This window comes from Marmota monax, unplaced genomic scaffold (assembly GCF_021218885.2).
Source record: "Marmota monax isolate L192 unplaced genomic scaffold, Marmota_monax_Labrador192_F-V1.1 WCK01_AAM20220418_F8-fsc00011, whole genome shotgun sequence".
In the NCBI taxonomy this organism is placed as follows: Eukaryota; Metazoa; Chordata; class Mammalia; order Rodentia; family Sciuridae; genus Marmota; species Marmota monax.
The window spans coordinates 5,550,758-5,622,846 of record NW_026693082.1 but is presented as its reverse complement, the minus strand read 5'-3'; the positions used below and the strand labels follow the sequence as shown (position 1 = coordinate 5,622,846).

Sequence of the window (72,089 nt, the reverse complement as noted above, 5' to 3'; positions counted from 1 at the left end):
GACCCCTGTGTGTGCACATGGACCTTCTGAGATCACCACCCCACAGGCTGAGGCTCCTCTTCCCCAGATGGGGAAGATCGGTGCAGAGAATAACCACTTACCACCCTCTATCTGTAATTTAGGGAAACTGCTGCTGTCTTTCAACACTGGCCCCTCAAGGACAGCTTCCTTCTGAAGCTTGAGAAACTAGTGGGAAAGGATAACAGAGAATATTCAAATAACCATTCAGAGATTAACATCAACATTGTTTTGTATAATTTTCCAAATAGTGTGTACTATATGTGCACACATGCACACGTTCATGTGTGCACATATAGTACACACTCTCTCTCTCACACACACACACACATGCATGCACAATTGGGGCTCACCCTGTATATGCAACATGAGCAACTGTGTGGTCAAGGTCACAAGTCAGGCCTCTAGAGTCTGACCCCAGGATCTGAACCTGGCCCTACCACAAACTAGCTCTGTGACCTTGAACAAATTGCTCTCTCTTCACATGTTCCCCCAGCTATAAATCAGAATAATGGTTCCTGCCGCAAAGAGTTTTGATGAGCTTCAAAGAGGAGATGTGTAAAGTGTTTCTAATAGTGATAGCACAAAGCAAGAATGATTCAGCTATGAATGATCACAATTACACAGTTCTCCAACTTATCTTTGAGAGTGTGTGTGTGTGCTTGCACTTGCACGTCAGTTATTCACCCAGGGCCTCTAGCATGCAAAGCAGGTATTTCACTGAGGTCCACCCCAGCCCCTCTCAACTTACCTTTTAACTTAAAATTTTGTCTTGACTGTGTTATTAAATAGCCTTTGAAAATATTATTTTATGATTATGTGATCCTGTATCCTATTCTTTTTTAAATTTTTTTAAAAGTTGCAGATGGACACAATACCTTCATTTTATTTATTTATTTTTATGTAGGGCTGAGGATCAAATCCAGTGCCTCATACATGCTAGGCAAGCACACTACCACTGAGCTACAACCCCAGTCCCCCTGTTTTTTTACTTAACATTTAATCATGAACTTATGTTTTTAGACATTCTTTGAAAATATTATTTTTGATCTTTACGTAATTAAAACTCTATTTTCTAAATATGCCATAATTTTATCTACGATTACTGAACATTTAGGTCATCTCCTATGCATCAGCATCATAAATAAGACTGTGATGGATGATATACTTCAAACTGTATCACATCCCCAATTATTTCCTGAGGATGAATTTCTAAGAGAATTTCCCAGGGCAAGAGGGCATACACATGATTTCACGTTCATGTTACCACGCTACTCTCCAGGAAGGGCAAAAAGGCCTCCCCTCATCAGTGTCCTGGCAGAGTGGCATTTTAGTATTATCGTCTCTTCTTCTTTGCTATATAAGGAAAAGAAATTTCTTATTTCTTTTTGTTTTACTCCTGAAGTTAAACCTTTATGGTTATATTAGTCATGGGTATTTTTTAATTGACAAAAATTATATAATTTTGTGGTGTGCATGTGTGTGTGTGTGTGTGTGTGTTATACATATTTCCTCTTTTTCCTTCCACCTACCCTTATGGGTGTCCCTAAAATCTTACAACCACTTTTATATCTCATGGTCTGGGACTAGAAGAATAAAAGTGTGCAGGGAGGTTTGATAAAACAGAGAAGCTTGGGGTCCCATAAGCAGAGGGGACTGTTCCTAGCAATAGCTTTAAGAAACATCTGATGCAACAAAGCCAACTTCATGAGATTCCTTTCCCTCCACTGAGGCACAGGAGGGCCACCGCAACCCTCAGTGGAGCCAAACTCTCTCCACACCAACCTGGGTGCACCTGTGACCAGATGGGTCACCCTCCCTCCAAAGTCTCAGTCCCTAGAAACCACTTCAGGGCAGGACGTGGAGGGGACCTGGAATTGATTGAGATTGAGTTTCTGGCAAGAAGGGAATAAAAACAATTTAATGAATCAATTTCTATTTCTTATACATTTGAAATATCTCACTGTGGTTTTTTTGTTTGATTATTTATTTGTTTGTTTGTTTTAAAGAAAGAAACACCAAAAAATAGATCATGGGGCTGGGGTTGTTGTTCAGTGGTAGAGTGCTCACCTTGCATATGTGAAGCCCTGGGTTAGATCCTCAGCACCACATAAAAATAAATAAATAAATGTCTATCTACAACTAAAATTATTTTTAAAAAGAAGTTCATCATTGAATTACATAAGAAATCTCCACAGTTCTTTTTTTGGGGGGAGGGGGTGTTAAATACTGAGAATTGAACTCAGGGTGCTTTACTAATGGGCTGCATCCCCAGTCATTTTTTAATTAATTAATTAATTAATTAATTTAGAGACAAGGAACTGAGGGTCTTGCTCATTTGCCCAGGCTGACTTTGAACTTGGGATTTTTTTTTAACACAATACCTTTATCTTATTTATTTATTTTTATGTGGTGCTGAGGATTGAACCCATGCCTCACACGTGCTAGGCAAGCGCTCTACCACTGAGTCAAAATCCCAGTCGGAATTTGGGATCTTAAGCCTCCAGAGCTGCAGGCACCATGGTGTCTGGTGATATTCCTACAGTCCTTAAGAAGAATCTGAAAATATATCCAGAATTTCATTAAATTAGCATAATTTTAAGTGAATTTTTAAAAATGCAGTTTGAAAAACATTGTTTGTTCCATTGTGTCCAAGGTGGAGGTGACTGATTCTGCTCTTGCTGGCTGGCCCATCACAAGTACCATAAGCACAAATGTCCCTCAAGGGCACACACCAGCAAGGACCTACTGACAGTGGGTTGCTAAATGGTCCTATTGAGAAGATTTTGTCTTTTCTCCCCTCCCAATCCATAAGCCCCCTTAGCCATTCTCCTCCTCCTCTCATCAGAGGCTGGCCTCCATAGTGGGGCTTTTTCCTCACTGAAGCAGAGTTGGCTCTTGGTGGGAGGAAGCAAGTAGAGCAAAGCTCATAGAACACGGTGTCAAAAGAAAGCATAAAAAACATTCTCAGCATCCCAGTATCAGGGAAGTGCAAAGCCAAGCCACAAGGAGAGAACATTTCACACCCATACACCATCAGGATGGTGGTCACTAAAAAAAGGAAAAAAAGGGCGGGGAGAAATTGGAGCCCTGCAAACCGTTGTTGAGAATGTGAAATGGGGCAGCCACTGTGGAAAACTACACAATGTAGTAATTCTACTTCAAGGTACGTTCCCAAAAGAACTGAAAACAGAGATTCAAACAGAAGTTTCTACACTCATTTTCATAGGAGTATTATTTACAATAGCTAAAGGTAGAAACAAGAAAGTAGCAGAAATGTTGTTACAGGGGAAATAGGGAGATACAGTTTAAAGCGTTATGACATTTCAGCTTGGGAAGATGAAAAGGTTCTGGAAATGAAAGGTGGTGATGGTCACACAGCAATTTGAATGTACCTAATGGCATGAGTTATCCATTTTAAAATGTCTGTAATCCCGGCTACTCTGGAAGTTGAGGCAGGAGGATCGCAAATTTTAGGCAAGCGTCAACAATTTGGCGAGGGCCTAAGCAATTCAGTGAGATTCTGACTCAAATTTAATAAACAGATAAAGTAAAAACAAAAAGGGCTGGGGATATAGATCAGTGGTAAAGTACCCTGGGTTCAATCCCTCATACAAAAAAAAAGTTAAAAAGAGCGGGAGTGTTGGCGCCGACTCTCAGCTACTCTGGAGGCTAAGGTGGAAGGATCCCAAGTTGAGGACAGCCTCTGCAATTTAGCAAGTCCCCATCTCATAAAAAAAAAGGGGGGGGGGGGGGGGGGGGGAGGGCCTGGGATGCAGCCTAGAAGTAAAGCGCACAGTGTTCAATCCCCAGTACCGAGGAGGAGTGGGAGGTGAAGGTAAATGATGAGAAAAGGAGGGAGGAGGGAAAGGGAGGAGGAGGAGGAGGAGATGGAAGAGGAGGAGGAGGAGGAGGAGGAGATGGAGGAGGAGGAGGAGGGGGGGGAAGGGAAGAGGAGGGAGAGAGGAGGAGGAGGAGGAAAAGGGAGGAGGAGGGAAAGGGAGGAGGAGGAGGAGGAGGAGGAGGAGGAGAATCAAGAGTTAGAATGGCTACCGGGGACCCGCACGCCTGGCTTGACTGTCCCCAGGAGCAGGTCCCAAGGAGTCCTCAGGATTGCGCCGTCAGAAGAAAAGGCCGGGAAGCGCCTTCGAGGCCCTTCTCAAACCCCCACCTCGCTCCTCCAGACACCCAGGCAGCCTGATTCCAAAGGGTTAAATTCAGAAATGGGAAGTGGACGTCCTCAGTGGTATTTAAACTCGAAGGCACCTCTGTCGCCCTTCCTGATGTCCCCTAAACCGTGCTTTCTCAAGGAGCCCCCCCCCCCAAACGGGGTGCAAATTGGTTTTAGGAGGTCACAGAAAGCTCACTTTGTTTTCACGTACAAAGCACAGAACGGCATAGGGCACAGGCACAGTACGTCTGTGTCACTACATTTGATAGAGGTGGCGGGGGAGGGGGCAAAGCCCAAGGGGAAGGGGCACCAACGTCCTGGAAGCCGAGGAGCGCCCCGCGGTCGGGCCGGGCGGACGCGGCTCTGTCCGGTGGCCCACGCCAGCCCTGCGCTCTCCCCCCGGGACCTGCCGAGGGTGTCCGTGCGACCTGTACCCGTCGCCAGCTCTCCTCGGGGACCCCAGGCAGCGCACGGCGGGTCCCGTCCCCCGTGAGCGCACGCCACGCTCGCAGCGGGGCTGGCAGGGAGGCGCCCGGGCTCACTCCCGCGTCCGGGCCGCCGCGGCGCCGCGGGCTGGGCTTTGTCCCCACAGGAGCCCCGTGGCCCCGCCCAGCCTCCCGCGCCCCCGCGGCTCCGCCTCGCCCTCGGCTCGGCTCGGTTCGCGGCTCGGCCTCCGCCCGGGCCCGCAGCGGTCCTCCGCCCGCACTCCGCGTGGCGACTCCCGAGATGGCGAGGGCCGCTGCCGCCGCCGCGGAAATGTGTACCCAGCGCGTCGCGGCACGGGTAGCTGGGTCTCTGTGGCGCAATCGGTTAGCGCATTCGGCTGTTAACCGAAAGGTTGGTGGTTCGAGCCCACCCAGGGACGGCGGCGCTTCTTTTCCCGAGACAATCTCTACGTGGGTTCATTTTAAAACTGGAACCCAGAGGTTTTTAATTGAGGAAGAGGACCACGTAAAACCACGTTTCTACGACAGAGGACAGTATCCCCTTGAGGACTAACGCGATTGGGCCTAATAAGTGCAATGGTGCACCCCCGGTGTGGCAATGGGCTCCCTCCCCTTAACCCCCCTTAACCCTAGGGGTGTGCATGTGGGCTTCAGGAGACCCGCCCAGCAGTGCTCCCAAACAGCGAGGTACTGCAAGAATAAAACAGCAACCCAGGTGCCCATGGGCAGGTGAAGACATAAATGCCATTAGTTTCACCCCAAAACTTTACACCACCAAATAGCAAACTTATTCAATATTACTACCCCCCCCCCAAAAAAATGAGCAAGCCTACAGATGAAACTTGAAAAAGAGTCATCCAGAAGAGGGTGAAGCACACCATCTTCAAAAACTATTCGGTTAACCTCAGTCACAGGCCCGCCCCCCCAATAATGGACCTGAATCTAGGAAAAAGACGTTAGAACATTTACCTTAGCTTGATGATGAAATTTTCCCTGAAGTTGACCTCAAGAGGAAATTGGATAGGTTCCTATGAAAAAATTCCAAATGACATTTTTTTTCAACTCTAGACTTATGGGGGGACACAAATATTTTTCAAGTAAATGATTTACTTAAATTTTCTATGAAGACAGAGAATCCCATGATTTTTTTGATATAATAACACAATTTAGGGGCTCCCCAGCCCCCAAAATTGTGGCTTAAGCGGTAGCGCCCTCGCCTGGCATGCGTGCGGCCCGGGTTCGATCCTCAGCACCACATACAAACAAAGATGTTGTGTCCGCCGAGAACTAAAAAATAAATATTAAAATTCTCTTAAGAAAAAAAAACCACAATTTTCTGTGAGGCTTGAGGTCATGTGGCAGGTGCTTTGTCTCTGGAATCAAAATAGAATTTAGAGACCTAGATGAAGGAACTGAGTCACTAGAATGTCTCTTAAAGAATGCCTAGGCAAGGGGCTGGGATTGTGGCTCAGTGGCAGAGTGTTTGCCATGCACTTGTGAGGCTCTGGGTTTGGTCCTCAGCACCACATAAAAATAAATAAACAAAATAAATATGTTGTGTCCATGTATAACTTAAAAAAAATGCCTAGTAAATGCTAACTGATTTTTTTTTAATCAAATAACTTGACAATAAATTATCCTCTCTTGCATAGTTAGGGCCCCTAATGAATGAAGCACAGCATTGCTTATGGCAGAATCACAGGTAGTCCCCTCAAATGCTCTTAGGTTAAAGGCCTTCCTGAAGCCTATCAGAATTCCTCACTTCCCACCTACAATTAAGGATATATTTTTTTTCAGTGGAAACAAAATGAAAATAAATTAGGTCATAAAATCATGTATACACTGTTCAAATCTTACCTAACTTCACCATGAAGGGTGTATTATTTGCTACCACTACAATGATGAGGACTTAGAAAGCATGCCTTCCACTTAACTGAATATTGTATTGGAGGTTACAAGCTCCTTGGGGTAGAGACCATCTTCTATCACTAATGATTATTTTAGGCTTCAAGGTGCTTCCTTCAGGATAGAGATCAATTTCTTGAGCTTAACCCACAAAGGACTTATATGATCCACAGCCTTTGTCTTATATCATGTTGTCCGGTGAAACCTTCCCATGGTTATATGTACGCACCCAGGGTTCCTTGAGCGGCCCTGCTGCGTTACAGCCCCAAGATGCCCTTACAAGTCCACCCCACTCAGACTCATCAGCTCAGGAGTCACCTCAGGAAACTTCCCCTCACGCCCCTCTTCTGCAAACCACCACACCACCCTGAAAACAGTGGGCTTGTCGCTGACACTGGAATTGAACTCAGGGAGAGTATACACCAGGGTATACAAGAGAGTATACAAGCATATTCCCATGCTTGCTCATCTAGCACAGGACTGTCACACAGCGCATTCTCAGTACAGGAGCAGTCCCTGCCTTCTCAGGATTCAGAGAGATGGACAATCACATAAAAACGTGTATGATGGAACATTAGCTCCAGACCCACAGAAAAATGTTGTCAGGCAGTTAAGAAGGTGGTCAACAGAATGGTGGAGCTGTAAGTGTCTTCATGGAGGATTTGAAAACCTTGTAAGATCTGGATAGGTCAGAAGTAGGGGAGGGGCATATAAGTCTCAAGAAAATTCAGGACCAGATGGTAGTGGGCAGGTGGTGGGAAATGAGAACAACCGGTATATAAAGCAAGTGTACTCTAAGAGGGTGAAGTGGAAGTGTTATTAGCTGTGGAAGGGCCCTGGAGACCTGGGGATGAGGCTAGACATCACCCTGTAAAGTAAGGGAGTAACTATTAGAAGGTTCTGCTTCAGGACAGAATAAAACAGACTTTGGACGGTTAGTCTGGCAATAGTGCAGAGAAAATAAGAGATCAGAGAACAGTTAAGAGGCAATTCTATTTCAAGAGAGAAGCGAAGAGATTTTGTGCTAATGTGGGTATAGAGAAGGCAGGGTATGGATGCAATTCAAAGGAAGTCTGGGAATGGGCTTTGGAGATTCAGGCTTTTAATCCCAGTGAGTCAGGAAGGTGAGGCAGGAAGGTCCTGAGGACAGCCATTGCAATTTAGCAAGACCCTGTCTCAAGAATTAAAAATGGGCTGGGGATGTAACTCAGTGTTACAGTGCCCCTAGGTTCAATCCCCAGTACTAGCAAAAAAAAAAAAAAAAAAAAAAAAAAAAGACTGATTAAGACTAAGAGACTGAAAGGAATGAAGAGCTCAGGGTAGTACCTACATTAGAGCTTGGGTGACCCTATTAATAGATATTTGAAATTTGGAATTGTTTTTGGCTTTGTTTGCTTTTTGAAATAAGGCCTTGCTGTATTGCTGGGGCTGGTTTTGCACTCCTGGGTTCAAGCAATTCTCCCTTTTCAGCCTCTGGAGTAGCTGAATGGAGGGGTCTTAAAGAAACATAGAAATAAGAAAAAGTATAAATTGTCTATCACTCTTAGCTTATCCAGTTCACAACCAATGAGTTCTACTGGAAACTAGAACCTAATTCTAGAAACAGACTTCATTTTTTTAAAGTTGAACCACGTCTTTTTTCCCCCCTTCTTCTTCTGCCTTCAGAAAGGGTTTTCCTATGTTTCGAAGGCTGACCTTGAACTTGTGATCCTCATGCCTTAGCCTGCTGACTAGCTGGGATCATATGCATGCATCACCATGCCCAGTTTTAAACCTCATTTTGACCTTAAGTTAAGCTTTTACTTATTTAAGGCAAACTTCCCAAGAGACTACCATAGGGATTCATGGAGCCCTGTGAAAATCAAAAGGAAAGGTAAGTACCCGGTTCCCCCAAACACATATATTCAGAAATAAAATTTTGTTACCGATGTCCAAGGGAATCACAAGCCCTATGAAGTAGAGTTCTTGGCCCCCAAATTTTTAATCCCTGGCTCTTATTTTATATGCTGAATTTTAATTCTAATTACTGATAAAGGCCAGAAGTCAAAAAGTGTTTACACATGGAAAAATGACTAATCTAAAGATTTTAAGATAGCACAAAGAATCAGAATAGTCAAGTACAAAAAGAAATCAGCTTTGGGGTTACTTTGGTTGAGCAATTAAGTATATATGTAAAATCAGTTATAAAGGACTTGAGACTAAAACAGCTGCCTTGAGGTTCTCATACAGTGTTGTCTGGTTATAAACTGGGATGAGTGGATATGAAGGGCTTTAACAGAGTGATCCTTTCAGGACCATTAGCAGATACAAATTTGCATTTCTTTCCTTATAAGTTACTTAAATGACACCAAAAATTGCCACATTTTGGTTACCCCTCCAAGGAACAGAGTCATTTCCATGGTTTTTTAGCAAAAACAAAACAGCCAAAAACAAAAAAGCCCTGGTGTATACTCCCCCTGAGTTCAATTCCAGTGTCAGCGACAAGCCCACTGTTTTCAGGGTGGTGTGGTGGTTTGCAGAAGAGGGGCGTGAGGGGAAGTTTCCTGAGGTGACTCCTGAACTGATGAGTCTGAGTGGGGTGGACTTGTAAGGGCATCTTGGGGCTGTAAGGCAGCAGGGCCACTCAAGGAACCCTGGGTGCGTACATATAACCATGGGAAGGTTTCACCAGGCAACATAAGACAAAGGCTGTGGATCATATAAGTCCTTTATGGGTACAGCTCAAGAAATTGATCTGCCAAAGATGACTCAAAATGGTTATTCCCAAACAAATGAATTAAATACACACTTCAAAATAAGGAGATCCTCAACTGCCTTTGTAAAAAGCTGAGTAGATTATCATGTGTGTGAGCATAGTGAAGGCTTCTTTATACTTCACTGAGCTATATGTTTACTTATGCTTAGTATATTTAATTCTGATGATTACAATTAACTCGTATAAATGTTATCAGGTAAAAGATGCTTTGGTTAATACCTGGTGTAGAAGTTTGAAATATAGGATTTCTCTATTAATTATCAAGCACAGGGACTCTGTCCACCACAAGTTCCATAGCCAGGGGGCTGGGGATGTGGCTCAAGCGATAGCGCGCTCCGCGGATCCTCAGCACCCCATACAAACAAAGATGTTGTGTCTGCCCAAGAACTAAAAATAAATATTAAAAAAAAAAATTCTCTCTCTCTCTCTCCCCTCTCTCTAAAGAAAAAAAAAAGTTCCATAGCCAGTTCAACATCAATTGACCACTGCAAAACTTTTGCCATCCTCCTGAATGGGCCCGGTTTACATTGCCCTGGGGCTTTGGGAGGCTTTAACTATCAAGTGACTTGTAGAATCACGGGAACTTCCTGAGCATATTCAGATAATCTCTGCCTCCCAGCCTGTGGAAAGCTCGCAGAACAGCTATGAAGTACCTGCAATAACTAAACAGAAAATACGTTTTCATTTTGAGATCTAAAGTATTTCACTGGGTTCTTTTTCCTTACAACCTCTCTCTTCTGTAGTTATATTTAATCTACTAATTATTTTCAATATCACCAATACCAGATTTATGGTCACTTTCGTACTTTGGCTATTTTGTAGATGCTAATCAGCGCCTTTTCACGGATGTGCTGTATTTAGAAGAACCTGATGTGCCCTTCAGCCCCACTTGCTTCTGTAGTTCTCTTAGGGAATGCTGGTGGGATTTAGGAGTGCCGGCCTCTTGGTGGTGAAAAGGTATCAAAAAACAAAATGTCAACAAATGGAGTTGGACCTGTGAATTGTGGGTGGTGGCTCTCATTACTAATGTACTTCTTAATGATTGGGTATCCCATCTATGAAATAGAAGGGTGCTTATGAGCTGAGATAGGTACTAGAGATAGAAAAAAAGACAAAGCAATCAGAAACAAGAAGAAAAATGGGTTTGTTTCAGTAACTTTTCCCATGGGGTTAAAGCAGAAGGACTGTCTTAGCATAGAGCGCAAATAGACCAGGCCCCCTTCTGATTGGCTGCAGTGATCTGCTCTTTTGGAAGACTCTTATAGCACCTAGTACAGGTGACTCCATTCCGGTTTGATCTGGTCTATTTAGCCTAGTGCTGTGACTCAGTCCAAAACAATGGCTGACCATAAATTTTGTTTAAAAAGTCAAGAGGGGGCTGGGGATGTGGCTCAAGCGGTAGCGCGCTCACCTGGCATGTGTGCGGCCCGGGTTCGATCCTCAGCACCACATACAAAACAAAGATGTTGTGTCCGCTGAAAACTAAAAAATAAATATTAAAAAAAATTCTTAAAAAAAATAAATAAAAAGTCAAGAGGGCCAGAGATACAGCATCCCAGATAAGCTCATTGAGCAGGTCTGTTCGGGCCTATGAACTGTGGGTGATGGCTCTTCGTGACAGGGATGCCCATCTGAAGGGTTGCCTCTGGAAACTGCTCACAGTGAAGTCATTAGTTGAAGTCATTGCTTGAATGTCACTTCTGTGGGATACTTTCTCTAATCCATTAGATTGATTACACCTCTGCTGCCATGAGCTTCCTAGCAGATGTAGCACACTTCCTCCCTGATGTAGCACACCCCTTTTGGACCCCAGACTCTAAGGTTGGAGAGGCCAGTCCATTCTGTGTTGGTTTCACCAGCAAAACTCTAATGCATTGTCTTCCACTTTCCATCCTCTTTTGAAGGCTTGCCAAGGACATTTTTGTGGTATCTTAAGTGGATAAAAAATTGGCTAAAAATTTAATACTTTCCTCCTTGCATATTTTTTCTTCTTCTAGGGAATTGGCATTAAGTCCTTGTATTTACACTTTTCAAATGGCATTTGATAAGAAAATTTCCCAGTAACTGCAACATATAATGGGAATTGAATGTTGTTAGTATATGAAGTAAGAAAGATACATAAACGGTGTGTTCTGAATCATTACAGAACCATTTATTCAACAAATTGTATTCAAACAAGTTTACTATTTGGAGAAAACCAGAAAAAAACAAAACAACAAAAAATGTTACATATCAAAATACATTCCAAATTATTAAATTCATATGCCAAAAAAACACAAGTTTCATTAGAAAAAAACTATGTGAATATTTGTAATTTAGGATGGAAACATTGCTAAAATACCAAAAGATTCTAAAATAACGTAAAAAACTTCCATATTTCAAAACATTAACAATTATGGCTGCCTAGAAACTCAAACTGCCAAATAACAGAGAAAGTGAAGTATCTTTTATACGTAGAGCTGATATCAATAACCCTCAATTCAACTGCCACAGGACTGGGAAGGTCCATAGAGTTCTTCCTGCTTCTCCTTCAGACACTAGTGCCTAATTTGTCTTTAGGAGACTCCTCTCTTGCCAGGTGTGATGGAGCACACCTGTAATCCCAGAAGCTGGAGAGGCTGATGCAGAAGGATTGTGAGTTCAAAACCAGCCTCTGCAGTGAGGCTCTAAGCAACTTAGTGAGACCCCATCTCTAAATAAAAAATATTAAAAGGTCTGGGATGTGGCTCAGTGGTTAAGCATCCCTGGGTTCAATCCCAACACAAAAAAGAGAGAATCCCTTCTTGCCTCACTCCAACTTTCTAAGACATCAATCCAAGAGGGATGCTACAATGAGAACAGCCTGTCCTGATTCCATTCCCAAGAGCTCTCACGACTCACACTGTGTGTACCTCTGTCACCCTATTAACGGAGGCCTCCCACATCTAATCTCACCCAACTGCCCAACCTCTCTTGTCTAGCCCCTTACCCTCCCACAGTGCCAATTCATGGCTTGTCCTCAACAGGACCTCCCATGACTTTGACTTCCATCAACAATCTCCTCCAGCCCTGTGCTAAGGGTAATCCGACTCTCCCCAGGAGGGCTAACCCTCCAGTCCTATCCAGTGTTGGTTGTTTGTCTCCCACACACCACTGGATCTGGAGATGGGCCAGGTTCTTCCTTGCTGCTATTTCAACCACTGTTCCTCTATCCTCCTCATAACCCTCCAGTGCCTTTGAAGCAAATCTTTCCACTGAACCACCAACTCCTGCTCCTTTTGCTGCCATCTGTTATTTGCACGATACAGTTGTCCCTTGGTATCCTTGGGGGATTGGTTCCCAGACTTCCCTTCAGATTAAGTACCTTCTATAAAATGGTGTAGTATTTGCACAGAACCTACTCACATCCTCCCGTACATTTAAATCATCTCCAGATTACATATCTAACATAAGTGCTATGTAAATAGCTGTTCTACAGTATTTAGAGAATAATGACAAGAAAAAGATCTGTGCAATTTGGAGAATATTTTTAATCTGGTTGAAAATGCAGATGTGAAATCCATAGACATCAGACTATATACTGTCCTTCCTTGAAGATGTTAGATCCTGGTTTTCTCTTTCCACCCATTTACATTATTTTATCTTCCAAAAAGATAACCCATGTACAACATGTTCTAGCCTCTTCATTCCTTGATCTCACTTCTTGTGGACTTTTCGCCCAACTTCCATTAGGTACTTTCGTCATACTTCATACTCTACATCACTAGACTGCTGTCTCTAATCCAATTACCTATTAGTTCTGCCTTGGCATTCTTGAACTCTCCTATCCATCAAGATTTGCTACCCTTTCAATCTATTGCCTCCTAATCATAGCAATAATCATTACCTATGTCTGCTGGCTTTGTTATTGTATGAAATACCTGAGATAATCAACTTACAAAGAGAAAAAAGTTTATTTTGGCTCAAAATTTTAGAGGTTTCAGTTCTGTGATGATTGGCCCCATTTCTTTGGGCCTGTGATGAGGCAGCACATCCCGGTGGAAGCCTGAGGCAGAGCAAAGTTGTTTCCTTCATGGCCAGGGAGCAGAGAGAGGAAAAAGAAGGGGCATGGTCCCATTGTCCCCTTCAAGGGCACACGGAAGTGACCTGAAGACCTCCCACCAGGACCTATCCCTTACAGGTTCTAGCACCTCCCAATAGGGCTCAGCTGGAGACCAAGCCTTTAGCACATGCTAAAGACATTAGCTTTGAAGACATTCCAGATCCACACTTCGGCTTTACCCAAGCATGAAACCTTAATTCCTCCATCTCTGCTCCCTTTGCCTGACAATTCTTCTCATTTGGCTAAATCCAAATTTTCACATACTACGACCCACACCTGAGCAGCTAAACAACTGGGGAAAAAAAAACAAACAAAAACCCAAAGCAAACAAAAAGCTCCCCACCATCATCTTAGCTGGTCTCAGTTAAATTTAAGACTGTAAATCCCCAGTGGGCTCTCCACACAGCCTAGCAAGACCACTGCATGAACTAGCTGGATTAGCTCTCCTCTCCCAGAGACTGAATATTTCAAACATCTCTTCAATATTCAACTACTACTCGCTTCACACCCCCAGCAACTAATCATTTCCCTGAGAAAATCATCAGAAGAGACCTTCCTCATTTTTCTCTCATCATAGTCTCCTAAAGTTTGTCTTCACGTATCTGTCTTCCCTAGTAGTAAAATGATAAATTCTTCTGGCTCTTAAGGTCACACTTGCCTCTTCTACACTGAATCCCATCCCTGGAGAAATCTGCTGCCATGACTGCTTGTTTTCACCTGTAACATCCCTTGACAATTCTCTCCAGGAAACATTCAGGCCCACCTAGAAGCATATTTGATATCTTCCATCTTACAGACAATAACAAAGAACCTTGACCTCACATTCCCCCACCAGGTACCAGGAAATGTTACAAAAATTGGATCTATACCTCCACTTTCTCATCCCTTTCCTTGTGGGCCCAACCACTCTGGTTTCACAACTCCACTGAATTGTCCTTATTAAGTTACCAGGGACTCCTCTAAGGCCAAAACCAACAGTCCCAGGCCTCATATCACTCTACTTTTCAGCAGCATCTGACAAATAATCACTCCTTCCTTTTAGTTAAAAAGAGAGAGAGAGAAAAAAAGCATTCTTCAGGTAACATATTCATCAGATTTTCCTCCAACTGCCCTAAAAGTTCTTCAGAGCTGTTGAACTCCCTAAGTGACCCCATCCTATATTATGGCATTGAATATGATCATGCATTAATTCCACAGTGAGTACCTCCAGTGTCTGCTTCTCTCCTGAGCTCCACCATTCTACAGCCAACTTCCTGCTAAATTATCTCCACTTGGAGTCTAATTAGGAATCTCACACTTAACTCACCCCCTTCAAATCCGTTCCTTCCCAAGTCTCTCATCTCAGTAAACGGCACAACCATTTGCTTAGCAACAAAACCTGAGATTCATCTTTGACTCCTCTTTCCAACCCAAATCCAATCTATCATCACATTCTATTGGTTTTACCTTTGAAATTGAACAGCTATCCCATGACTTTTTATTTCCTTCTTTTTTCCACAGATAGGGATTGAACTAAGGGCTTCAAACGAGCTAGGCAAGAGCTCTACCACTGATTTACATCTCCAGCTATATCCAACCACTTTTAATACCTCCACAATTATCACCCTACTCTAAATCCTAAGGAGACTGTAATTGACAAGGATTTCTATTCTGACCACTGTAGTATTTCTCTACACTTCAATGATCATGTTACCCTCTTGCCTGAAAACTCCCAATGGCTCCCTAATCTCAATGAGTCAAGGTCCTCACAGTGGCCCATAAAGTCCTAGGAAATCTTGTGCTGCCAACTTCTTTAATCTCATGCTCAGATTTTCCTTCCTCTGCACACTCTGTATACCACCTCTTTCCCATTTCTGTTAAAGTGGGCCCTCCACAAAATTTGAAATTTCCAATATAATAGTATTAAAAAGTGGGGTCTTCTTTCAAAAGATGATTAGGTCAAAAAGGATTACTGCTCTTATGAAAGAGCTTGAAGGGACTGCCCCTACCTACTCTGGTCCCCTAAACCATATGAGGATACTGAAAGAGATGCCATCTCTGAAGCAGGTGGTGTACCTTCATCAGGCAACCAATATGCTGGTGCCTGAAGCTTGGGCCACCCAACCTCCAGAACTGAGAAATGTTTCTATTATTTATGAATTTCCAAGACATTTTGTTGTATTAGTCTGCCCCCACACACTTGCTCCAGTCACATGACTAACTCCCTAACCTCCCTTGGTCTCAGTTCCAATGTCACCACCTTCAACAAACCTCCCAAGTCCACCCAGTCTAAAATAGTTCTCCAACTCATGCACTTTTCTTCTCCATAGTATTCAGTGCCACGGACTGCCAATCCTAATTATTTGTAAATTCCATATTTGTGAATTCACCTACTTGCTAAAATTTGCAACCCTAAAATCAGTACTTGTGGTGCTTCCCATGGTCACTTGTAGACATGTTCAGCTGCTGAATGCACATTCCCAGCTCAAGTTCAACACTGTGCCTTTGTGTTTCAGCTCTCATGCTGTAACCAAGTAATTTCGAGGTCTACTTAGTGCCCTGGTTTTCACATTTTTGTGACTTCCCTGTTTGAAATAGCCCCTAGCACAATGCTGAAGTGCTGTCTAGTATTCCCAAGCATAAGGCAGCCGTGATATGCTTGACAGAAAATCCATGTTAGGTAACTTTGTTCAGCCTTAATTTACAGTGCCATTGGTCATGAGCACCATGTTAATGAATCAGTACTAAAATTAAATAAGGTTATCTGTGAACAGAATCATACAAAAAACATGATCACTGATTGGCTAAAAAGAACATGACCAGAGGGTCAGGAATTTAACCCTGTACTTCCCCTAGGAACATAGTATCTAAGATATGACCTTACTACAAATTTACAACCGTGTATGGCACTCACCAGTAATCTGAAAATATATAAAGTGGGTAATACAAGTGAAAGATGAATGAGCAATTCCTGAAACTCAACTGGCCGGTAGTTACAGAAAATATTCAACCTCAGTAGTAATCAAGGAAATGTAAACAAAACAGCCAGGGTTGCTCCCTTGAAGCAATTATTAAGACTTTTTAAATGTGGATACCTTTTGACAAAGAAATAAAACTTGGATCTGTGCAAAAATTTATCAGCAATAGTAACTGATGTGGCAAAATTAACAGCACCAAAACAGTAGAGATCACCTCAGAATCTAAAAAGGATGAGCAAAACAACAGTCGTCCACCCAATGTAATATGTAGTTATAAAAAGGTTGTTCAAAACTATGTGATATGGAAAAATGTCCATTATACAAATGCCGCAGTCTGGCTGCAGCAAAATAACGGGGGGGGGGGGTGACAAACAACTTGTGTAGATTGATACAGGAGTGGAAGCCGTTTATTGTAGGACAGGAGTGGTATATATACATTCCACACAGCTTATCTTAATTAGCATAAACTAGATACATCAGTCAACCAATAAGGAATCTCCCACTTAATGGCTCGCTGGTGTTACTTCACAAACCACTCCCTCTGGCATTTTGCCAGGCGCCATCCAGACTTGTTTACAGACTCTAACATACAAACAAGTCTGATAGGATTTGGGGGGATATGGGGGATTGATCCCAGGGTCCTGTACATGTGAGTCAAGCAGTCTACCATGGAGCTACATCCCCAGCCCGTAGGATCTAATTTTTATTGTTTATGTGCATAAAAATATGAAAATTTTGTTATTAGCACTAGATATTAAAATGACCTAGTTTTTCCTTATGAAAAATATGCATTACTTTTATAATCAGAAAAAAAAAAGAGAAAGCTTAGGGAGTAAATTTGGCAAATAAATTACCAAGTTCTGAGTCTGTGGCAAAGTCCTGCCACCCCTAAACTGTGTGCCACTTTCAACCTGAGTTCAACTCCAATCACTACAGCAGGAACACTGTGCAGGCATTCAAACTTTTAAACGAAACCTGAGAAGTGAAACCTGGAGAGAGAAGCTCAACACTTCTAACCCCTGTGATAACCACTCTACTCAATCCCTGCCCCACAAAACTCATTGACTATATACTATTTTCTGTAAAATGTGACACAAGTTGTCTCACTCACAGGAATGGTGAATTTTAATGAAATAACACTTCATATATTATAGAATCCAACATATAGCAAGCCTCATAACAGAACTGTTAGCTGGTGTCCTACTCTGGTTACAGAAATAAATGTATTGGGAATAAAGATGGTATATTTACAATAACGTGTAAACGTTTCACACATCACAAATAAAGACTACCTCTGCCCTGTTACAGGTCATTTACTGCTCACATAACATTACTCACAGTTCTAGTCAGGTTTCCTGCCATCCATTGTGAGGAGAGGCAGAAGAGATGAGTAGCACTGAGGCAGTCATGTTCTCTTCCTCTAAGAGACAGGCACAGGCCCTTCCGTGGAACCTCATTCACTCCACATGACAGCTTCAGTCTGTATGAGCAGTGTTTGTACTGAATCTAACCAAAACTTAAAATCTAGAAATTTAATGCACCCAACTGTATAAATCTTCAGGAACTAAACAATACTTTTCATCTTTAATGTTCTGAAATCCTCATTCTCCCACAAGTACAAAATGAAACCAACAACAAAAACACATTTCCTGATCATTTTTATTTGTAAAACTGATTCTATGACTCATGGGCAGAATCAAAGGTAAAACCTTCATCAGCTTACATTTTATTCAAGGTTATAACACAAGGTCAGTGTATAAACACTACCTGAAAATACAGTTATGTATTTCTAAGAGCAATAAATATTACACTAAAGAGTTAACAAGCACTCATCAATTCTCAAACAGATATTCATCAAAATGAGGTAAGTCTAATGTGTCATTTGCTAAAGAATTTAATGCTGAAGTGGAAAAAAACTCATCGAAAATATCAGTCTTCATGGGACTCTCCAAGTTTGAGGTTCTTAGGGAGGCATTATTCGTTAGTGAGTCTGGATGAACTTCACATTGATTTCCCTTGGTAGGGCTGCAATAATTATGGTCCTGTTTCAGATGTGTGTTCTGGGGAACATCATTTAATTCCCTGGGTACTGGGAAGGGGTTATCTCCCATTTCCAAATATCTGAAGTCAGTTTCCCCATTTTCTGAGAGCTCTGTTGAAATAGTTGTAGGGGACAATAATTCTGCTAAAATTTCTTCATGAGTTTGACCACTATAGGAGGAAACAGGAATAGTGGTACATCCAGATTTATTATCTGCAGTATCAATTTGATACTGTAGTTCATTTAACAAGTCTTCTATTGATTCACAGTCATTTGGAGACCCACAATGGGGCACGGGTTCTAAATTTTCACTTGGAAGTGTTTCACTTTGAAGGGAAGACGTAAGAGCAGCCAATTTCCTCTTTTTTGCCTTTAGCTTTTTAAGAAGTTTGAGACGAAGTTTATGAATCTGACCTTCAACTGAGTCTCCATGGTTTGCTGAAGAAACACCATTTTCATTTCTGTGAGAATCATGGCTGAGGTGAACTCCCTGGGAGGCACTTTCACACTTCTTCAGAAGTTCTGAAGTGCTGTTCCCACCAGTGTACGGATGAACAGCTGTGGTACCTGATGGCAGAGGACCTGGTGGAGGACTGCAGACTGGAGGAGACTTATCTGCACTCTTTCGAGCTTTCTTAGATAACCGGTTAGCTTTTTGGTTTAGACCTTTAGTTTTAAATCCACCAAAATTATTTGCCCCTTTAACTGATGGCTGCAAATCAGTTACAGTGTTTCTATTATGAGCTGAAACACAAGGTGGCATAAAAGAAGCACCTCTGCTTAACAGGCCTTTAACCCAACTTCCCACAAATGGTTTCTTCTGATTTTCTTTTGGAGGCTGATTCTGTGATGACTTGGCTATTACGGTTTGAGAATCTGCTACAGCGTTTTTCTTCAAATTAGATACCTGAGATGTAGCAAGTTGTTCCGGTTTTATTTTCTCAATTTTTGGTGGAAGAAACTGTTTTAACTCAGTCTCCTTCTCAATTTCTACTGACTTCATTCCCTGTACATGACTAGTAGAATGAATACTGTTCATAGACGTGGTAATTGATGTATCTCCTGAATTTGGCTGCACTGACTGTGTGTTCACATTTACAACTTGTGATGGAAAGCTTAAATCCACAAATTGGGCTTGGGTAAGCTTTGCTTTACGTGGACTAGATGCTGAAGAAGCCGTTAGCGATTCTTGAGATGGCAAAGTATTTGCTTTGCCAAGCCCTATATTTTCTGTCACAGATTTGTTTTTTGATGGGAGAACTCTGGAGTTAATGGGGAAATCTGGGGCAGTTTTCTGGATAGTTCCTTTAAGTGTCAAAGGTAAAATAATATCGTCAATCAAAGTTTTTGCATCCCGATCTTTATGAGCTATAGCTTTGTCCTGTGGAACAGCATGAGAAACAACTGATGATACATGTGTAGGGCGAGTCGCTGAGGACGTTTCTGCTGAGGCAGCCTCACCCACAGAACACCACGCTGGAGATGCTGGTTTCTTCTCACCAAAAGTGTGCTTGTCATTAGTCTTCGGAAGGCGAAGGTGGGTAGCTTCCTTATCTGTCACATAGGATGATTTTCTTTCCCAAATAACAATATGTATCTCTGAAGCAGGAACTTCAAATTTCTCATGCCTTTCAGCACACGGACCTTTTAAGTCATCACATTCTAGCCAACTTCCTGTGGAATGGGAAAGAAAGGCAGCCATTAGACAGTCACAAACCACTAGCCTAGGCTGACTTTCTTCTGGCCTTTTAAACTATTATCACTGAATATCCATCCACTAAAAGAGGTCACTCTAAAACAATGCCTTATCCTTGTTACCAGTCTTCTCTGTCAAATTTTTAAGTCCTTATTTGGATGACAAAAGTTACTAATATAAGCAGAAAACTGAAAACCTCGGATAGTTTTCTGGAATAGTTCACTCTCTTTCCTAAAATACTAAAAATAAACAAAAAAATAAATAAAATCAAGACAGCTTTATATTTAACTTGGGGGTTTAGAATACAGTATTGCCTAATTTACCCAAGAAAATCAGAAAATAGCATAAGTTATTTCATATATATGAATTTTCAAATTAATAAAGTTTATTACCTCCAGTAGCAACATTTGCTTCATTTCTCATTTGAGTCTTTTATCCAGTGAGAATTGATATCAATATCATTAATATCAATACTAATGGCTATACAAAACTGTGAGTGTATTTAATGTATGACAAAAGAGTTTAAGGGCTGTGAGTAGTCTACAGTAACAAACACAAACCCTTGTCAAGAGTTCATTGCGTAGTTAAAAAATAAAACCAATAAAAAAAAAAAAGAGTTCATTGCTTACAGCACAACTAGTGGTATGACAGGAAAAGAAGTCATTATGCAGTGGACTAAAGTGTGAATAAGGAATAAGTTTAAACTACTCCTCAGAAAAGAAAGGGAAAAAAGGTCAACTATTAGAAGAGCTATTACCAACAAACAAATAAATAAGTAAATGGAAAATAGCAAATGCTGGCAGAGACATGGAGAAACTGGAACCTTCGTGTATTGCTGGTGGGAATATAAAATAGTGAAGCTGCTGTGGAAACAACCAGTTATTCCTCCAAAAGTTAAACAGAATTATCGTAAGACTTGGCAATACCACTAGTAGGAATAAACCCCCCAAAACTGAAAACAGGGAGTTAAATACCTGTCCACCAGTGGTCATAGCAACCATTTCATAAGTTAAAAGGAAGAAACAAATTTAATGTTCAGCCTTATAAAAGAAACCTGGCACGCTCCATGATGAACCTTGACAACAAGCTAAATGAAACAGATCATACATAGAATGACAAATACTGTGTGGTTCCACTTACATGTGGTACCTTGAGTGTCGAATTCCTAGAAACACAGAGTAGAACAGTAGTTACCCAGAGCTGGGGATGCAGGGAGGATGGGGGTTAATGTTTCATGAGTTAAGAGTTTTGGTTTAGGATGAGGAAGAAGTTCTGGAAGTGGATGGTGGTGATGGCTCTACAAAACTGTGAATGTACTTAATGCCAATGAACTGTAAACTTTAAAAATGTTAGGATGGTCAATTTTATGTTATATTTTACCACAATAAACAAATACAAAGCATGGCTGAGAAGTAATAAAGATGATCAGATGGTGACAGGTGATGAAGGTTACAGGAAGGTGTGTTTATTCATTTATAGTTTACATATTACACACATAATGATCTGAGAAAAGATAACCACAGGTTTGGATAAGTAACAGCTTTTCAATCGCCAACAATTACTTATTTATGCTTTTATTATTGATTTCCCACTCTATCTCTCAATACCCATACATCTATATGAAATGAAAACAGACACAAAAATAAAAATGGTGTCGGAATTCTGACATACCAAATATGTAGCTTACTCTGTTTCTTCAAACTCAAACATGGTATTAAAGCATGATGTCAAACACTACAATATGTAGTATAAAAACGTTTGAGAAATATAACTAACTGTAAGCACCCAAACCACCACCCTATATTTCTTCAAGGGAGCACATTATTTTAGAAAATATTATTTTAGCAGCAGAAATGACAACACAGTATTAACACTGCAAAAATATGTTCAGAGACAAACACAGAAAGTGCACTGTTTCCTTTCCCTGTTCTTTAATCATATGCATTTATCATTTTTGCAACAAAAATTTCAAATTATGAGGAAAAGGGAAAGTTAAGAAAGCATAAAGAGATCTTTCAGCAACTACCACTTTAGGCCAATTTAGTTGCTAATACACTGGCCAATTTCTAAGATATATCAGTTAGTAACTACAACATGTCATTAGACATTTGTGACTACAAATGTCGTCAAACAAGGTCTAAGATCCAACATATTAAAAAAATTCCCCAAAGAGAAGAATTAAACACAAGATTAAAATGCTTATTAAAATATAATATCTAATACAAAGTAAAATGAGTGACAAGTCACAGAACGGAAATATGAATTCTCTGATTTACCAAAAAGAAAGCAAAATATACTCAGATCTGCTAACCTCTCAAATAAACAAAAACAAAATCATTCACCTAAATATGTGGTTTATGTGGATATACACTATAAACTACCTGAATACTTTTTATTCTCTACCAATTAAAACTTTGAGACTCTTCAGCTTGCCTACATCAATGATTTTCTACCATATGCATACCAAAATTACCTGGGGAACTTTTTTAGTATACGTGTTGCCAAAGCAAGCACTCACCTGGGGAACTTTTAAAACAATACTGACATTTGGGTCCAATGCCCAAGACTCATTTGTTGATATAGGGTACAGCATGGCAATTTTTATAAGTTAACCAAATGATTCTTATATGTCACCAGAGTTGGAAACCACACTGTACCAAAAGTGGATTTCTCATTTCCTGGAATACACCAAAAGTTACAATACTTCCATCCAAAGCCTGATGCAGGGTAAAACTTCAAGGTAATAATGTGAGTTTTAGTTTGCAAAGTGCTTTTGTGATACAGTTTTGCATCATCCTTCCAAACCACCTCCAAGAAAAATATCAAATAAGAAAATTGCCCAAACAATAGAAAACAGCTATAACAAAGTAATTCCTCACCGAGGGCCTGAAAACACTTTACTGGGATTGAATTATCTTGTTTTAAGACAAAAGTGAACATTTTGAGGAAAACACACCTAGCAGTAAAACACACTGAACAAATGGAAGGGGGTGAACTTCCAAAATTTGTGAACTGTATTTATTTGGTTTTCCATTGAGAAATTTAGTCACTTAAGTAAAGGCTTCACATTTTAGCTGTTGGCCAACTATGGACTTCAGATGGCTATTTTCAGCAACAGAAGGGCTACACAGTATTATGTTTAATAGTTTTAGAAATAGACATTCACTTTTATTTTGTTTATACAAACAATTATAGCAAAATATAAGGAATATTTTTACCATTATTGAAAATCTTCAGTATGATATACTTTCTTTTTAGAAGTACAAAGTATCTAAAAAGTTAAAATTCCCACCATTCATTTTTCTATATTAAACACAGATTACATGTAACACATGTAATTTAAAAAATAAAAGCAAGAATATTAAACAGAAAAAAAGCAAACTTCAAACCAACAATAGTATCCGATCTCTATGTAAGAAAGAAATAAGAATGTGCATCATATAGATATGTGAAAGAAGAGTTAGGAAGGACACTAAAACCAAACTTTTAACAGAAGGGGAAAAAAAGGCAGAAAAATTAAAATCCAAGGGAAGAGAGAAAAAAAGTCAAAGCATAAGTTGCCTTTTAAAAAATAAATAAACCATCAGAGTTTAGTTTGCATGCCTACTATCATAAAAGAAAACATTTCAATACTTACCATCAGCATCTAAAATCCAAGTTATAAAATGATTCTTTGCTTGGTACTGAATTACGGATGTTGCTTGATAAAGACAGCCCTCAAAATGAAATGCATAGTGCTCCATGTCATTCTGTGGTAAGCCTTCTACGAAGTGCAACATGAATATGGGAGATACTCTGTGGGGAAGAAGGGAAGAGAAGTCAAATTTAAAGCCATGTGTCAGCTTATGCAAGAGTCTAAAGTGAACCAGTCAGTTACACATAACACTTTCAAGGCTAACTAAACTGATTTTTCTTGAGCACCTCCAGATGTGTGCCTTAATTAGAAATGAAGAACTTGCTCTAAGAAGTATGTAACACTAAACCCTTTTCAGATTGCTATCACTGACAGTTGGAAGCCATCATGCAATAAGAGCAACACAGACCATTAAACAAAAATTGCTCTGTGAGCAGCAATGTTGCTTTGGCTTAAAGAAAATCTCATGGTTGCTACTTTGTAAAATTCAAAGGAAAAAGTCCAGATCATTTAGAATTTTCTTTGGCATCAAGTGCCCAAATTATTTACTTTTGTTAGGTGAATAGGCAACACATGAAAATAAGGTAATTAAACCTAAGACAGTCAAATAAATATTAATTTGGCCTATTTCTTTCTATCATCTCAGGAAGCAATCTATCAAATTACAATTTCTACTTAGAAAAAAATTTAAATTTGACTTAAAACATACTGGTTGATTTATTGTAAACTTTAAGATATTCAAAACTTTCAAAAATACATTTTTGTTATACTGCAACATGTCAAACTAGAAAACAGAACCCACAGATGGGCCTCAAATAACTAAATCTAACAAAGCTATCAGGATTTAAGAAAAATGTTGAATATCCTTTTTCCTAATATTTAAACAGCTGTCAAGACTTACTTAGCTTATCAAAATTTATTCAGCTGAAATGAACTTGAAGCAATGTCCAAAATGTAAGATTATTCATACTGACAAGGGATAATTTGCAAATTATCCCTTGTCAGTCATTTTGTTAAAGAATAATCAAGTCGTCAAAATTTAAGAACCTTAGAAATACAAAGTCCTGAAAACTGTAACACTGAACCCTTTCCCACTGTTTTAAAATCATAACTATTTTCACTGAATCCAAGACATCAATGATTATAAAGTATACCACTAAATTATACCACGCCATCAATTTTGGGTGGGGGGCGTGCAGGGGAACCAGGGATTGAACCCAGGGGGCGCTTAACCAATGAGCCACATCCCAGCCCTTTTATACTTTAATTTTGAGACAGGGTCTCACTAAGTTGCTTAGAGCCTCAATGAATTGCTGAGGCTGGCTTTGAACTTGCAATACTCCTGCCTCAGCCTCCAAAGCTGCTGGGCATGCCATCAATTTTTAAACATACTTTTATTTCACATGTTAAAATATGAAGTATAGGGCTGGGGATGTGGCTCAAGCGGTAGCGCGCTCGCCTGGCATGCGTGCGGCCCGGGTTCGATCCCCAGCACCACATACAAAACAAAGATGTTGTGTCTGCCGAAAAACTAAAAAATAAATATTAAAAATAAAAAAAAAATAAAATATGAAGTATATGTCTTTGAACTAATACTTCACAGTAAAACTACAGATGTGTTCACAAAGCTACAAATGCAGGCTTGAAGCACCTGCCTCTTTTATTACTATTAAAAAATTTTAAAATTACTAATATTTGGTTCCTTTGGACTCATACAATATCTGTCAAAATATCTTCTGAGGCTAGTTACTATAGCAATCTCTTTATAATCCTACACTAGGAAGTCTCACCAGTTTCCTGCCTTTGTGTGATTTATACATGGAAAATGTTTTAAGATAATGTATACATGACCACTTGCCAGATTTTTATGCTTTTTGTACATTTTAAGCATTCTAAACTACTCTTTTGTAAGTTGTTAAAAGTAAAAACTGCCAAGACCAGTATGCAAGAGGCCTTGGGTTCAATCCCCAATACAACACGAAAAATAAATCGTAGCTGGGTACAATGGACACACCTGTAATCCCAGCAACAAAAGAAGCGGAGGCAGGAGGACTGAAATTTAAGGTCAGCATGATCAACTCAGCAAGACCCTATTTCAAAATAAAAATTTTAAAACGGATGGGGATGTGGCTCTGGTAGAGTGCTTGCCTAGCATGCATGAGGTACTAGGTTCAATTGCCAGTACCACTTTAAAAAAAAGACTAACCCCCCTCTTAGTGAGCTTCCTTAGATATAGTAGGTAAATTCCTCTAAAGTCAGCTTTGAGATCTAGAGTTGTACAAGGCAGAAATTTGATTTTCTTATGGGGGGGGGGAGGGAAAGATCAGAGTGATGAAACAAATTTTAAAATATCTTTTTATATACTATTCTCTCTGGAATTACTGCACCAAAGTTATCCAGGGCCTAACAGAGACTGCAATGATGCCAAGCAGAAATATTATTCTTTTTTTTTTTTTTTTTTGGCAGTACTGGGAATTAAACCCAGGGATGCTTTACCACTCAGTTACATCCACAGTCCTTTTATTTTTTGAGATGGGGTCTTGCTAAGCTGCTAAGACTGGTCTTGAACTTGTGATCCTTCTGTCTCAGCCTCCTGCCACTGGGATTGCAAGCATGTGCCACCATGCTTGGTTAGAATCAGTTTTATTACCATTTCACCTGAACAGAGGCAAACCCCTCAGAATATCCTCCATATTACTTTCTCTTTCCTATTTTTTAGTTGTGGGGATCAAATGCAGGGCCTCACACATGCTAAGCATAGGATTTTTCACTGAGCTATACCCCCATGCCCTTCAAACTACTTTCTGTAACTATAAAACTGCGTAAACTCCAAATACCAAATCAATTACAATTTTCTTTGTATGTGTTCGTGTGTGTCTGTGTGTGGAGGTGGGTATACAGAGGATTGAACCCAGGGCCTTGTGCATGGGAGGCAAGCACTCTACCAGCTGAGCTATACCCCCAGCCCTTCCCTCTGTATTTTAACATGTCTGAGACTGGGATGCATCTTATCATTGATGGCACAGCTAAACAGGCAGCATTTCTTTCTTAATGGCATTTGAAAAGATGGTACAATTTATAAACACTGACATCTTGGAATCAATCAAGTAATATGCTTCCTCCTCCTCCTCCTCCTCTTATTCATTTTCCTCAGTGGGTTCCCTAAAAGTCACTGTATTCTCCTACACACAACTCCAGTTTGTTTTACATTTCCAGCCTCTCAGGTGAGGGCAGAACTCTGCCTCCATGTTTTGTTCTCAAGCTTCTTCCTACACTCAATGCTAGAGCATCAGTTAGAGTATATTTTGGGAGATAGAAGCCCAGTGGAGGTGGATTTGGGCAGAGAACGCGGATTTGGGAGAGAAGGTGGATTTGGGAAGAGAACGTGGATTTCCCCAGAACGTGATTGTAGACGGCTGGTGTGAGTTCGGGAATAAAGAGTTGCTGTTTGAATCTACAAGCTGTGTGGTGGCTCGTGATTGTGTGCCCAGCCAGACTGCGGCATTTGTGCCCAGCCAGACTGCGGCATTTGGTGGCCCGTACGGGGAACTTCTGAATCTTGGAGGTAAGTGAAATTGCTTGCCCCTGAGGAAGATCGAAAGAATGGGTGAACATTTCAAAAAACAATGTGTTATTGTTTTGATTTATTTTGTTTTTATTTCAAGTTGCCTGTTCCTAGAACTTTCTCAGGCAAACTGGGGAAAATGGTTGACTCAAGGTTTGAAGTTGTTCGCCTCCAAGCAAGAGAAATTGTTAGAGGAAGGAGGCACCCCAGTGAGACCAAGAACAATTAGGGCATATGTTGATACAATACAAAAATGTAGCCCATGGCTTTTTAAAGATGAGTTATTAAGTATATTAATGGGACCATCATGGTATCCTGTAGAAGGATTTTTCTTCAACAAGAAAGAGATGGCTAGTTCTGTTTACTACATTTGTCTAAGATCTTGGTTTTTACAGACATCTGATTAATTTACAATGCTAAAGTGTTAAAATATCAACCACTAAATATAAAATCAAGTACTTTTACTTATTAAGTTCCATAAGGTAATATATTTAAACATTATGTGTGTTTTCATAAATTGGTAAATGGAAAAAGGTTTAATATTGCTTTGTGTCTGTGTCTTTGCTAAAACAAGGTTACTAAGTGTTAAGATTCTATCATGTGTAATTTATATACAAAGAGTAGAAAAATTTTCAGTTGGGTTTCAATTATAGTATTATAGTATCATAAAAAACATGAAAGTCTTTCATTTTATTAAAGTGGAGTAATTTGTCTAAATCAGAAATTTTATAAGAGTTGTTTCAAAATGTGAATTTATAAAAAGGGTTAATGGTTAAAAAAGAGATAGAAAAAGATTCAAGATGTGGAAATATATTTTAATATAAAAGGTTAAAGGAAAAAGAAATGTTTCTAGATGAGATAATCTCTATGTGGTAAAGTAAAAGTTGTAAAATGCCATTTAAAAAAATTTTGAGGAAACTAGACTTACTTTAAAAGCTTGAGAAAGGAATAAAGAAGAAAAAGGTATTTGTACATGGCAGATTGAGACAAAGCTTCTCAATGGAGTTAAAAAAAAAGCCTTTGGTTGAAGGGCAGCCATGTAAACTAACATTCAAGCGACTTAAACAAAATCTAACCCTCTTTTAAAAGAGTGAAGCTGTAGGTGGTGAAAAAGTACATTTAAAAGTACAGTATAGATGATAATTAAAAGGCTTTAAAAGGTTAAATTAAAGGTGGTTAAAATGCCTTCATGATGGAGGAAAGAAGCTTAATCTTAAAGGCATTACTTTAAAAAAAATGGGAAGATATTAGGATAAAAGATACTTAGATAAAGAAGATTAAAAATTTAAAGTGAAAAACTTTAAAGACGGAAGTATAGAAAGTTAAAAAGAATAAAGATAAAAAAGATATAGGAAGATAGAAAAGATGTAGGAAGACAATAATTTTAAACCCACAAAATAGGAAAAAAAAAAACTAGGAGGAAAATAAGCAACTAAGGGTAAAAATACAAACCTTAGGAAAAAAAACTAGAAGATAGAAATAAGATAGAAAATGGTTGAAAATGTCAAGTAAGGTATTACACAGATAGAAAATGCAAAAAGCTAAGACAACTATTAGATACAGACATATACTTATTAAAGCAAAAAGAGGGAATTGGAAGGGGGTATATATCCCCCAAAGATAAACTTAAAATAACGCTTTTTACTCTAAACTTTTTAAATTTGGATTCATCAGGACTTAGTGCTGCGGAAAGGCATATGTATCCAAAAAATGTACATAAGCCTAAAGTACTTTGGAAAGATATTCTAACAGGACAATGGAAAGGTCCTGACCCAGTGATTGTCTGGAGTCGGGGGTCTGTTTGTGTTTTTCCACAGGGAGAACAGCAGCCCATTTGGATTCCAGAGAGATTAACTAAAACAGTTTCTACAGATCGAAAAGAAGATGATTTGACTCAAATCCATAACAGCTGATATCCAGAACTCCAGCTTGGCACTCAACAAGTAATGCTCAATCAAGGAGTTAACTTACTTTGGGAGGAAACTGATTTTGGGAGGAAATGGACATATTGATAGATTCCTCTGCTTTGAACTGCTTGCAGAACTTGCCTGGACTATGTAACTATCGTTTGGTGCAGCGAATTGTGGTAATGCTAGCATATCTTTGCTGATGGTGTCACTAGTGATGCAATTTTTATTTCCTTGCCAGCGCACCCCATGTTAGTTGTGGTAGCGCTGGCATATCTTTGCTGATGGTGTCACCAGTGATGCAATTTTTCCCAAGGAGCCGTCAATTGGCTTGGTGTCGTGGCATTTCTGTATCCTCCTCCCTTCTGCTAGTGATGGTCTAAAATTTGGGGGCCAATGGCTTATGCTGGACCGGTAGTCAGTGACGGGTATGATCCAATTGCAGTGGTATCAACCTAAGACAGGAGGCTGACGCCTAAAGGTCAGTTTTCCGATGACGGGTAAGAACCATATGTTGAATTGGACAACCTACCAGGCACGGTCCATAAGCCACATTAACCTCACTCCCCCACTGGCACCAAGGCCAAATTTGGGGGCCAACAGAGGTGAGGCAAAGAACCTCACCCCCCAACTGGTGCATAGACCTATCCACAAGTATGGCTGTATGCTGGACCGGTAGTCAGTGACGGGTATGATTCAATTGCAGTGGTATCAACCTAAGACAGGAGGCTGACGCCTAAAGGTCAGTTTTCCGATGACGGGTAAGAACCATATGTTGAATTGGACAACCTACCAGGCACGGTCCTTAAGCCACATTGCTTGTTGTTTAATTAATCAGAAGGGGGGAGATGCTGGGAGCCATTAGCCAAGTAGGTATGACAATTTCCTTGCCAGCGTACCCCATGTTGCAGTGACATTGAATGTACGTGACCTTGCTCAAGGACCAAGGCAGATTAGGGTGTTCCCGGTTTTAAGATAATCGTGTTTAGGGCGTTCCCAGTTTAGGTTCCAGGTTTAAGGTTTAAGATTATTCCTGCTGGGAATAGGGTGTATCCTGCTGCCTGAGTTCCCCTTGAGTTCTCACGGGATTCAGACAGTATATTTTGGGAGATAGAAGCCCAGTGGAGGTGGATTTGGGCAGAGAACGCGGATTTGGGAGAGAAGGTGGATTTGGGAAGAGAACGTGGATTTCCCCAGAACGTGATTGTAGACGGCTGGTGTGAGTTCGGGAATAAAGAGTTGCTGTTTGAATCTACAAGCTGTGTGGTGGCTCGTGATTGTGTGCCCAGCCAGACTGCGGCATTTGTGCCCAGCCAGACTGCGGCAAGCATCAGTTAGAGATGATGCTCAGAGTTGTAGAGAACAAGTTAAGGTTCTGCCTGAACCATGAAAAAACTGGATGGCATGGATTAACAGAACTGGAATCAAAAGTCAACAAGAAATTTCAAGCTAAGACACATTTGCCTTCACCTAACATGGGGCTGATTTCCTCTTCTTATAAGGACCTTTTTTTCTTTTAAGAAAAAAAGCACAAAAGTATTGTGTTAACCACTGTACCCAAAGACAGCAAAGGAAATGCAAGTCTCCATTACGCAGAGAGCAGCCACATCTTGCACTAATGGCCTGAAGTAAAAGTTTTTTTTTTTTATTTTCAACCCAACTAATGAAGAAATTCATATTTTATAAAATGCAAATCTAAGCTGGGTGTCGTGGTACCTGCCTATAGAGCCAGTTTTTCAGGAGGCAGGAGAATCACTTGAGTATGAGCACATGAGTTCGAGACCAGCCTAGGAATATAGCAAGACCCCCATTAAAAAAAAAAAAAAAGTTAAAAAATACCAATTAAAAATGTGCATATATGTATATCTGAACTGTAATAATGTAGGCTTTAGGTAATATATATATGTATATATAGTATATATATACATATATATATATATAAAATTTCATTACATTTCAGGTCTTCTATATTATTTCAACTATTTTAGAATCTGATAAAAAATATTAATAGTCAGTTGCAATTCAAATAATTAGAACCAGATCATATTCACTGTACTAAGTAAATACATCTTCAGAAAAATTTAACCGGGTTGGGCACAGAGGTGCACATGTAGAGTCCTAGCAATCTGAGAAGCTCAGGAAGGACTGCAATTTGAGGTGGGCCTTGGCAACTTAGTGAGACCCTCAGCAACTTATCTCAAAATAAAAAACAAAAACAACTGGGGATGTAGCTCAGTGGTAAAGTGCCCCTGAGTCCAATTCCCAGCACACACACACAAAAAAAAAAAAGAGAGAAAAAAAAAATCTGCTAAACAAAGTTTATAAACTGTTCTTTAGAGGTAATCAAGGATCTTACAAATTAATAAATAAACATTTTCTTTCAAACAATGAAGACTTTAGAAAATCTATTTTCCATATTCCATTCAAAATTTTGTAGGGGAACCTGCAGTTACTTATAAAAAGAAACGTTAAATCATTTTATTAGACCTGAATAAGTTCAGTAAGCACAGAACAGAAATATCTTACTTCTCTTCCTACCACTCCGCCAATCTTGACAAATAGTTGCTAAAAACAAACAAAACCATTAAGACTGAAGTTCATGTAAATAAGTTTTTAAAATGCCAACCAAGGAGAACTAAACTCTTAAAGGAAATTCATTTCAAAAGCTTGAGAAGTAAAATTAAATCTGATTCTAAGATCTTGGTGGTTCCATGTCAGTGTGCTCTGAATATAATTCTAAATAATTTACTTAGAAAAAAATAGCAGATGTGGATCAGACAGACATTATTCACCTGATTTATATATGGATTCTTTTCCTAATGGGGACATCACATTACAGATATGGATTATCTAAGATAAGATATTTGGGGAATTTACAAGACTATCAGTCTTTGGAATGCTGTATGATTAAATTACTCACAGTATCGTGATGGACTTAATTATTTTTAAGTTACCTCTAACAACTATATTAAATTTGTTTCTAAATTCCATTAGACACCAACAAACCAAGTTATACAAAGTAAAAATGCTACAAAGGATTTGTATAAAGATCTTATCATTTATAATTTAAGTGAAATTTTACATGTGTTCGATTTACTTTTGAAGAATACAGGAAATGTCCACATTATAAATTTTGCTTATACATCAGCTCAATGGAACTCAAAACACATTTTACACTGGAATACGTTTTTACCTAAAGGATATCTTTCCAGATCAGAACATGAATGTTTAAATAAAGCAATTTATGTATATAATTAAAAAGTGTACGTTGCAAAGTAACCAATTAACAGATTAAACAAAGAACAGAATGAATCTATCCTCAATCCTGAGGCTTAAGAAAAAGTAGATATAAATACTAGAAAAAACTATATACACCAAGATGCCTTAAGCAGCCCAGTGAACCAATGCAAGACGCAGACAGTCATGCTCTGCTGCCTTTCTACCCATCTTATCATCCAACGAAAGGGTTTACATAGAGGATCCCTCAACATTTAGATCTCAAAACTTGGCCACCAGAAAGACAAAATAGGTTACTGACTTCTGGTTGAAGACAGCTCCTTGTTTCCTTGTTTTGCGTCCCACTCAGAAGCTCTCAAATGACAGCAAAGGACAAAAAACGGTAATAATCCAAAAGGGCAAAAGAAGAGAAAGGGCACTGAACAAACAAGCCAATAAATATTCAGGGGACAGCATACAGAGAAATGGCCCCTTATATAGCAGAATGGGTAAAGTGATGACACAGCACTACAGAGCAGGCATGCTGATGAGAAGAGCTTATCCGTCCCGCTCAACTCCCAATCGATATCCACAGGCAACAGATACTGTGGAATAGGGGGACGAGGCCTAGGCTAAAAACTGGAACAGGGAGTAAAAAAACCAGGAAGTATAAAGAGCATTCCTATGCACAAGGCCCGGAGAGAGCCAGTACAGTCTGGAGCAAAGAATGGAAGGCAGCAGGAGAGAGGCTTCCAGGAGGGAAAAAAGGGAAGGATTCAAAAATTTTAAAGTATTGAGTGCTGGAAATTTATTATTTGAAGTATTTGGGGAGGGAGACCCACAATATACGATAAAGTAAATGAAAACGTTGAATAAAGAATTATAAGAGAATATGTAAAACAGTGGATGTGAAACCGATGTGATTCTGCAATCTGTATATGGGGTAAAAATGGGAGTTCATAACCCACTTGAATCAAATGTATGAAATATGATATGTCAAGAACTATGTAATGTTTTGAACAACCAACAATTTTAAAAAAAAGAATTATAAGAGAAATAAAATATAACCATGTATACTGCTTGGCTGGAGAGGGAATAATATATGTGTATCAATAATAATGCAACACCGAATACTGGTTTAACCAAATAAAACACTTGGAGGAACCAAGAAAGGCAAAACAGAGAGATAGGGCCCAGGTGCTGATGCAGGAACTCTCGCTCTCAACTACTTAAAAGGTGAACAGGCCCCACTGCAGCAGAAGCAGCCATCATTTTAAAATGTGAAAGTAACTACCATCTTAAAAAAAAATAATGTTCAATATCCATAAAGGGAGAAAAAAGGCAAAGAGAAGGAAAGAAACTAGGAGAGCGGGATCAATCACCTTAAGCCAGCAGTACATGGTATTTCACAGCTGCTTATACCCATTAAACGGCTGGTCCAGGTGAAATACCAGTGTTCCTATAAAGACAGGCATTTGGCAATTCATAAAGATCTATTAACTCAAACTTCTGAGACAGGTTTAGTTGCCATTTTGTACTCTACACACACACACACACACAAAAACGCATATCTACTTTCATCTTATTTTTTAAATGATGAGGTAATTTTAACTCACTTTTCCAATACCATTTTTCTTATTTGTGATTTACTGTTGCAAGCATTACATGGGCCAAAATGGGCAGCATTAAGTGGGTGCCACTCAGAGATGACATTTGTAAAGGTGACCAAACTCTTCATACACCTATGAAAAAAAAAAAAAGAAATTCATTTATGTTAAATTCATTACATTAATCTACACCAATGTCTAAAATAACTTCATTTGTTTAGTCATACTTTCTTGTTTTCCTGAATCACGTATTAGTGTGGTAATTTTCCTCCCTATTCTTTGTTGTAAGACATGTAAGAATGTTTAGCATCATCCTGGCCTCTCTATTCCCCAGATGTCAGTATAGCCCTCAGCTACAGCAGCCAAGGTCTCCAGACACTGCTAAATGCCCTACTGGTGGGTGGGCAACAGAGCCCCTTGTTAAAAAAACCACCATTCTTGGGCTGTCGAATATAAAGAACTCGCTGCTTATTAAACTCAATCTAGCTATATGTTACTGACAACCCAAAATGAAAAAGGGTATCTTCTTTCTTTGTGTGTGTGTGTTTTACTGGAGATCGAACTCAAGGACGCTCTACCACCAAGCAATATTCCCAACCCTTTTTTAAAATTTTTATTTTGCGGAGACAGTCTGGCTAAATTGCTGAGGCTAGCCTCAAACTTGTGACCCTCCTTGCCTCAGCCTCCTGAGTAGCTTACACCACACCAAGACCAGCTTGTATCCACTTTAATAAGCATTTTTAATTTTAAAAATAAAAAAGTTACTTATTACCAAAGAGCAATGGCTGTTAACAAAAGATAAATTCTCAGAGAAGCTAATATTTTAAATGCAAAGCAACAGAGAAGTATTAACAAATACATCGACCATGTTCTGCTAAATTCTTCACTCTCAAAGGTACTGTTTAAGCAAAGCCTCCTCTTTTTTTTTTTTTTTTCCTTTTGGTAATGGGAATTGAACAGAGGGGCACTTAACCACTGAGCTACATCCCCAGCCTCTTTTGTATTTTATCTACAGATAGGGTCTCCCTGAGTTGCTTAGGGCCTTGCTAGCTGCTGAGGCTGGGTTTGAACTCGTAATCCTCCTACCTCAGCCTCCTGAGCCACTGGGATCAGAGGCATGCACTACTGTGCCTGGCCAAAGGCTCCTACTTTTAATTTGTAAAAGACAGTTTGTCTAAACAAATAAGTGTTAATGCTTGCCATGACAGCTGCCATTTCTGAGCACTCACTATGTGCAAGGCAAGGCACATTACTACATAGTTTTCTTCCAAGCAACTCTTTAAGCAGTCAATGCTGCCCTTACCCCATTTTACAGAGGATGAAAACTGCAATTCAGAGGGTATTGATAAACGTGAGTCTGGAGTTCCAAATCCAGGCAGTCAGCAGATGACTGCAAAGGCCAGTTTTTTAACTGCGTTTTTCTAAACCAAAGCCCTTAACTGACACAAAAACCAGCAGCACAAAATGAATGGACCACAGTCTTCCTTCAGCTTACATGAAAGTAAGTTCTAACTGTAAAACACTTAATGAATCATTACTTGACTTTAGTTTTTCTATTATACTTGCTTTCACTTTTAGAGATTATTTTAAAAACAAATTGCAAAGTGTCTGGTGGATTCTTCCCTTGAAGTTCTTGAGCTCAGTCAGGACGTATGCAATGATATCATAAAAGTTGCAAAAAGACCCAACTAACTGACCCTTTCTTATGTGTATATATATCATCTCTCTAACTAGTAATCTGAATTTAGCCAGGATAGAAATTATTTCTAGTGGCTAGGTGAGTTCCTAGCACACAGAACATAATGAAAAACTGTCAAAATATTATGAAGAGGGCTGGGGATGTGGCTCAAGCGGTAGCACGCTCACCTGGCATGCGTGCGGCCCGGGTTCGATCCTCAGCACCACACACAAACAAAGATGTTGTGTCCGCCGAGAACTAAAAAAATATTAATTCTCTCTCTCTCTAAAAAAAAATATATTATGAAGATGCACATTCTAGGAAAGCTATGATTAAGCTGATTCTAATCGTTAAAATTGTTTATATATTATTTTTAACCTAGGGAGTGATTACAGGAGCTTACTCCAGTAAGCAAAAAAAAAAAATCTTTACAGGTCAGAAAGGCCTGAGTGTGACTCCTAGTTATGTCACTTTACTAGTGTGTCCTTTTGGGTACCACCTAACCTGTTTCAGGCTTGAATGTCTATAACTGTCAAAGAAGATGCTATGATCTTAATCTCAGAGTTTTTGTGAGAAAACCAGATGGTTTATACAGTTCAATGCCAAAAAACTTGGAAACTGGTATTTGCCTTCATCACCACTTGCTTATACAAAATTATTCAAGTCCTAATATGAATAACACATTAATTTTCACCCTGTTCTAGTTTTTAGCTGTTTTTTTTTTTTTTTTAATAAAGACTTTCTGTTGCCTGTCCTCTCCAGAGCATTCTCTCAGCCACAGATCTCTTGGATTGCTCCTTAAATGCCTACACAGAGCCTCATGTTTAAATAAATGAATATCTAAGCAATATTCTACTCCCACGTCTTTATTTATTTAATAACTTACTAGTGAGTTAAAGAAAAGAGGAAAAGAATTTATCTTTGTTGTAATAATCCGAATAAATGACCAACAGGACCAGTTTGGTATTCTTTTTAATTTCCAGCCTGCAATACTTTATCCAGGTATCAATGGAGCAAGAGTATCATGTCAAATGAACACCCACCCTGACTCTTCTCCTTGTGTGGCAAATATATATGACAGCAGAAGAAATCTGCAATTTTTCTCTTCTCCATGCCTCCTCCCATGTGCCAATCTTAGGGCCCAGAATGTCACTCACTAAGGCTCCTAATTCTCACCTAGAGGACTCAGGGATGCAGAAAGAATGGCTGAGACAGTTCAGGTGCAGGAGGACTCTCATAGGACTAAGAGCAGGAACAGGGAAGTGTAAGTTATCTGTAAGATGCTGCCAGACTCTAAGAGCCTGAGATCTGTTTATATGATTAAAAGACTAAAGTTAATGAACAAAGAAATGCCCTAGCTTCCAACAGAGGAGTAAAGAAAACACAGTTTCAAAGAATTCTGAGTGGTATTCTTAGCTGGGAATCTGAAGTGCTTCTCAGTTTTCCCCATGTCCTTCTAAATAAATTCTTGAGAAAACTCCTATTAGCTGGGCACAGTGGCGCAGGCCTGGAATCCCAGTGACTCAGGAGAGGAGGAAGGATCACTAGTTCGAGGCCAGCCTCAGGAACTTAGCAAGACCTTCAGCAACTTAGTTAGAACTGTCTCAAAATAAAATAAAAACTGGGGATATATAGTTCAGTGGTAAAGTGCTCCTGGACTATATAAAAAGAAAAAAGAAAAAGCCTATTAGTACTCTCTCAAATCATAAATTTTTAACCCTTCCAGTTTAAAGCAGCAAGCAAACTGCAGTTTCTTGCTAAAACTTGTCCTTTTAACCTTAGTAGTAGAGAGAGACCTTAACATGTGGTGGGAAATTTTGTCAAGGGTAGAACTATAGTGAGCAAGTGCTGGTTTAGGGGACAAAGTTTTATTCAAATTACATTACTCAGAACCATTTCAATAGAATGAATTCATTTAAGGGAAAAAAAAAAGGAAAAAAAAAACTAACCTGTTTTGATACCGGTGCCCACACTGTGAACATTCAAAGTCCCAAGAAAAAGAATATGTGAAGAGCTTTGCAATGTGGGGTTCTATTTTTAAGAGCAAGGGAAATGCGAACACAGGGCTTTCCATATCACCTTTCAAGAACAATAAAAAAAATATATATATATTACTCTTACTTTAAAACTGCAAAAAGCAAACTCAAATAATGAACTGTTATCTTTTCTCACTGCATTTATAGTATGAATATACATGTATACGGTCTGATAGTTGGAGGGGAGTTTTAAAACCATTTTTTTTTCTAAAAACTGCCCAGCACAAATTTAATTATCACCTCAGTTGCTTTTGTTTTTCTTGGTGGTAACATTTATGAAAACTTGAGACAAAAACAAAAGATCCATACTGTCTTCTCACATCTTTCTATTATTTCTCATGAAAAAAACTAGTGAATGCTAGCTTCCAGCTTTGAGATCAGCAAGTCAGTTAACAGGAAGACTCACACTGCTCTCACAGTCACGTACCAATTGTTTTCCTTCCTCAGGGAGCTTAGATGGCCCTCCCTCCCTCCCTCCCCAAAAGAGCCCTCTTTCACCATCTAGTTCTCCCCCAAGCCTGTGACTATAGCTGTCTAGAACATGGCCAGGAACAGTCACCTTGGCAGGACCACAAGGCAGAGGGTAAGTGCTATTGCGTGAGCATGTTCTATAAATATCAGTAGGTACAAAAGCTATTTTAATAGTCACCTTTGTAATAGTTCCACTGCTATTTTTGTACAAAAACATATAAAATCAAAACAAAATATTTTGTAAGTAGAAATACAAATAAATCTCCTAGAAATGAAAAATGTAACACCTTGAGAACAGTAAAAGTCTGTAAAAAGTCATCAGGCTTTAAATGCTTACCTTATCAAAACTAATTATTAACTGAAAAAGCAAACCATTTATACTTCCTGACAACATAAAATCCTCAAATTTAAAATAAAATTTTCAGTGAATCAAAACATCATAAAAGAGCTCAAAACTGTTAATTAGTTACATGATGGCAGACCATTTGAGATAACTTAAATAGCCCCTAAGTTGATCTTTATTATTTTTCCTCAGATTACAAATTTTACTACAGAATATATAATACCAAAACCTCAGTTTAAATCTTATAACCTTCTGCCTAAATTAGTTAAGTGGTGTCTTTTTCTCTAGAATCAAACACCAGTTCCTCAACCCAACTCTTAACCTAGTTTGCATATGTCCCTAAAATACCTCCACTTGCCAAGATGTAAACCTTTCAGTGACTCTTTCTGTACAGCTATTTGAGTTTTCTTGTTAATTGCTCATTGATAATATCAGGCCACTTCCCCCCCCAATCAGGGTACCTGTCTTCTTAATAAACAAAAGTTTCAAAATTTAAGGGGTATTTACAAATTTTTTCCATCTTATTTATAATTTTTCCCCACTCTGAAGTAATAAATAAATAAATATTTATTTATTTATTTATTTATGTCCAAAGTTTTAGAACCCTGCTTTTTTACACTTTGGTCTTTAAATATGCTGAAGTTTCTTTCCAACTATGCTGTGAAGTAGAGACCCAATGGTCCTCCTGTATCAGGAATCAAAATTACTCTTTACATTGACATAAATAAGCAGAAACTATAACAACAGTAGCTTCTACTTTTTTAAAAAAAAAAATTTTAAAGTGATGATGAAGAAATGGACACTGGAGGAGGAAAACACCAAATTAAAGAGAGTTATCTTTGTGGAGAGATAAGGAAGAACTGGGGAAGTATATAAAGGGGACTACAGTTGTATTTGTAACATTATATTTCTTAAACTTCAGGGAGGGAAAGCTAAGAGAACAGTATACAATGTGTTCTTTTAAAACAACAATCAGGATGATAAAGGAGCTGATCTGGAAAAAGTTAACCAACATTCAGGGTCAGTACAGATTCTACTTGTCTTTATTACTTTGAAATAAATGCTAATATTTGGAATGACAAGACACAGATGGCAAGATTTTAAAGTGCTCTCTGAAGCAGATTAGGTTTCATTAATAAGGTTTTAAGTTTTAATGTAGCACCTACCACTACTGAGTAGGTAGAGTATAAATAAGAGAGGACTTTACCATTCTAGAAAAGCTCCACCTGCTCAGTTATCATGATTGCACACAATAATATTTAATTTCTTTTTCTTCATAGAAAACCCCCAAGGACAAGAGGGCACAAGAGATGCAATTTGCTTCAAATACAATTATCAGTGATAAGAAGGGTGGTGATTCTGATTAGGGCAGAAACACCTCTTTTAGTCACACCTCAGGTTACCCTTTGGGGGGAGATGGGATGTGGAGCCCCTCAATTTGTATTCAGAGATGCTTTGGAAAAGGCTCGTTTGAAATAGGTATTCATGCAAAACTTCTTTGTGAGGAATAGGGTGGACTACAAAGGAGCCTGGTGAAGTTTTAGGGTGATAGATCTATCATGAATGGAGTGATCATTATACAACTGTATACATTTAAAAGGTTTTAGCATATGTAAATCATACTTTGATAAAAAGAAAAAATATGTATCCCACTGGAGATCCCACCTGATGATAAACGAGAACCATTCTTTAAACCAAAAGGAGGTTATGCCAGAGACTGGCATATAGAAAACCTGTGTATTTTAAGTGGAAGGCAAACTCATATGTAAAAGTCTATGAAAAATTAAAGAAAACTAGGGGGTAGACTGAGACAAACAAGTAGGTCAAAAGCTGTCAGGTATGGACAAAGACATTGCTTCTAGATACCATATCAAGGCCTGATGAAATAAATGCCATTCACTGAGAGGAAAAAATAGAAGGCACTATTGCATAATTGAGTATAGGTAAATACTAATACAAAGCACCATACATTATTAATGGAAGAGTTAATACACAAAAATAAAAAGGGAAATAAAAAGGCACTCCTCGCAAAAAAAACAAACAAAACACCAAACACCAGTGGCTCCTTCTTGTAATACTAAAAGCATGTAGAAAGATCTGGATGGAGACTCTGGTTTCCTTGCTTCACTCAGCTCCCACAAGGCCAAAAATCAATTAACAGAGGACAAAGCAAGTTCCACTCTTATACCCTTTTTAAAGATGAAAAAGCTTTCCTGAAAGGTCTTCAGCATAGTTCTCCTAATATCCCACTGGCCAAAATTGTACCACATGTCCATTCTTAGAATCCACTGGTAAGAGAAGAATTACTAGACTGGTTTAGATCTGATTCTTAACCCTACCCACATATATGAGCCCCAGCATCAATTTAAAAGTAAATTTACTTTTAAATTCCCTACATATTTCATAATGCACAGTCAAGTTTGAAAACATTGAATTAGTCTATCGGGGTAAGAACTGGAGAAGCAACCAAGGGTGTGCCCTCTAAATATTCACCTGGCTCTGAGCACTGCATCCACTCTCAAGAGGTAGAACACCAACCTGCAGATTTATCTAAACAGCTGTACACACCAAAGATTCAATCAGTGGTAGACTCCTAAGATAAACTAGCCAGATTCCTGCTCCCAAAGAATCCGAACATCCAACCAATATTATACCTCCTTATGATGTACACATTTCTATGATAGATGAGTTAAGGTACATCAATTACTTACCCAATGTGCATCTAAGCCGGGGCTGCAGTTCAGTAAAAATTTCGCCTCTGACTTCATTCAGACAGGTCTCTATCTCTGTGAATACTTTTGAAGTAATTTTATACTTTCCATCTAGAAATACATTTAGAACATTATCATCAAAAAATTTCTCATCAATGTATATCTTTCTATATAAAATTTAAGACATTAATAAAAATGGAAGTTTATTAATTTGTGCAAACAGAGATAAAAGGCAAACATAAAATTTCAATCCTTCCTTCTCTACAGTATAATATATAATTCCCTTTTTATTTGTTATCAGCACAGTATCATTAGCATTTACTACCTGAATAAAAACATCACCCAAATAATCAGAGGTCTAGTAAAACATAGGTTGGGATTATTAGTGTTTCACATTTCGGGTTGAATTTTGTTTTGTTTTTGTTTTAAGATTTTGGAATAGCTGCATATACATTTTGGGGAGAAGAGCTAAATCTAACAATGAAATTCATTTATTTTTACACAGAGCCTGAAGTTAATTCTAAAATACTGTGTTTTGACTATGACCTGTCACATGAGGTCAGGTATGAAATATTCCTATTTTGGCATCATGTTGGTACTCAAAAGTTTCAGTTTGAGGGCATTTTAGATTCAGATTTTTGGATTAAGAATATTTAACCTTTAAGATATTTTTGTCCATCTCTGAAACAGCTGAAGCTCTCTTTATATGCAATTATTACTTACACTAGAGACAACTTCTAATCATTTACTCCACTTTGTATAACTTTTCTTGAACCTACCTAAGTCTTAATGATTAAGTTATGATTATTTTCCTGATACCTAGCATATTTCCCTTCTTCCAAATCCTCCTTTTGGGGCAGGTAGAGAGGGTCCTCAATAGCATTACAGTTTTTATGCAATTACACATCCTCCTTTGTTCATACAAATTTGCTTCATTAAGCACAGGGAGACTCAACACCATGTTCAGCCAGAGGAAGGAGAAGTTGTGCTTCATTTGTGAAAAATGTGACAAAAATGCATTCTACTGTCATGTATAACTAATTAGAACAAATTAAAAAAAAAAAAAAAAAACACAGTGGGCTAGCTGCACCACTGTAACCAACAATCATTCCCCTATTGCTGGACATTTCTTTTTTCAATATCATAAATTTATAGTAATAACACCTTTGGGCACATATCTATCCATATTTTTGATCTCTTTAGGGTTAAAGTCCTCAAAATGGAATTACTGTGACAAGAAACTAGCCAAGATTAATAAATTATTTTGAATATAAGCCTCCATATACATCTGAGACTCTGGTTACTCTTAAGCAACAAATGGATCTTCTCTTGAAACTCTTACAAATGATACATACAGCTTGACCACTCTCTGCTTAAGTGTTTCACTAATGAAAATATCTCGATTGTCCTTAATAAAAAAAGTAAGCATTAACCAAATTTTTAGTTATTTGATGATGGCAAAAAAGAAAATTTATAAGGCAAAAAAAAGAAGTCAAATATAATTAACAATCAGATTGTGATAATACAGTTATTCTATAGAGTATAACAAATATGAAATTAATTCTGGTATTTAATTATTGCTTTTCAGCAATAATTGACTGAACAACTGTCTCAAAGCATGTGGAGAAGACTCTGAGACTTCTGTAATTATATAAAACAGAAATAGAAGAAAAAGCCAAAGGCAAAAATGCTTATGAAAGCTGGGCAGGATGGCATACACCTATAATCCCAGCTACTCAAGAGGATGAGGCAGAGGACCGCAAAAAAAATTTCAGAAGGGTTGGATGTAGTTCAGTGGTCGAGCACTTGCTTAGCAACTGTGAGGGTCCTAGTTTTATGCCTAGTTCTAGGAGTAAAAATTTTTTTAAAAAGGCTTATTTTAAAAATTGCCAAAAAAAAAAAAATTGCAAATGAATGATACATGAAAAAATTTAGTTTCAGGGAAACTTGAATCGAAACAAAAATACTCTTTACAACATCATAAATTTTTTTTTAACCTTGGGATTAAACCCAGAGCCTCCCACATACTAGGCAAATAGTCTACCATGAACTACATCCCCAGCCCTTAGATTTTATTTTGAGACTGGGGGTTTCAGTAAATTGCCCAGGCTGGTCTCAAACTTGGGATCCTCTTGTCTTAGCTCTAGAGTGGCTACTATCACAGGCATGTGCCGTCTAGCTCAAAGCCAAAGATGGCTAGAGTACTCTGAGATATTTTCTTCCACATAATGAAAATAGAACTATGTTAGTATAACTCTTCTGGAATAAGAACCTTAATATTCATATTTTAACATCCCTCTTGACATCAATGAGCAATGCATTCAAAAGAATATATACATATTTGTCATAATGTGAATCTGAAATAGCAAAAAACAGTAAGCAAACTAAATGGTCCACAGTCAGAAAGCAATGTACAGGATCCATACAAAGGACTGCACAACCAAAGTCACATTTTTTAATATATTAATGAATATGAAAATACCTACAATGTCAAGTGAAGAAAGCATGGTATGATGTTAAATCTGTCAAAGAAAATATATGCATAAATAAGATCAGGAAAAAAATATACCAAGACACTTCAAAAGAAGTTCAATAAAAATGAAGATCTTGTCCTTCCAGACAGCAAGACTTTAAAAAAAGTCAAAACAGTGTGGGTACAGGGACAGACAGACAAAACTGGGAGTTAAGAAACAGTTGCACATACATAAGACAAACATGGTATGGCAGGATCAACTGACAAAAGGAGGAAAGCTAGAAAAACAGGCTATGCAAATGAGAGAAAAATGGATCTTTACTCCATACCATACTTAAATATTAACTTCTGCTGAATTAATAATTTCACTGTCAAAACCAAACTTTATGATTTTTTCAGTGACAACATTGATCAATGTCCAACTTCCTATCCTCAGGAAAAGAAAGGCTTCTTTGCCACAACACTAACTCCAAAAGAAAAGCTGAACACTTTCCTGTATATCAAGACAGCTTTTAAAAAGTAGAAAAACAAGCCGTGCGCGGTGGTGCACACCAGTGGCTCGGGAGGCTGATGTAGGAGGATTGCGAGTTCAAAGCCAGCCTCAGCAAAAGTGAGATGCTAAGCAACTCACTGAGACCCTATCTCTAAATAAAATACAAAATAAGGCTGGGGATGTGGCTCAGTGGTCAAGTGTCCCTGAGTTCAATCCCCTGTACCAAAGAAAAAAAAGTAGAAAAAAAAGATGCACCTGAGAGAAGATTCAGCAACAAATATCTAACATAAAAATAGCAACAATGATATTCAAAAATTCATACAAATCAGTAAGAACACAACGACCAACAGAACAAATAGGGATAAGACACTATTAGGCACTTCACAGAAGAAGTGAACATATATGGTCAATGTACACATGAAGGGTCAGATCAAGCTCCTGAAATCTGGAAATGCAAACCAAGACCACAGACCACTTCATGACACTCAAATAGCAAAAATCTCAGTGTGAAAATCACCAAGAGAAGATGTCTTATAAATTGCTATTGGGAGTTCGTGACTGATACAACTACTTTGGAAAACAACTGCCATATCTGAATGTCTGGACTCAGATATGGTAAATGCATTCCTATGGAATATGCAAGAGAAACTCTCCTACTATCTATACTCCTGGAAAATTATTCAAAATGGTCACAACAACAGTATTTACAATGGCAAAACAAGAACCCACTATCCACTGACAAGTGAGTAAATCACAGCTGGTCCTCAGTACCTTCAGACTCAACCAACCATGGACTGAAAATATTTGGGGGGGGGGGGGCGGGGATTGCATCTGTACTGACTGTACATGTACAGCCTCTTGTTCCCTTGCCATTATTCCCTAAACAACATAGTACAGCCACTGTTCGCATCACATTTGTTATATTAAGCAATATTAAGTAATCTAGACATGATTTCAAGTATATGGAAAGATGTGCATGGGTTCTATGCAAAATTTAAACCATTTTATATAAGGGAATTAGCATCCTTGGATTTTGTAATCTGTAGGAGGTCCTAGAATCGATTCTCCACAAATACTGAGGGAAGAGTACATTGATATATTTCCAAAATGAAAAATACCATACAGCAATGAAAATCAACGAACTGCAACTCCAGGCAGCTTCATAAACCCTTAAAAAAAGGTTCCAGAGGACATACCATATCTTTTTTTAAAAACATTCAAAATAAACTAAATTTGGCAATTTTAAGAAAAATTATTAAGTAGTAGTGACAAAACACAATTCAGGATAATGATTACCTTTGGGGGAAATGAAGGGCAGGATGGGAGGAACACATAGGTGGATTGAGTATAAAACAATGTTTTAATTCTTCTTGGGTTGAAAAGTAGGTTTCTGAGTATCCTACCAACTTGTAGAAAATTAAAAAAAAATATATATATATATATCCCTCCCTGTAAAGATTTTGGAGGGCTGTAGGATTACAGGTGATTTTTACTTGCTTCTTTATTCTACCTTTCAGTAATTTAAAAACTTAAAAGATTTTACTTTGATGGACTGTGATGACGACTACTACCCTGACAACCACTGCTTCTTTCCCCCTCACAACTAGTTTTTGAAAGATGACCTTTGTGGCACTCATGATGCTGTTGCCGCTGTTATCTCATCTTCATGACACTATCCTTGCGTTTCCTGCTCCTAGGTCTTTATATAGTACAAAACCCTACTGATGGCATCTTTTCCACATGCTTTGAGACAAAACTCAATAACATCTTTAAAAATTAAGGAGAAATAATGTACTACTACCAACCTTTAACTCCATCCAAATGATTGTTATACAGAAGCTTACTTGCTTGATCATATTTTTCAAACAACCTCCAAAACACAGATTCTTCCTTAGAACACAATTTAGTCACAGTGTTCTTTAACTCTTCCAAGTGTACCAAAGCTGACAAGAGACAGTCTAACCAACAGAGAGCATTAGCATTTTTCCACTGGACACAGAGAGTCTGGAGAAATGACGAACATTTGATCTCCAATGGCATTTCCAGTTCAGAGACATCAACAATAATAGGATCTTCTTCAGCCATATCAACATTATCAGCGTCCAAGGTCTCATTATGATCCAAGGAATGAGCAGTTCTAACTGAATTCTGTTGACTACTACTACTGGGTAAGTTTGACAAGATTTCATCATATTTGCGGTTCAAAACTTGTTCTCTATCAGTAACAAGATGATTTCTAGTCTTTTTGGAATTTGCTAAAAAAGGTGAATCATTACAGCTGGTTTCTAAGATCTTTCTTTTTTGAGGCTTATTTGGAATGTGACAATCTTCCAAATCAGGAGAAATTAAATTAAGTGATTTAGAGCCCAAAGGATAGATGCACTAGAAAAGAAAAATAAAATCATACAATTACAAAAATTCAAATAAGTCAAAGTTTTACAGTTTCTAGTTTCTACACTATGAAAAACAAATTTTTAGCATTAATTTAACATGAGAATATATTTATCAATCTAAATTTGAAAGAATAATGACAAACACTATTTAATCAAAATATGGACCCCCCCCAAAAGAAAAAATTTTCCTAATGAATTAAATCTAAGGTTTAATCTGAGTTATAACTAGGGTAAGATAACAAAGAAAACATATTTTTATGTTAATAAAAAAAATCTAATTTCAAGAATATTAAAAAATTTCAACATTGTAAAGAAGACTGAGGACCATTACTCTTTTGGAACAAACAGTGTAACATTTTAAAAATTGGAAAAATATGTTTCATATTTTTTGGTGGTGGGACTGGGACTGAACCACCACCCATTAGTACTCTACCACTGAATCATATCTATCCAGCACTTTTTGAGACGGGGTCTTGCAGGCATGTACCACCACACCCAGCTTGGAAAAGTATTTTCAAAGTTAAAAAACTGCATGGATTAATTTCTGTGTTTCCTATATTTTAACACTGAGTATAAATCTAAAAACATGCTATTTTAGTTCATATCTAATGGGTTAACGACTCATCAAATCTAACTGGGCATTAACACAATTTCAACCAAATTCCAAAATGTAAATACATCATTAATCAGCGAATTTTTCTTAATTTTCAAGACCACCAAAACATTCTACAACATAAATGCAAGAACCTATACACTAAATGCCCTCATTTAAAAATATATCTTTTGGAAAGAGATACTGTAGTTCAGTGATAAAGCACTTGCCTAGTATAGTATGCAAAAGGCTAATTCAATCCCTAGCACTGAGAAAAAGTAATTTAAAAAATTAAATGAATAAATAAATAGTATACTACAGGAACAGAGCCACATCAATGTTTATAGCAGCACAATTCACAAAAGCTAAATTGTGGAATCAACCTAATGCCGTTTTTGTAAATGAATGGATAAAGAAAATGTGGTATATATACACAACGGAATATTATTCAGCATTAAGAGAATACAAATCAAGGCATTTGCAGGTAAATGGATGAAGCTGGAGAATATAATGCTAAGTGAAATTAGCCAATCCCAAAAAACCAAATGATTTCTGATTTAAGGATGCTGATCCATAATATGCTGTGGGGCAGGTATGGGGAGGATTAAATGAACTCTAGATAGGGCAAAGGGGAAAAGGGGAGGGAGTAGAAGGGAAGGGGTATAGGGGTAGGAAAGATGGTGGAATTCGATGATCATTATTACCCTATGTAAGAAAACATGAAAGATGTGAATCTACTTTGTGTACAACCACAGATAAAAAATTGTGCTCTATATTTGTAATATGAATTGTAACACATTGTTGTCATATACAACAAATCAAAATTAAAAATAAATATATATTTTGGATGGATGTTGTTTAATGATGTTCAATCTGTCACAACTATGACATACTAAAATTATTTCTATGATAAAAAAATTAAATGAATAAATAAACAAAACATGCCTTTTTCTATATAAGTTTGGTAGACCGCTACACTTTGATGGCCTTCAGTGAACTGAAGAACCATACCTTCTGGTAACTGATGTCCTCATATTGTCAAGTCCTCTACACAGACTAGGCATTTACTACCTTTGATGGGACATTTGGACACAAGATTCACATGAAGGTCTGATAAGCACTGGCCCATTCTTGTACTCATGGAGGCCCTTCTTCAGTCCCAGCTATCATGCAGTAAGAAGCCCAATTAGTCTCAAGAAAAAGAACTGAGATTCCCAGCTGGCTCCCTAAGCTGAGCTCCCAAACAGCACTTACAGTCAGACATGCAAGCATTTTCAGTCATCACAGCAGATATTGTACGTATAAGGATAAGAACTGCCTAGAGAACCCACAGAATCATGAAAATAAAGCCATGCAATTACTTAGTTTTGAGGTAATTCACTTCAAAGCAACAGATAAGTGAAATGCACTGAAATCCCTCATCTAGCTTCTTCTATACAGTGAATACTATATTTAAAATACTATATTTGCATAGGCCTGCAACCCCAGCTAACTCTGGAGGCCAAGGTAGGAAGATCACACTTTCAAAACCAACTGGGGTGAATTAGCGACACAGTTTAATAAAAAAGGATGGGCTAGAGATATAGCTCAGTGGGGAAGCACTTGCCTAGAAAGTGGATGCCCTGGATTCAATCCGCAATACTTGGGGATCACGGTAGGGATGAAGGAATACTAACTTGACTAACAATTTTATATCTTGAGATTTCTCAAATCCTACCCTATGCCAGGAAACCAAACACTTTAAAATCAATAACAATACCAGATGTGGTGGCATACATCTGTAATCCCAGCAACCTGGGACACTGTTGACAGGAGGATCACAAATTTGAGGACAGCCTGGGTAACTTAGACCCTCTCTCAAAATAAAAAATAAAAAGGGCAGGGATGTAGTTCAGTGGTAGAGCACTCCTGAGTGCGATCCCCAGTATCACACACACAAACTAAAACTAAAATCAACAGCAATAATTGCATTTTCAGAGTCATAAAAGATTACATTCAAAAAAATTGAAAGCAGGATCTCAAAGAGATGTTTGCACACCCATGTTCACACTGTAGCACTTATTCACAATATCCAAAGGTAGGAAAACAACCCAAATGTGTGATGACATATATGAACTGATAAAGAAATGGGGTATTATCCATTCAATAGAATACTATTCAGCCTTAAAAAAAAAAAATAAAGGAAACCATGTCACATGCTACGACACAGATGAACTTTAATGACATTATATTAAGTAAAATTAATCAACCACAAAAAAAGATATACTGTAATGATTCTATTTATATGAAGTACTTAAGAGCAATAAGATGTATGAAATATGATATGTCAAGAACTATGTAATGTTTTGAACATCCAATAATAAAAATTAAAAAAAAAAAAAGAGTAATAAGATTCACTGAAATAGATCAGTGGCTGCCAAGGGCTAGAGTGAAGGGTGACTAGGGTATCTGTGTACAGTTCAGTTGTGCAAGCTAAAGAAAGTTCTAGAGATATACTGCATGACCATGTGAGTACACATAGTACTCCTGAACTATACACTTAAAAATGGTTAAGATGTTAGATTCTATAATTTTCTGTCACAATTTTAAAAAACTAGAAAATAATTTTTTAAAAAACTACCCAAATACCAAAACAAAAGTCCTTCACCAATCTCAAGCAGTCAAGATCTTGGTGTATATACATACTGCTTGTATCCCTATTTAATGAAAAATAATAAACTATGAGGGTCTTGGGCTACAAAACTTAGTGGCCTGGATGGTTTCCACACTTGCTTTACAAACGTTTTCACTAACTTTTTTTTCTATAATCTCTACTCCCATCACTAGGGCAACCAAAATTATAATTTGTTTTTACTCTAAGTTATCCCTTTTATAAATTAATACTTTTAAAAATGTAATAACTAGAACTAGAATAAAGCTTTTTAACTTAAACCTAATGCTGTTTCTCAGTGTTTTTTTTTTTTTTTTTGGAGCAGCTTAAGTAATTTCCTGTTTTTATTCCTAAAAGACAGTAATAAGAAAAAACACTGTTTTGTTTTGTTGTTGTTGGTTTTGTTGTTGTTGTTGCTTTTTTTTTAGTTGCAGTTGGACACAATACCTTTATTTATTTATTTTTATATGATGCTAAGGATCAAACCCAGGGCCTCGAATGTGCTAGGCAAGTGCTCTACCTCTGAGCCACAACCCCAGCCCCTATTGTTGCTGTCTTTGTATGCAATGCAAGGGATCAATCCCAGAGCTTCTCACATGCTAGACAAGTGCTTTATCCTGAGCTACATCACCAGCTATCATTTTATTTGGAAATTAATTAAGCTTCAGCCGAAGAAATTATAAAAATAATTTATAAATATTTCATGCCCTTTCCTTCTTTTTTCTTTCTTTTCTTTTCTTTCTTTCTTTCTTTTTTTTTTTTTTGGTGTTACTGGGACTATTTTCTATTTTTTAGGTACTGGGGATTGAACCCAGGGGCACTTAATCACTGAGCTACATCCCAGTCCTTTTTATTTATTTATTTATTTTTTTTTGAGACAGAACAGGGTCTCCCTAAGTTGCTTAGGTCCTCACTTCCTTGCTGAGACTGGCTGGCCTCCAAATTGTAATCCTCCTGCCTTAGCCTCCCTAATTGCTGAGATTAAACATGTGTACCACTGTGCCTGCCCTTTTTGTTTTGAGACAGGATCTACATTGCTTAAGGGCTTGATAGATTGCTCAAGCTGGTCTCAAACTTATTATCCTCCTGTCTGGGTCTTCCAAGTGGACAGGATTACAGGTGTGTGCAACCATTCCCACCTACTTATGCCCATTTCACAAATGAACAGGTATTTTCTTTGATGACTTAACACTATTTAAAAATCTCTTTATAGCTGAGCAAAGTGGCACACATCTGTAATCTCAGCTACTTAGGAGGCTGAAGCAGGAAAATCACAAATTCAAGGCTTGCCTAAAAGCAAGATCTCAAAAAAAAGAAAAAAAAAAAGAAAAAGAAAAAGAAAGAAAGAAAAGAAAAACAAAATATGCAAAATCCTTTTCATTATAAATCTTTTTCTTTTGGAAATAAAAAAAGGACTGAATAATAAAATCCTCCAAAATAATGAACTACTCAAAAAAAAAAAGTTAAAACATTTTAAAAATACTTGAAAAGTTCCAATTTGGTATTAATTCTAAATTAGTTTAGAATATTAATATTTTTTTCAAATTAAGAAACATTTTAATATAAATAAGCAATTGGGCTGGCGTTGTGGTTCAGAGGTAGAGCGCTTGCCTAGCATGCGTGAGGCATTGGGTTCGAACCTCAGCACCACATAAAAATAAAACAAAGGTATTGTGTCCACTCACAACTAAAAAATAAATAAATACATAAATAAGCAATTAAAAGGGGTTCCCACATGCTTCTTCCAATTTAGAGCAAATAAATGCAAAATGCTCAGCAGACTCCAAGTTTTGTAGAACTCTTTACATATTATCAATGCAATTCAGGGGTCTTATGGACTATGGACCAGCAAACTATCTATAAAAGGCTAAAAAATAAACATTTTAGGCTTTGCGAGCTACATAGTCTCTGTCACAAATATTCAATTCTGCTATTATAGTGCAAAAGCAGCCACAGATGTTATAAAAATGACAGCACAGCTATATTCCAATAAAACTATTTATATACATGGAAATTTGAATTTCATGATTTTCATGTGTTATCAAAGAGACTTCTTTTGACTTTGATTTTCCCCAACCATTTTAAAACAGGAAACTCACTCTAGCTTTCTATCATACAAAAAGAGTTTGCTGACCCCTGCTGTAAACCAATCTACTTCACAAAGTACACTAGGCTCATATTGTTGATTAGGAAAAAAACAAAAATTTAAATTAGATCAATAAATTACTCCGGTTCTGTGTGTGAGAGAGAAAAAGAGTTACTAAAAGTTGTACCCAGGGGTGCTCAATCACTGAGCTACACCCCTAGATCTTTTTATTTTGAGACAGGTTCTTACTTAGTTGAAGTTGGCCTTGAACCTATGATTCTCCTGCCTCACCTCCCAAGTTGCTAGGTTTATATAGGCATGCACCCACATGCCTGGCTCAACTCCAGTTTTTGTTTTTTTTTTTTTAAAAACATCTGCACTGTATATACTTAAAATTCTCGACTATGTATTTTCTCCTTATCACCTAAAAAAGAAAGCTTAAAATACTAAAAGTGCAAATAACATATCCAATCTTAATAGCTAAAACCTACTTCCTGAAGACAGGAACTGCTCTATTGTTATTTTCCTTGGTTAAAGAGCTCTACTGAATATCACTTATGTATTGTTCCAGGAGGGCAAAAGTACTTTCATCTAAAATCAATAAGATTTTCTCTTTCCAATGGTCACAATTCCATAACTTCAAGTTAACTAGCAAACACTCTGAATATAGTCTGTTATTAAGAATGAGCCCGTGAAAAGCTCCTACAATCAACCCCTCACTGTGGGCAACAAAGTCTACCTCCTGTTCCAGGGATATGCCTCTAGCTATTTTCCCAAACTGTCCCTCAATGAATACAACTAGTATGCTGGTCTTTTTCCCAGCATACTTAAAAATTTTTTCTACTTAAAATTTTAAAAAATTCTTTCACATCTATGCTTCTCCTTCTGTCTGCTCCACTCAGGCTTTTATCACCACTGCTTCACCCAATCTACTCTTCCTGAGGTGTCCAAGGACCTCCAGGTCACTCTAATCAAAGATGAATTGGGTTGTCCTCTTCCCTGAGCTCTCAGCAACATCTGACAATAACTAACACATTCCACCCCCTTCAATATTTCACTGGACTTCCTGCACAATGCACTCTCCTACCTGGTTTTACTGCTACAAACTTCTCAGAATCTACTGTGGTCCATTTCATCTTCCCAGCTTCTTAATGTTGGAGTGGTTCAGGGCTGTTATTAGACTTCTTTTATCCACTCCTAGGGGAACTCTTCTAACTTTATGATTCAGTTAGCCACATGCTCAGGACTACCAAGTCTTCTTCTCTAATCCCAAACTCTCCACATACAGCTCCAACTACTTACACCACAGATGTTACAAGTCTCAACCTTGATTATTCTGACCTCTCAGGGGTTTTAGCTTTGTGTGAGAACTGGGAATAAAACTAACTAGTCTCCTGGATTCAGTTCTTGCCCATTACATTTATTTTTCAACCCAACAGTCATCACAGCGATCCTTTTAACACATAAATCAGAATATGTTACTCTTCTGCCAACATCCTTGCTACAGTTCCTCACTTCAACCAGAATAAAAGTCAAGAGCTTATCATGGATTGTAAGACCCTACATGGTTCAGTCCCCAATTATTTTTCTAACCCATCTTCTATCACTCTGCCTCTCACTCAAATGCATCTCAGCTGGTTTCAGTGCAATAGCATAAACATGACAGGAAACCTCTCCTCTCTCATGGCCCTCCTAGTGCTTGCTTCTCCTAGTGCCTAGGATGGCTCAATACTCTCCACCCCACCCCCTCAGGCCTTTGCTCAAATTCCACTTTCTCAATGAAGCATTCTCCCCACCACTCTTTAAAACTGTGAACAACTCCTCCCAACACTCCAGTTTTATGTTTCTTAGTAGCACTTTTCATCATCTGACATAAAAAAATCATACTTCACTTGTTATTGTCTTTCCTAATCTAGAACATAATCTCAAGGGTAAAATTTTTGTTGTTGCTTTATTCATCCCTGAATCCTAGCATTGTATTGGAAAAAGTGCCAACTCAGTGACACTCATTTGCTAAATAAATGCAAAAGGAAATTTGTTTCTATTTGTAAACACGTCTGGGATTGTTTCCCCTCAAATTACACCAAGCAAAATATCTATTGCCAATTGTGTGATGTTGCCTTGTATTCCCAAACTGGGCTGTTCATTAGATTCATTCTCAAAAATTACAAAACTATAGAAATATGGGCCAACTTTAATGAACAGTGTCTAGAGGTAAGAACCAGAAATATCTTAATAACATTCCAGATGATTCTGATGAACTGCTAGTTGAGCTGGAATAAACAGGTCTGAAATTAGCTCATTACATTTTCCTTTTTCTTTTTTCTTTCTGTACTGCGGATTAAGCCCAGGGCCCTCACACATGTCAGGTGAGTGCTCTCCAGCTGAGCCACATCACCTAGCCAACAGACCTGAAATTAGAAAACCACAATCCAATCAAGCTCTGGCACTCTATAAAGATCTTCTATTCCCCAAACCCTCTGAATCTAGGGTGCTTGTTTTGTTTTGCACAGTGCTGGGAATGGAATCCAGAGATTGACTCATGCTAGATAGTGTGCTACCACTGAGGCACATTCCAACCCTGAATATCTTTTCTTAAAAAAATGGGAATACTTATCTTGCAAAGCTTTGAGAATTAAAACATGTACAAAAAAGTTTCATAAAGTGTCAAGTACAGTAAAATGTAGAATATTACGGAATTTAATAAGCTCCTATGTTGTACTGGTGGATACAATTACTATAATTAAAACATATTTAGAACCTTTTAAAATTTTTAAGTACAAACTATTTAGCACATAGAATAATACTGTTTTTGGACTAATGATTTCCAAAATACTTTTCCAGGTAAATTAGAAGGTAATAACTTTTCCAGTCTAAAAGTTCATAAACCAAAGAGAATAACTACTACATGCTAATAACTAACAAGAACTCCCCACCAAAGTTAAAAAATAGCATATGCAACAACTCAGGAATCCAAATGGAAAAATGACATAAAGAACCAAACAGATTTAGAAACTCAGATTATCTGTGTGTTAAAAAGCTACATTCTAGGGGCTGGGGTTATGGCTCAGTGGTAGAGCACTCGCCTCGCACATGCAAGGCCTAGGTTCGATCCTCAGCACCACATAAAAATAAACAATTAAAACCAAGTTATTATGTACAACTACAAAAAAATATATTTTTTAAAAAATCTACATTCTAAAAATACAAATCGAAACCGGGTATGATAGTGCATGCCTATGTCCCTATAACTTGGGAGGATGATAAGGCAAGAGGATCCAAGTTCAAAGCCAGCCTCTGCAACTTAGCAAGACCCTATATCAAAATAAAAAATTTAAAAAGGGCCAGGAATGTGGCTCAGTGCTTAAACACTCCTGAGTTCTATACCCAGTACCAAAAACAAATTGAGTAATAATATAAATAATGAAGAAAAAAAAAATCAAAAGACTAAAACTTATGTGCTATTTTAGATTAATACTTTACCTGCAGATCCTCACACAAAGAGACAGATTCTTGAAAACTAATTCGGTAAGTCTTTAAGGCTTTTACTTTTCCCTTCACTCTACAAGCGGGGCAATACCCATCTGAGGTAGCTTTAGCTGAATTATAATTCTAAAAGAGAAATAAAGCAATTAAAATGAAGATATTTTTAAACCATATCAAATTACAGAAAGTTCAATTAGAAGTGTCCTGGCAAGATTAAACACGGCAAATAAATGTATAAGGTTTTAAATTTAGCTATTACTGAAAAAAGAACATCATAAGAATTAAACTTTAAGTGTTAAAAACAGCATCCATTTTATTTGCAGGAAGAAAAAAAGTAGCATCAACTGCCAGGGAAAATGTATGTTCCATATTTCCAAAGAATAATAAACTATAAGGTCTGTTCATATATCAATAAACACAGAGAGGTAAACACATTAAAATAATCTTTCGCCATTGCTGTAAGATTTCCGTGGAAGATACACCATTTCAGAAGTTAATTGGTAAAATTAAAACTGAATAAGTGTCAAAAATAGAAGGGGGAAAAAAAAAAAAAAAGAACAACTTTGTACTGAGCCAAAAAATAAGTTCACTAACTTTTCCCAAATACCCCACCATGGGGAGTGAAGATACCCCTATATCAGCCCCTGGTCCAATCACTGGCAAACCATTTCCAATCTTCGGAGAATCCATCATTCCGAGTCATTGGCTAATTTATGTCACTTGAAACATGTCAATATCACTAAGGATTTTTCAATGAACCCTGGAAAAAAAAAAGTCAATAAACAATTAAATAAAAATTCTTATTCTAAAAAAGAGCTATGATATTTTACAAAAGATACATATTTTTAAGTATATGTTGAGAGATCTATATTCTAGGATAAACATATTCTAAAACTGTGATCATGAAGTTGAAAATATTTAAATTTATTTATATATTAAGCAAATGTGTGAGGAGAGGGCAGAGAACAGCAATAGGATGTATTTTCTTAGCAGACTCACTTGTAAGCAAATTAAACAAAATTTGTTGTAGACGCAGACACTATTTAAAGCACCCTGTATTCACCAGAATTTGAAAATTTAAGTTTTTAAGAGCCTATGCACAACTTAAAACAAATAAGCCAGCATTATAATGAGAAAGTCTCTAAAACCCCCCTGATTCACTGTGTTATTACTTGACAGGGAAAAAAGAACCAATGACCCACATACATTCCTACTGTTTTAAACCCCCAATACCTCACCAATTGAGAATGCTACTTTTAAAAGTTACCAACAAAATACAAAATTCATGTTATTTGTAAACAATCTGTACCAGAACAAAAATATAAACACTGCCATAGTACAAATTACACAACAAGCTTGTTCAATGTTGTCCCATGAAATAGAACCATATTCAGTAAAAAATTATGACACCCAGCTCAGAATAAGGAAAAAGTTATTAAAAGCAGTTTAAAATATAGAAAAATCAGATATAAGAAACTTTTAAGTAAGGCAAATTACCACTTGGCTACAACATTGTTAAGTAACTTCAAGCATAAGTTACTACAAAGCCTAAGAAACTACAATTTTACAACAACCATCTTCTGGGAATCAGTGGCTCACAGATTCACTTTGAAAACTGGTTATACTATTCTGTTCTAGCTGTATAAATTTCACACACCTTCAAGCCATGGAATAATTTCAAAGATTAAAAAAAAATTAAGTATCAGTGAATCTCAATTTCCTATTCCTAAACCACAGACAGGGTTTCTTTTCTTTATTGTAGGTGCTGTCCTATATATTGTAGAATATTTAGCAGGATCACTGATCTCTACCCATGAGACAACCAAAAATGTCTCCAAATACTGCCAAAATGTACACGAAGAGATAAAAGTGTCCCATTGAGAAGTACTGACATGAAAGTTACTACAAGGTGGATGTTTGTTATTTTCAGGCTCTTTATGGACAACACCAACTTATGATCTCTGGCTGGTTCTACTTATAATCTACTTACAAAAAAGAATTTCAGGGGGCTGGGGTTGTGGCTGAGTGGTAGAGTGCTCAACTAGCATATGCAAGGCCCTGGATTTGATCCTCAGCACCACATTAAAATACATTCATAAGTAAATAAATAAAATAAAGGTATTGTGTCCAACTACTTCTAAAAAATAAATATTTAAAAAAGAAAAAAGGAATTCAAGGGCTGGGGTTGTAGCTCAGTGGTAGAGTGCCTACCTATCATGTGTGAGGCCCTGGGTTCAATCCTCAGCACCACATTAAAAATAAATAAATAGGGCTGGGGATGTGGCTGAAGTGGTAGCGCGCTCGCCTGGCATGCAAGCGGCTGGGGTTTGATCCTCAGCATCACATACAAAGATGTTGTGTCCGCTGAAAAACTAAAAAATAAATATTAAAATTCTCTCTCTCTCTTAAAAATAAATAAATAAATAGATAGATAGATAAAGGTATTATGTCCACCTACAACTGGGGGAAAAAAAAAAAAGAATTATAGGATACAGGAAAGAGTCAAACTTGTACTGTCCAGAGTGACTATCAGCACCAGTTTTGCACCTGCTGATCTGGGCTAGAAACTTGTTAAACTGTATCATTCTAAGGATTAAATGAAATAATGCATGTCAAATGCTTAACACTTGACACATAACAAATTTATAACTACTACTAGCCCTAATTTCCTAATTGTATTTATTTATTTATTTTTGGTGGTGCTAGAAATTGAATCCAGGGCCTCACACATGCCAGGCAAATGCTTTACCACTGAGCCACATCCCCAGCTCTGGTCCTAACTTTACATTTAACTATGCAGAAACTGTGCAGTGTACTTTCTATCATTCTGCAGCATTCTCAAGAGATATTGATAGGCTAAGTATCTTCAATAGATTTTTTTTTTTTTAAACGAAAATCTCCATCTGCCTGAGGGATCTAGGAAACCATTTCAGATTGTTCTCTCTCTCAATTACAGACACAAAACACAAGGAGCCTTCAAATCTTCTCCCTGACACTACCACCCAACATTTCAATGGGAACAGCTGGTAGTTTGGGGAAAGAAATAACGAATATTCAAAATCTCCCCCCAAAAAATCGTTATTAAAAAATACCAGAGATAGGTTCTTCAAGTCTTCTTTCAAATACAATTTACTCTTATATGCAATCCAGGAGTGGCTAATTACAACTTAATATATCCCTTCACTGTCTTCTATTCAGAAATAACGTGTTCCTCTTCCCCAATCTCAACCAAATTTTGCCATCTCCAGCCTCCTAAACATAGACTAGAAAGTGTGAATCGTTCTCTGCTTTTGTTTTTCTTTTCTTCATGTAGTAAAAGTCATCAAAGTCTGTGGACAGTTCTTTGGAAATGTTTCAAATTCTTACCTCTCTATTCCAATCTTACTCCACCCATCTCTGTCAAAGTGATGCTCCTATAAAACAAGTCTGAGTTTGGCACTGCTCAGCTTAAAAATCGCCTACTTACTGCAGCCTGATTATAGGAAAGTCCATCCGAACACCTCAGAATGACCTAAAGATACTAAGTACTATGACCTCATTGCATGGCGAAACCAGCCTAGCTTTAGGGTCTCCCTCCACTTCACTCTTGGCCCCTTTCTTCATACATCCCTTTTCAATACTTCTGTAAGCCACTGATGCTCCAAAGGTCCTCAGTATGCACCCAGTTACAGCGCCATGAATTTGTTAGTGAAGCTGACCATGGGGATGGCAAAAAGCACCCAATTAAACTTAATTCACAGTGCTATGTGAGAAATGGTAAAACCCAGAGAAACTGTGCTCAAAGGAGCTTGCACCCATTTGAACTTGCCCTTGGGACCAAGTGGGCTCAGCACGTGAACTCTCAAAGGCAAGGCCACCAGAGACTTAAAGGCGAGGAACGGGATCAGTTTTAACGGCCACCCTGGTACCAAACCCCAGGTGTCCTGATAAACAGAGACGGACTGGACCGAGACACGTTGAGTTTCAAACCCCAACCCTGGAAACCCCAGAGACGCCGCGTTCCGTTAACCCTGCCCATCTCCAAAGCTTCCGGGAGACGGAAACAAACTCTGGTTTCTCTTCAGCGTTTACCTCTCTGTGACCAAATAAATCTCTTAACTCCAACTCTTATACCTTAGCCATCAACCTTTCTCACCTGAACCTCGTCCCTGCCCATCCTTTCAGCGAGCCCACTACCCCATAGGGCATCTCAGGTGTTCCTTTTTCCTTATTTCGAAAGCCGAAAGAAACTACTCCGTCTTCTCCCTTACCTGCAATTGGAACTCCCCCTCTTCGTACCGGATCGGTTCGAACTCCACACCACCTAGTTGTTACGTTCAACCCACGTTCCCTTCGGACTACTCCTCCCCCACCGGCTTCTCCGCTAGGAAAGCAACTTCCGGTTTAGGTCCGCGGCAAAAAAAAAGTCCCCCTTCCTGCTGCACGCGGGGCTTGAAAGGACGTCGGCGTCGTGGGGAAGGCGAAGATAGGAACACTTCCGGAAGGGATCCGCAGAGGCGTGGCTGTCCGCCCTGTAACCGCAGCCGCAGTTTTAGCTGCGGCTAAAACTGACGAGGAGGGGCGGGGCGGGTGGCTTCCAAGCTCGCAGAGTGTGAGTGGCTGGGTTTGGGGAGGCGATGTTTCTGGAAGCTGCTGGAAAGCACTAGAGTGGCGGAGGTGACGCCGACGGCCAGGGGGTGGGGCGTGATTAAAACTAGTGCGCGGCCCGCAGCGGAGGGATTACGCTGCTGAGGAAAGAGAGCGGCGTGCGTCTCTTTGCGCCCAGCCAGGGCCGCGCAAGCCGAGGCTGGTCACCCCGGGGGCCCCCGAGTGACCCTGGGGGTGGCGCAGCAGAGGGGAGGACCGCCATGGAGGCTCTTGGCTGGCGCGTCTCCTTGGTGCCACGGTCGCCACGACTGGGCCACGCCGGGCACCCCTAGTCGGCTCGCTAAGCCTCGGTGAGAGCCGAGCTGCCACAGTGCGTGTTCACAAAGGGTCACCACACACGGAGCTGCCCCTCCCTTCTCCCTAAACCCCACCTTCGAGGCCAGGGGCTTTTCCATCAGGATTCTGGGGTGTTTCTCCTCCTTTCCTCCCTCCCAGATCTTCTAACGGTAAGGGGAGTAGCGAAAGCCCAGGGACGTGGCTCTCCATGACCCGTTGTGACTCCGGAGCAGCCGACCCGTCCCTGCTCCACTGGTCTCAGCTGCCCTGCCTTGTTTTAACTTCAGAGGAAGGGGAGTTCTCATTGAGTTGATAAGTTTCGAGGCTGCTTTCGTAGGGAGGTCATGTGGTGCAAGGGACGTGGTGACCGCGTCTGCTGTTTCTGGAGTCTGCATTCTAAATCTCGGGGCAGCCTATTCAGAAGCACTTTGGGGTCGATTGTTTCTGGGTCCTAGGATAACAGTTTGTAGTTTACTGACTATCTCCTTACATAGTCACCGTGTTGGGCATTTTGGCGTTTTGGACTGTGGGTTTCTTTCAAGTGCTCAGACGAAATGATTATATGCTGGAATAATGCTGATGCCTTTGATAGGGTGATAGGAAGGAAACAAGTTCCGTGTACGAGGAAATTAATGACTAAAAGAGATACTGTGGTACTTCTGAATGTCAATGGCCAAGAAATCCAACAAAGAATTGTTGGTTTTTTTCCTCCAGATTAAAATAGGCTGGTTAGGTTTTATTTACTACTTTTTTTTTTTGTAGTTGTACTAGATTATTAATGTACTGGTGTTATTCGTTGTAAGATCTAATAATAAAAATAATTTCATTATTTTGAATTTATGAAAATTTGGAAAAGTAGTATTTCCTCCTGAAATAATAGCTAACACTAATAGGATTTTTTTCTTGCTCTCCATTGCCATATCCATTTTTAGAAAGAAATACAGTAATAAACACTTGCTGAATGTTAACTCTAATTGAATAAAACCAAATGCAAATGTAGTAAAAAATTTGAGATTGCAAAGCAACATCATTGACTAAGTTACGTCAAAAAATAAACGTTTACAAAGTTGATTTTTATTCTTTTAGTGAAATTTTGATTTTTTTTTTTTTTTTTTTTTTTGGCCAGGAAAGATGTTAATAATGACAGGAATAAAATGGAGATGGGGCTTCAGTTATGGAGAAAAAAGATTTTAGTTGTTTTGGTTGTGTAATGACTCCAGAGCCTTTCTCCTTGTAGAAAGTTAGGAAAGTCTTGAAGGAGAGGATTCAGATATAGGCGATTAGAAGAATTTGTCTAGAAAACTCCACTTACATTTGTGTTAGAGAGCAATGGTCCCAAATTGATAAAATTGTTTGTATTTCTACTTATTCCTTAACCAGTGTATTTGGAATGCTCTGAGTACTCCAGTGGCAGAGTGCAGTTACCTTCCAGTGGCTTCAAGCTATTGCCTTCACTCCCTTGTCAGCAGCATGGAACAGAAATTACACTTCTTTATTTCCATTTATAATCTCACGTTTAATACATGGTACAATGCCATACAGTTAGGATTTCCTTTTTTTTTTTTTTGCGCTTCATTTTCTCTCATGATGACAATTCTTAATAGATTGGCTCTTTAACCAATAAACTTTTTTATCTCAGATCTGGAATATAAAAGCTTCCTGCTGTGATTCCTTGTGTGGCTTCACCCAAAAGACAGAGACAAGTATTCATACTTCTTAGCAGCACCCTGCAAGTTCAGTGTCTAATCCCTTATGTAAATCTAATATTCAGGAAGCTTGGAAAATCAAAAGCTTTTGAAGTTTAGAGACACAATTCATCACAAAATACAGCCTACATTAATGAGAATTACATAAAGTTTTTATTCCATTTGTTTTTCTAAAACAATATTAGTAATTTTGATTGTGGGGTTCTGTTCTCCGCCACTGTTTTATGGAGTGTTAAATAGTGGTTTGTGTACCTTGCAACATTTTTAATTCCAAGAAATTGTTTTTGTGTATCCCCACCCCACCCTCAGTTCTGGGAATTTTGCACCAGGCCTCTTTACCCTTGAGCTACATCTCCAGCCCTTTTTATTTTTGAGACAGGATTTTGCTAAGTTGGCTGAGGTTGGCCTTGAACTTGGAATCTTGCTTCTGCCTCAGCTTCCTGAATTCCCTGGCATTACAGGTATCAGCCACTGTGCCACCAGGCAAAAATTCTTAACACACCTAACTAATCTAATTTCTGAAATACAGCTAACTCTTGCATTTGAGGAATTTTGAAACTATTGCTTGTCAGTAAAGTTGTGCTAGGCATTGTATATTTCAAAACTTAACTTTAGGGGCTGGGGTTGCACATGTGAGACGCTGGGTTTGATCCTCGGCACCACATAAAAATAAACAAATAAAATAAAGGTATAATGCCCAATTATAACTAAAAAAATTAAAAAAAAAACTTGAGACATTTTAGTATTTGTCCTCAGTGATTTGATTTGTTAGAAGGGAAAATGCATGTATTTATTCTGCTCTATAAGTGCAATTGTAAAGAAAAGCACAAACTGTAAGTGTAGCCATTTAGTGATCCAAACAAGAAATTATTAATCCCAGGATTTAAGGTTGTTTTATACTTTAAACTCTAAAATTTAGATAAAACCTGACAACTTATAATGTAGCCCAAATTTACTTTTTGCCCACACAAAATGAAGACAGTATGATAAAGAGTCTTACAACATATTTTGGAATATCTGATTTCTATTCCAGAGTTTCTATGTGACCTTACACAGGTCACGTAATTCTGAAGGCCTTGGTTTACAGATCTATAAAATGAGAAGTCTGAAATAGATGGACGTGTTAGGTCTTTTATAGTTCCACCATTATACCTGCAGATATTTACTTGTTAAAAAGTGTTTCCCACTCAGGACATGATCCCATTTCACCATAAAGTGCTATCTTATTACTCTAAATTTGTTGTGTTGTTTTGGGTAGGTAGTATATTCATATGATTCAAAATTCAAAAGTGTATGCAGTGAAAAGTTTTCCTACCACACCTGTTCCTCAGTTACCTAGTTCCCTGCCTAGGAAGCAACAAAGGCTAACAGTTTCTTGTATATTTTTTTAAATTATGCATATACAAGCAAATAAGTACTATTGGTGTTTATTTACCCCTCATTTGACATAAGTGGTATATACAATGCATGCTGAAATACCTTTGTTCACGTATCTTAGTTATTGTTCTCTATTACTTAGCAAGGAGTTTGTTGTTTTTATGGCTGCATAATATTCCATTAAGCTTTTTCATTATTTCATCAGTCCTCTCCGCTTTTGGATATTGAAGGGTTTTTTTTTTTAAATCTTTATTAAAAAGTATTGTGCAATGAATTACATTGTATATTCACCTTTTTCCACCTATGTGAATATATCTGTGCCCTTAATAGTGGCACAGATGAATCCCCTATGCCTTAGTGAGATAATGGAGTCAATGCCCTGTTTGGTTCTAAAGTAAGCACAAGACCTTGGGTTTGATCCCCAGCACCACAAAAATAAATAAATAAATAACCTGAAGTAAGACTAGATATATGAAGTCGCATTACCTGAAGGACTGCTTCTACATTTAATCTCTAGAGGAAATAGGTGGTTTGTGTTCAGGGACAAACACAAATCTTTAAACATTAAAATCATACAGCACAGCAAGATTTTCAACAAGAAACATATGAAAACAGACTGACTTCTGTGCTTCCAAATCAATGCTTATTCCAAAGCATATGCTATTTAAACTTATTTTTTCTTATACATTTGGCTAAACATGTAGTTAAATTTGTCTGTGATGCAACTGCTGTGCATTGTCATTTTACCAATAAGAAAACACCTAGAAGAAGTAAACAGTTTACCCAAATTTACTCAACACGGTGGCAGACCTGGGACTAACACCTAAACCTTCTAATTTCTTTCTTTTTTTCAGTTTTGGTGTTTTTTTTAGTTTTATTGATTTTTTTTAATACACAACATCGGAATGCATTATGGTTCTTATTACACATATAGAGTACAATTTATTTCTAATCTTAGACTATTCCAACATATCATCCACCTTCGTAATTTAGTGGGTAGCTTCAGCCGTAGACCTGATCTGAGAATGCTCAGTGGTTAGGGACTGCTTTAGGTACATTTTTCTCTTCTTAGACCCTAGACTAACCTAGAGTTCAGAAAGCAGCAATACATTTTTATAGCAACAAAATGACATTCTATAAGTACTTTTTGAAGTAATCACACAACATGCTGATTAGCAATCAGGAGGCCTCCCAATCAAAAAATTAAGCTTATATAATTTTTTTTTTTTTTTTTTGTGGTGCTGGGGATTGAACCCAGGGCCTTGTGCATGCAAGGTAAGCACTCTACCAACTGAGCTACAACCCCAGCCCACATGTATGTTATATAGAGAAGCATTCCTAATTGAAACATAGTTGTCAATTCAAAGTGAATTTATCAATCATAAGGACTGAAAGGAATTTAGGATTATTTGGAAATGGGTAGTCTGAAATTCCCCAGAGTTCATGCCATCATTTAATTTAGCCAGGAAATTTAAAACAAGAAATCACCAAGAAAATAAAAACAAACAAACAAAAAAAAAAGCATAACCAGAAGAGAGTGATAATAGAAACAATAGCAAAATAATCGAAAAAGAAAAGTAGAAGGTTGGAAGATGTGCTGTAGTAATGGCATTGTATCACATGACCTCTGCTCAGGGCAATGCTATTCCTTGTCTTTGTAGAACTTGCTCTTCTCAAGCTTTTGATCTCAGCTTCAGTGTCTTATATCAAGTTGTCCACCCTGTTACAGAAGCCCTCTGTCCTTTACACCCACTCTAATTTTTTATTACCACTTCTGTTTTCCTCATGGAATGAATGTGTAATAAATACATATATATTTACTTTCTCTGTATTAGGTTCTGTGAGAACATGGACTACATCTGTTTTGTTCATAATGCCCAGTACATACATAGTATGGACTTGAATGATGATCTTGGTAACTTCCAATTTCCAATTAAAATGGTAGGCTTTTAAAATGGAATATTGTCCAGTTTTGTTTTGTTTTGTTGTTTTCTTTTTTGGGGGGTGGTGTTGGAGATTGAACCCAGAGCCTTGTGCATGTTAAACAAGCACTCTTAAAAATGAACTACAGCCCTGGCCACTTAAGATGGAATATTTTCAATAGTATATTTCCCCTATGTTTTTGTATGTATTAGTTTCAGTGTATATGTCATTGAGAAAAACATTAAATTTGTCAACAAGCGTCCCTTAAATATGCAAGGCACTGTACTAAATATAGGGAGAATACAAGGTGAATAATGCATGGTCCTTATCTCTAGAGAGGTAGAAACATGTAAACAGGTGACTGTCCTGTCACACAAAGCAGAATGAAATTTTAATTACTAGAGTTGCAAAGCAATATTCTATAGGAGCAATGGAGAAAAAATTAATTATAGGCAGAACCTCAATTAGTTGAATTTTTACTTTGGTCTTGACCCATTGAAAATGGAACTGACCCATAAATAGAGAAGAGAGGTGAATGAATGTTTAACTTCACTTTTTTAAAAAAGTTCTTGAAATATTAATATTGACCACAAAGCATATGTTCTTTTAAAATCTCAGTTATAGAGGCCCCTGATCTTAGCTGGGCACACTAGCACATGCCCGTGTTCCCCAGCTACTTAGAAAGCTGAGGCAAGAGTATCACAAGTTTGATAATAATTTGGGCAGCTTAGCAAGACCCTGTCTCAGAATCAAAAGGGCTGGGGATATAACTCAGTAGTAGAACACCCATGTGTTCAATCCCCAGTACCAAAAAATATTAATAAGGGCTGATGTGGGGATGTAGCCCAGTGCTGGAGTGCTTGCTTAGTAAGTGCAAGGTCCTAGATTGAATCCCCAGTACCACCAATAAATAAATAACTCCAGCCTTAAACTTTATACTTCTAAATTGAGGCTAACCGTAAAATCAGTTTGACTAGCTTGGCAGTTCCCAAATAGTAGCTAAGAGCAGTCTAATGATTGGGTTGATTGTATTCTTACTGTTATTTGGGGGCTAATAATTTGTAAACTAATACAACTATGGAATGGTAAGAATAGACTCATATATTTTAAAGAGCAAAACCACTAATGGTATTTAATGTATGATTCTCTAATCACATAATAAGTAAAAATGTAGACCGAGTTTTTGTGATCTAATCTGATTTCTTTTTTAATTTTACTTTTGCTTTTTTACTTCTATGTTTTCCTAAGCAATATAGACCTCCATCTACTCTTTAAAAACCATGCCAAAAAAAGTACAGGTTATAGATTCAGAGATCTGATTTCAACTTGGCCACTTATTAATTCTGGTGCTGCCGCTGTTGAATTTGTTTCTCCAGACATTAACTTCCCTGAGGCTCAGTTTCATCTATAAAATGAAAATATCTACTAGTCCCACTTTTGTTATTTAACTAGTTTTGTGACTTCAGGCTAATTATTTATCCTCTTTTGAGCTCAGTTTTCCATATATGAATGAAATTCTCTTAAATGAGGTAATATGTACAGCAGTGTCTGGCAGTTAATAAGCCCTCACAACAAATTGGTTTCTCCTCATCTAAACTTTGCCTGTCCTTCAAAGTTCGCTGTAACCTTTCAGTTGCTAGGTCTTAGCAGCCTCTCCTTCCAAAGTTGTACTTTCCCTGTATGCCTGGGTTCCTAGATAGATACGGATGGCAGTACATTGGGAACTTGTTAAAACTGTAATTGTGTGGGTCCCATTCATGATTCCATGAACATAGAATGGGGATTGATCATCTGTATTTTTCTTCATCATATTTTCTCCTACTAATAATCACAATTGCTCACCTATTTGTTAATAGTCACGTGCCCATTATAGTTTAAATTTATTATGTAATTCTTAAATAACCTTTCAGGGTCTTTGCTTTGTATCCCAAATTTACTGTACATTTCATGCAGGCACGAAATACTCAGTTTACAGTTTGAAAAGAAATGCCTTCCTTTAGCTGGACATAGTGGTGCATGTCTGTCATCCCAGCAACTCAGGAGTCTGAGGCAGGAGGAAAGCAAGTTTAGACCAGCCTCAGCAACTTAGTGAGACCCTGTCTCAAAAATAAAAAGGGATGGGGTTATGGCTCAATGGTTACACACCACTCAGGTCAATCCTCAGTACCAAAAAGAAAAAGAAAAAAAATGATTACAAATATAATATTCTAAATAATATTAGGTTTCATAAGATAGCAAAAAATAATAATTGCAGTGTTAGAGGGAACTTGAAATATGCATTTAAATTAAAAGTATATAATTCATTTGCCTTCCATTTTATAGCTTTTCAACAGTGGAACAGATAATAATTTGAAGATTAAGGCAGAAGGTGTCTTAAGATAAACTGATAATGTCTAAATGTTCTTTGGGACTCCAACTGTAAGCATTGTTGGATTCCTCTGCATTTTAAGTTGCGTGAAGAATTTATACATAAAGACCAGTAACAGAAGCCCAGCTATTAGCATGATAGGTTTTCTCAGGTATCCGTTCCCCATGTGGAAGAGCACACAGTGTGGCGGCACAAACTTGGAATTCATTTGGATGTCATAATTTCCAGTCATGCAGGTGTAGTTGACAGAAACTTTCACCCTCAAGTATTAGGAGGCACTATTTTACTGATCAGGAAAGAAATTTTAGGAAATTCATTTTACTTTCTAAATATAATTTGTCATGATTAATCAATAAAATGATGTTTGCCTTAAGTACTGATTAGCTTTAAAATGAGCTCTCCTCTGAATTCTTATTGTAAATGAGGGGTGTTAGTACATTTTTTCTCAATATGGAGTATATAAAACCTGGATAGTAACTCAGTTGAGTCTTCAGAGCTAATAGGTGGAGATTAAATTTAAAAAAACTTTTGGAATAAATTGAGGATTTCCTGAAAATAAAGGGCAGAGAGATTATAGGGAAGTTGGGAAATAGTAATTTCAGAATATCATGCCAGACATAGCAAATATATTTATTACCCTCAAAAACTCTCAGAATAGAACAAGTTAAATGGCATGACAAGAATCGGTCAGTCAAATCCTTTCTGTAGACGCGTCTTTTCAGCAAATCAGTAGCATTAAGAGACCAAAGAAACATGACAGACAAACGCAGTGCATGGACTTTGTGGATCCTGGATTGTAGAACATATGCTGGGAACATGTTTTAAATTTTCCTAGGTGTGCTAATGGTGGCTTTATGTAGATGAATGGACACAGGAGACATGCCTGAAGTTTATTTAGAGATGAAGTTATCTTCAAATAGTTTAAATACATACCCAAACACATATAGGTAAAACAAATATGCAAGCTCTGGTGGTCATTTTTTAGTCTCCGTTTTCCCTGACCTCAGAGCAGCACTTGGTACCCATTCATCACTCTCATGTACTCTAAGTTCTCCTACTTCTTGGCTTCCCCTTAGTATCTTTTACAGGTTCCTCCTCTTTGAACAGTGGCATGCCTAGGGCCAAGATGGCTTCTCAGTTTCCATTTGTTCCCCAAATAATTTTGTCTTATAGCTTTAAACACTGTGTGGCTGCTAAAACTTCCAAGTTAATATCTCCAGCATCAGTCTCTCCCCGATCTTGGGACTGTGTCCATCTGCCTACCTGACAAACTCTCTTGATGACAAGTATGCACTTCAAATTCAGTGTGTCCAAAACAGAACACTTGAGTCCCTTCAATGTCATCTGTTTTTCCACAAAGCACCTTCTTTCTGCCTGCTACTCCCATGTTATTCCTCATCTCGTGATGAACTTCATTCTAATTACTCAGGCAACAAATCTTTAGGTCAGCTCCAATTCCTCTTTTTCCCTTATACCTCACACTGCATCCTTCAGCAAATGTAGTCAGCCCTACTTTTAAAATATACGCATAAGCTAAGCAGTTCTGCAGTTGTCACACTATTATCTTAATCCAAGCCACATCCCGTCACAGGTTATAGCAAAGTTTCCCAATTTAGGCACTATTGACATTTGGGATCAGTAATGCTGGGGAACAGGCTTTCCTGTGCTGTGTGCCCTGTAGGATATTTAGTGCATTCTTTGCCTTCACCCACTAGGTGCATGTAGTCACCCATCCCTACAGTTGTGACAACCAGAAATGTCAACTAGCCATTGCCAAAATGTTGTCTGTGAGGCAAAATTGCCCCCAATTGAGGACCACTGAGTTATAGTAATATCCTTGTTCTCCCTGCTTTTTTCTTGTCTCCCTTCACTTTATTTTCCATCTAGCAACCAGTGTGTCATTTAAAACATACCATTTCTTTGTTTAAAACCTTCCTGTGTCTTACTAACTCATTAGATCAGTCTAGCAGCCTACAGATCCCTTCTCTATCCCCTCTCTCTCTCTCTCTCTCTCACACACACACACACACACACACACACTTGTTTCCCCACTCAATCGAAGAACGGCTTTTTGGGTGTGTGCAAATTGGAAAGGGCACCCCTTTCGTTAAGTGGATGCATCCCATTCCCCTGCTTTATTTTCCTCCATTGCATCATCTGTCACCACTTTACATGTTGTGTTTGTTGAGTGAATGGTAAAGTGGGAACTAAGGATTATAATGTGTATTTAGTGACAAGTTACTTAAAGGGCACATAATGCCATCAGAATGTCAAAAAAGGGCTTAGCACCTAACCTCCCTTCAGAAATTCTGTAAAGGTCTCCCAGAAGAAATGATGCTTAAGTAAGTCTTAATCTGGAAACTGTTAAAGCAGAGGAGGAGTGGAGCAAATGAGAGGTTTGACTTTGAACTAATTTTGCAATACCTCGAGGAAGGGAGCCTTCTGTCAGGTGGTTAGAGAGACAGGACTTGATCCCAAGGTATACATCTGGATGGTAAGTACAGATTTAGGAATAATTGGGAAATAAGGAAATGAGAGAACATTTGCATATCAGAATTGCAAGAAAAGCCTTGAAGTTGAGTGTGGTAGAGGAGAAAAACTCCCTAAACCAATGCCACAGAGAAGAATAGGGAAAACAAGAAGCAAGATGGGAGACTACTGATTGTGTTTCTCTAAAACAAACAAAGGTGGGTCATTTGACCATCTGTACTTTGGGACTCTTCCCATTACTTTAGTCTGGTTTAAGATAAATAATTGCTCTTCTTCAGGGATTACCAAGGTGGTGATTACATCAGACAAATGAAGCTGATGGACTGCACTACTTACTCTTAGAAGTTCTAAGGTGATTTTAATTTTTATGCTTCAGAAAACTTAGTTTTTCAAATTTGGAGATCTTTGGAGGAAAACTGTAAAAAGAGGACTATGAAGTTTTTTTCATCTCATTTGTATACTTTTTTGATCCTGTAGGTCACTGGCTAGTTTTTCTCCTGGTCTCAGTTTGGCCTGCTCACACAGCTGTAATCAGTTGGCAGCTGGCCTAGGGCCACAGAGTCTTAAGGTGGCTTCAATGACATGTCTGAGGCTATGGTACAGGGTGTCAGCCAGCTCCTTCTCCCTCTTTGCTGGCATTCTCTTCACTCACAGTCTCCCCACAGGGCTTTAACATGGCAGCACAGAGTTCTAATAGGGCAAAAGGAAAGACTGCGAGGCCTATTAAGGCCGAGTCTCAGAAGCCACACGTCAGTCCTATTGCATTCTACCACACTTAAGATTACACATTCACTCCTTTAAATTTCACAAGAATGCTATAAAAATTTGGGACTTTATTATCAGTTTGTCCACTGACAGGCAAGCCACCAAGCCAGATACTTTCAGGCACTCCTTTCCTATCAACAAGCTCTGGTATGTTGATTTATCTAAGTTATTTCCTCATCTGTAAAGTGGAAGTTTATACCAATCCACAGAATTATTTTTAGGATTAAATTAAATGATTTCTGAAATGCGTAGCTAAATGCTGGATACCTAGCAGGTACTCAAAAATGTTAATATCAACACCTTCTTTTTACCCTTCTCAGGTTCCTTTTATAAGATGGGAAAATGTTTTTCATATATGTTACTTGTCTCATTTTCTTAAACAAAACCTAAGTGACCTAGACTGGATTGTGATTAAAGGAGACAGTGATTAGCATTCCAATAGCTGAGCAGTTATAAAGAAAATTTCATTCTGACAGAATTGGTTATTTTAAGATTGTGATCTGAGCTGTTCTACCCTAAGGTGTTAGTGGCTGATGATCTCTTAATATATTACTCTTGCAGTGATTTACTTATATTTTCAGAGGAAATAAAGTACCAAAGGAATAAAACTAAAGAATTTTAGGTTTTGTGGCAAGCCAATGAGGAAGCTGTGATTAGGAAAGGGATCTTTCAGTGGTGCTCCTTGTGGTCTGACTGCCACCATGGGCCTGTTCTGGCAAGTTATCAAGTCATACCACATTTTGTGTATAATTTATAGATTTGGGTTTCTGTAGGGAAAAAAGAGAGATGCCTTTTAATAAATTCAGATCATCATGCTACATTATTTCATTTGGATGTGTGACATTTACATTAGCATAAATGCAGTTACCCTGCTATAAATCCAACTGCAGTGCTGACACATTAAAATTTGGGCCTGTTATGAGCTGAATTGCCCCCCTCAAAAAAAAAGTTCATATGTTGAAGCCATAATTCTCTGTACCTGGAATGTGACTGTGTTTGGTAATAGGGCTTTAAAGAGATTAAGTTAAAGTGAGGTATTTAGGGTGGGCTCTTATCCAATACTACTAGTATCCCTACAAAAAGAAGAAATTTGGATACAGAGTGAGACACCCAAAACAGGCAGAGG

The 72,089-nt window shown here is 38.1% G+C and overlaps 1 protein-coding gene and 1 non-coding gene across 5 annotated transcripts; one reads left to right on the top strand and one right to left on the bottom strand.

Annotated features, from left to right (window-relative positions):
- The first annotated feature begins 4,980 nt into the window (after positions 1-4,980).
- Positions 4,981-5,054, top strand: Trnan-guu (transfer RNA asparagine (anticodon GUU)). Its single transcript has one exon. It is a non-coding gene; the product is annotated as a tRNA-Asn (tRNA).
- A 12,920-nt stretch (positions 5,055-17,974) lies between these two features.
- Positions 17,975-60,051, bottom strand: Uspl1 (ubiquitin specific peptidase like 1). Of its 4 annotated transcripts, none has more exons than XM_046454191.2 (9): positions 59,662-60,051; positions 56,006-56,171; positions 55,409-55,537; positions 46,010-46,586; positions 41,239-41,313; positions 37,627-37,756; positions 34,009-34,134; positions 23,708-23,865; positions 17,975-20,048 (listed from the first exon to the last, which is right to left on the bottom strand). In XM_046454191.2, the coding sequence occupies exons 2-9, from the start codon at positions 56,102-56,104 to the stop codon at positions 18,166-18,168; spliced, it is 3,177 nt and encodes a 1,058-aa protein (XP_046310147.1). In that variant the 5' UTR covers positions 56,105-56,171; positions 59,662-60,051; the 3' UTR covers positions 17,975-18,165. The 4 variants fall into 4 exon arrangements, with proteins under 4 accessions (XP_046310147.1, XP_046310145.1, XP_046310146.1 ...); XM_046454189.2 differs by having other exon boundaries at positions 41,239-41,349; positions 59,662-60,050; XM_046454190.2 differs by having other exon boundaries at positions 41,239-41,349; positions 56,042-56,171; positions 59,662-60,050.
- Between the last annotated feature and the right edge of the window lie 12,038 nt (positions 60,052-72,089).

Coding starts and splice junctions, on each gene's coding strand:
- Uspl1 (XM_046454189.2), bottom strand. CDS start 56,104: ATGATGGATTCTCCGAAGATTGGAAATGGTTTGCCAGTGATTGGACCA. Junction 55,538..56,005: donor TGGTGGGGTATTTGGGAAAA/GTTAGTGAACTT, acceptor TTTCTCTTTTAG/AATTATAATTCAGCTAAAGC. Junction 37,757..41,238: donor CCGGCTTAGATGCACATTGG/GTAAGTAATTGA, acceptor TGTTCTTGAAAG/GTGATATGGAAAGCCCTGTG.